Genomic DNA, 72,089 nt, shown 5'->3' with positions numbered 1-72,089 from the left:
AAGTAGCTTACTCAATGATGCTGATTTCAGGGACTTAGAATTTCACTAAGTCCTTGCCCTATCATTATTTTTATGCCATATGTTCATGTTGTTTCCTAGTGATCTGTGCCTCTTTTGAGCATGACCAGTAAGGATGTTTTGTAGATATTGTGGTGCTCTATCCATCCATGTATTTGTTTGTATTTATGGAGCACCCTAGCTTGAGTCAATCGCGCTCTACTTTTGCTATAAAATGTTCCTGGCAGATTGTTAACATGTTTAGCGATTTTGCCGAGCTTGTTGTTGTTGATCCATGCATGCTATGTAGTTGTTCTTGCCATTTCTATCTTCTATGCCATGTCTATTTGCTGGGTGTATGCTTAGATTATCATGCCATGCTTTGTAGTGAGTGCATCGAGCTCGTAAACATGTCTACTGGTTAACTGTTTTGCCATGCTCCAGTTTTTCACTAAATCTGAATCTGTTTATGTTTTGCTATGTTCACATGCTTGCAATTGTATTCTCCGATCCCTTTTGGCTCATGGTCACTAAGGGAATTTTGTTGTATGCTTTGAGTGGCTTCATGACATGCCTTTCTTTGCCATGATATGTTCCTGTAGCATATAGTTTTCGTGCTCTAAACATTGCTTCCTGATGATAAATTCATGACTTGCTGTTAATTTCACTAAGTCTGAAACCTGTTATCTTTTGCACTTTTGCCATGCTTGTTTGAACCTGCTATTGAGTGAATTAGCCGTAGCTTAGTGTTCATCTTTTGTCAAGCATCTTCAGTGGATCCCTGCCATGTATTTTGTTGCTATGTTAGACTGCTGTAGTATGTTGTTCTTGATGCATTTAGATGGCCTCTTGCTGTTAATCGCAGACCGGTGCCATATTTGTTTTGCTTGCCATTTCCAAACCATGCATCCGATTCCGGTGATCTTTATATCGATTTCAACCGAAATCAACTCACCTTTCCAGTGGCACTCTTGGATTTCCAAGTTGAGGCCAGGTTCAATCATTCCTTACCAAATCATGCATATGCACCGCATACCGCATCCCGCATATCATGCCATGTTCATGTGGTGGCTGTTTACTATGTTGTGTGCTTCTTTTCGGTGTTGCTTCTCCAGGTTGGTTCCGATTAACATCACGTTTGTGAGGACCCGTTTGAATACGTCCGTTTTTCTTCTTCATGGACTCGTTCTTCTTCCTTGCGGGATTTCAGGCAAGATGACCATACCCTCGAAATCACTTCTATCTTTGCTTGCTAGTTGCTCGCTCTTTTGCTATGCCTATGCTACGATACCTACCACTTGCTTATCATGCCTCCCATATTGTTAAGCCAAGCCTCTAACGCACCTTGTCCTAGAAAACCGTTGTTTGGCCATGTTACTGCTTTGCTCAGCCCCTCTTATAGCGTTGTTAGTTCCAGGTGAAGATTGGAGTTTGTTCCTTGTTGGAACATGGATATTTTGTTGGGATATCACAATATCTCTTATTTAATTAATGCATATATATACTGGGTAAAGGGTGGAAGGCTCGGCCTTATGCCTGGTGTTTTGTTCCACTCTTGCTGCCCTAGTTTCCGTCATATCGGTGTTATGTTCCCGGATTTTTGCGTTCCTTACACGGTTGGGTTATAATGGGAACCCCTTGACACTTCACCTTGAATAAAACTCCTCCAACAATGCCCAACATTGGTTTTACCATTTGCCACCTATCCTCTTTTCCCTTGGGAGTCGCGCTCCCAAGGGTCATCATTATTTTACCCCCCCCCCCCCCGGGACAGTGCTCCTCTGAGTGTTGGTCCAAACTAGAGCCCTGTGCAGCACCCCCTCGGGGAATCTCGAGGTTTGGTTTTAGTTGTACGGAGCGCTCATCCGAGTGTGCCCTGAGAACGAGATATGTGCAGCTCCTATCGGGATTTGTCAACATATTCGGGCGGTGTTGCTGGACTTATTTTACCATTGTCGAGGGTGTCTTGTAACCGGGATGCCGAGTCTGATCGGATTGTCTTGGGAGAAGGAATATCCTTCGTTGACCGTGAGAGCTTGTGATGGGCTAATTTGGGACACCCCTACAGGTATTGAACTTTCGAAAGCCGTGCCCGCGGTTATGGGCAGATGGGAATTTGTTAATGTCCGGTTGTAGAAAACCTGAAGTTTATCTTAATTAAAATACATCAACTGCGTGTGTAACCGTGATGGTCTCTTCTCGGCGGAGTACGGGAAGTGCACACGGTGTTGGAGTAATGTTTGACGTAGGTTGTTTTAGGATCACTTATTGATCATAGTTCATCGATCGTGCTTTGCCTTCTCTTCTCGCTCTCTTTTGCGTATATGTTAGCCACCAAATATGCTAGTCGCTTGCTGCAGCTCCACCTCATACCTTTTACCCTTCCTATAAGATTAAATAGTCTTGATCGCGAGGGTGTAAGATTGCTGAGTCCCCATGACTCACAGATACTTCCAAAACCAGTTTGCAGGTGCTGATGATATTGTGCAGGTGACGCAACCGAGCTCAAAGGAGGAGCTCGATGAAGACCTTGTCCTTTGTGTTGTTTCGTTCCAGTCGATCAGTAGTGGAGCCCAGTTGGGGTCGATCGGGGATCTGTGTAGCTTTTGGGGTAGTCTTCTTTTATTTTTGGTTCCGTAGTCGGACCTTGTGTGTATCTGGATTATGTAATGCTTTATTCATGTAATTGTGTGAAGTGGCGATTGTAAGCCAACTATGTATCTCTTTCCCTTATGTATTACATGGGTTGTGTGAAGATTACCTCACTTGCGACATTGCTTTCAATGCGGTTATGCCTCTAAGTCGTGCTTCGACACGTGGGAGATATAGCCGCATCGAGGGCGTTACAAGTTGGTAATCAGAGCCTTCCCCGACTTAGGAGCCCCCTGCTTGATCAAATCGTTGGCGTTGTTGAGTCAAGAAAAATGTTTTGAGTCTTTCAGGAATTACATATATCGGAGAGTAGGACTTCTTTTTACTCCTCAGTCCCTTCGTCGCTCTGGTGAGGCATCCTGGCGTAGAGTTTTGACTCTTCTCTTCTCAAATTTCACTAAAAAAATTAGGATCACGCGGGTATCTTGGAATCGTTCCGATGGTTTTGTGACGAGAACATTGTTCTTGGTGCCTCCTGACATTTAGGGGTTGTGGAAGTGTCCCGGGGAGTTGAGCTCCGAGGTGTTGTCGTCACAATTTTATCATTGAGATTCTGGAATACCTGAGTTTTTTTCGCCGACATTGAAAATCTCTTTTATGCAGTTGTTGGTGAGATAACCTCGACGCCACCCAGTACTGTGGCGGGAGTTCGGGAGTATTGCTATAACTCATATAACGGATGCTTTTCGAAGGTTGAGGTAAATGATTTCCGAAGGTTTCTTGGTTATGTGTTGAAGGATGGATACAGCTGGATGTAGGATTTGCTAGCTTTGAGTGAGATAATATGCTTCCCCTGTATCCCCATCACCTGATTGCATAACCGGAAAGTTTCGGGAGTTTATAAGTGGGAATTCAAGTAGCTCTTAGGATATTGTTCCGACAGATGTATGATATGAAATTGGGGTTCGACATCTAGTGGTCCGCCTATCCACGGTTGGTTTTACAGTGGTCGCGTTGTGTCTTAAAGAGTCCTTGGCTATGCCGACTTGGGGACGCTTCGTATGTCATTTGCATTGCCTTGTACATGATGGTGTTGTAGGATCGAGCCCGTGTAGGCCCCACCATGAAAACTTCGGACGAAATCTCTTTCATATGTTTGTTCTCGCTTATTTTGCAAGCCAATCCTTTGTTTTGTTTTTGAGTTGTGGTATTCGAGTTGCTTCGAAGTCAAATGTGGAATCCATACCTTTCCTAAGAAGTGTTCTCATATTTCTATGTGAATACCAGTCATTCTCGATCATCGCGATTGTCTTTGTCATGTCAATTCTTTTCCAACCGACGTGCTCCTCTTCAAGTGGATCCAATCATTTCACCATCCGCAAGATCAATTATTAGTTCTTTCCAATGGTGCTTGTTTCATCCTTCCCAAGTTGCCTTTGTTTTTCCGCCCACCCACCCTTTTTATTCAAGGACTCAGAGTTCTTTATCACTATCCATTTTATTGGTGGAATTCTCTCCATTCTTTCATGTTCTTACCCGGTGGTTCTCTTGAAGATTCTCTACTCGTTCATCATTCTCCATTCTTTTCATCTCCGGTGGTTTCAAGTCAAGCCTTGTTTATCATATCCTTTTCCTTGTTTCATATACCTTCTCATGTTGGTGCACCTCTTAATCATCCATTCCTTGCTATTCTTTTGTTCCGGAGTGCTGAAGATGTCTCAGAAGATTCGTGTTTCCACTCTACTTTCATTCAACATCTTTCGAGGCTGTTATCTTATTCAAGCCATTCAATTCAACCGGTGCATTCTCCTTTTCAAGTAATCTTTTCAACGGTGTATCTTTTAAGTTGGCCCTAACCCACAGGTCTTTTCCCAGGATCTTACCTGACTCTTCTAATTTTCCTGGAGTTATTCTCAAATTCTTTTCCAAGTTGGACGTAAGAAGGAGTTACCATCAGTCAAATGCCTTTTCTCCAAGATCTTTCAAATTCTTTCATCATTGGCTCAACCTTTCCTATTTTCATTTCGGAGTGCATCGACAATTCATGGTGGTGTTTCTCGTCGTCATTCTCAGACTTTGAAGACCGAAGAAGAGTTTTACCTCCATATCTTATCTGTTCTCTCAAAGATTCATGATTCTAGTTCGAGCCCATCCTCTCATAATTGTTTCGATTGTGATAATTCTTTTCACCCATCCGGAGCAATTCAAGAGTCTTCTCAGTTTGATTATCCGGAGTCCAACAATTCAGGTTTATTCATTCTCAGCTTTAAGTTATCATTCTTCAATCTTACCGGTGCATCGTTCAAGTGATCTCTAATCAGTTCGTGATCCCTTCGTTCTCATGTATCTAGATTGTCTCAAGTATCTTCGTTCATTTCATAATTCTTACCCGGTGATTCATCCCTTTACTTCATTCATTTTCAATTCTTACGGTGGTTCGTGGAAGACATTCTCAAGTTTATGTTATATCTATCTAAATCCTTTCTACGAGAATAAGTAGTATGCCAAATTCATTGCTTGTCATCAATCTAAATTGGTGAAGGATGAGCATAACATAATTATTATTCTTGTTTCACCCAAATGATTAATTCTTTATTCCGGAGTCTCATTAAATTCTCGTTTTCAATTGTTTCATCTATTCTTTTCCCGGAGTTCCAAGTGCTCTCAATTATATATCATGAAGATCCATCTAATCATTGCAAGTATTCACCTTGTGTTTTCAACTTCTCTTTCATTTTGATTGATCATTCTTTTTGTTACCGGAGTTCTTCATGGAGACTCTACATGTTGGTTCATAAAGGATTAAATTTCTTCTCCAAGTGTTCATCAAGATTCTTTTCAGAGGAGCTCAAGCTTTCTTCATCTTGAAATTCGGAGTGCAATTGTTCTCCCTTATCTTTTGAGGTGGTAATATATCATTCTTCATTCACAAGAATGAGGTATTTAAACCCATCACTTTCTTTCAGGGAGTTATCTTGGTATAAATTTCACCTAAAGCCTTCCATTGGGAATATTGCTCTTTGTGGTGATTATCTGTGATCCAAGTTTTATCCTTATCACCTCGGTGGAAGAAGATTTCTATCTTTTTCTAGCTCCCAACCAAATCTTTTTCGTGAGTGGCAAGTTGTCACCTCATAATTTTGAGATGTCTTCTATAAGTCCATATCAAGCTTATCCTTTTCGTTGTTGGTTTTCAAACAACTCCGTTATAACCTTCTAGTAAGGGTGCCTTCCAAGCTCATTTGTGGCAGAAGTTGGCATTTTCAACTCCATTCTTTTATTACAATGATCTAACTTCTATTCTTTTCTTCCGTAGGCATTGTGATGTTGCTCTCTTTGACCCATCATCTTGTTTTGTCAAGATAGTGTTCAATTCCTTCCATTTGCAGTCGGAATGCTGCCCAAAATTATATCGCTCTTATTCCTTCTATATCTTGTTTTTAACCGGAGTGTTGTGTCCCTTTGCTCAAGCTCATTCATTTTATCAAGTCTTTCATCTCTTTTCAACCGGAGTGCTACCCGAATCGGTTCTTTCTTTTTCCTCTTTCTTAACGGGGTGCTTTCAACTTCGTTTATCCCCGTTGCGTTCTTTATTTCAATTTGTTCAATTTTTCAAGGTTATTTGGTTTCACTAGTTTGTCAAAGAAGCAACTTAGTTTTACCTCTTCTCTTTCTCTTCCGTTTTCCCTTCAGTGCCATTTTAGATCTCGGGATGAGATCCTCTCGTAGTGGTGGAGTGTTGTAACGCCCCGAGACCGATGTGCCAGGTGTCCTCCAGTTATTCGCTGTGGTTGCCTTGTCATTGCTTGCGTGTCATGCATTCCATATCATGTCATCATGTGCATTTCATTTGCATACATGTTCGTCTCATGCATCCGAGCATTTTCCCCGTTGTCCGTTTTGCAATCCGGCGCTCCTATGTCACCCGGTGTCCCTTTCTACCTCTTTTCGTGTGCGGGTGTTAAACATTCTCGGATTGGACCGAGACTTTCCAAGCGGCCTTGGTTTACTACCGGTAGACCGCCTGCCAAGTTTCATGCCATTTGGACTTCGTTTGATACTCCAACGGTTAACCGAGGGACCGGAAAGGCCTCATGTGTGTTGTAGCCCAACACCCCTTCAAAGTGGCCCAAAACCCACCTAAACCTCCTCCATCATCTTGGTCGTTTGATCTTGATCGTGTGGCCAAAAACCGCACCTCATTTGGAGCTTCCTAGCTCCCTCTACCTATAAATATAGCACTCCCCCCAAATTTTCGGATCTTCCCCTACCCTAACCCAAGTCTCCGTCCTCCTCCAGCCGCCGGACGTGTCCGACCGGGCCGGACACGTCTGCCCCGCTTCCCCAGCCTCTCTCCTCCCGCCACATGGCCGCCACCGTCCCACCACCGTCGCGGCCCACTGAGCCCATCCGGGGCCCGCGAGGGCCCAGATTCAGCGCCGCCGCCTGGGAGCCGCCCCGCCACCCGGCACCCTCCGCCTCGCCGCGCCGCTTCCTCGGAGCTGCTCGCCGCCCGAGCCGGCCGGAGCAGCTCGCCGCCTCCGCCGCCTCGTCATGGCACGCCGCCGCCCTCTGCGCCGCCCGCGCCGCCGTCCAGCGCCGACGCCGCACCGCACCGCCGCGGCCGGCCCGCGCCTCGCCGTCCCCGGCCTCCGCGCGCCCCGAGCGCCACCGGCCGCCGTCGTCTTCGCCGATTTCGGCGAGTTCCGTCGCCGCCTCGGGAAGCGTGCCCTGGATCTTAGATATGGAATTCCCCCGATTGACTTTCCCTCCGAACCCTAATTTTTATGCAATCTTCGTCGCATCATAACTTCATCACCGTTCCTCTGATTCATGTGTGTACCATATCAAAATGTTCATCTCGACGAGTACATCATTCCATCTCATTGCATCATTTTCATTTGAGCTCATCTTGATGCCCGAAATGCTGTTGGAAGAGGGCTATGTGATGATTATTTCAGATCTGTTTCAGCAAATGCACTTTAGTCATTTTTGCCATGATTAATGTGTGCATGCAATGATCCTGAGCTCTACATGTGCTTTGATGTACGCCATGCCATCTTTACAGGGGTGTATGCCATGTATTTTTGTGATATTTGTGGTGACTAGCACAAGCATGCAAAGTAGCTTACTCAATGATGCTGATTTCAGGGACTTAGAATTTCACCAAGTCCTTGCCCTGTCATTATTTTTATGCCATATGTTCATGTTGTTTCCCAGTGATCCATCCCTCTTTTGAGCATGATCAGTAAGGATGTTTTGTAGATATTGTGGTTCTCTATCCATCCATGTCTTTGTTTGCATTTATGGAGCAACCAAGCTCGAGTCAATCGAGCTCTACTTTTGCTATAAAATGTTCCTGGCAGATTGTTAACATGTTTAGCGATTTTGCCGAGATTGTTGTTGTTGATCCATGCATGCTATGTTGTTGTTCTTGCCATGTCTATCTTCTATGCCATGTCTACTTGCTGGGTGTCTACTTAGATTATCATGCCATGCTTTGTAGTGAGTGCATCGAGCTCGTAAACATGTCTACTGGTTAACTGTTTTGCCATGCTCCAGTTTTTCACTAAGTCTGAATCTGTTTATGTTTTGCTATGTTCACATGCTTGCAATTGTATTCTCTGATCCCTTTTGGCTCATGGTCACTAAGGGACTTTTGTTGTATGCTTTGAGTGGCTTCATGACATGCCGTGCTTTGCCATGATATGTTCCTGTAGCATATAGTTTTCGTGCTCTAAACATTGCTTCCTGATAATAAATTCCTGACTTGTTGTTAATTTCACTAAGTCTGAAACTTGTTATCTTTTGCACTTTTGCCATGCTTGTTTGAACCTGCTATTGAGTGAATTAGTCGTAGCTCAGTGTTCATCTTTTGTCAAGCATCTTGAGTGGATCCCTGCCTTGTATTTTGTTGCTATGTTAGAGTGTTGTAGCATGTTGTTCTTGATGCATTTAGATGTCCTCTTGCTGTTAATCGCAGACCGGTGCCATATTTGTTTTGCTTGCCATTTCCAAACCTTGCATCTAATTCCGGTGATCTTTATATCGATTTCGACCGAAATCAACTCAACTTTCCAGTGGCACTCTTGGATTTCCAAGTTGAGGCCAGGTTCAATCATTCCTTTCCAAATCATGCATATGCACCGCATACCGCATCCCGCATATCATGCCATGTTCATGTGGTGGTTGTTTACTATGTTGTGTGCTTCTTTCCGGTGTTGCTTCTTCAGGTTGGTTCCGATTAACGTCGCGTTTGTGAGGACCCGTTTGACTACGTTCGTTTTTCTTCTTCATGGACTCGTTCTTCTTCCTTGCGGGATTTCAGGCAAGATGACCATACCCTAGAAATCACTTATATCTTTGCTTGCTAGTTGCTCGCTATTTTTCTATGCCTATGCTACGATACCTACCACTTGCTTATCATGCCTCCCATATTGTTAAGCCAAGCCTCTAACGCACCTTGTCCTAGCAAACCGTTGTTTGGTATGTTACCGCTTTGCTCATCCCCTCTTATAGCGTTGTTAGTTCCAGGTGAAGATTGGAGTTTGTTCCTTGTTGGAACATGGATATTTTGTTGTGATATGACAATATCTCTTATTTAATTAATGCATCTATATACTGGGTAAAGGGTGGAAGGCTCGGCCTTATGCCTGGTGTTTTGTTCCACTCTTGCCGCCCTAGTTTCCGTCATATCGGTGTTATGTTCCCGGATTTTTGCGTTCCTTACACGGTTGGGTTATAATGGGAACCCCTTGACAGTTCACCTTGAATAAAACTCCTCCAACAATGCCCAACATTGGTTTTACCATTCGCCACCAAGCCTCTTTTCCCTTGGGAGTCGCGCTCCCGAGGGTCATCATTATTTTAGCCCCCCGGGCCAGTGCTCCTCTGAGTGTTGGTCCAAACTAGAGCCCTGTGCAGCGCCCCCTCGGGGAAAATCGAGGTTTGGTTTTAGTTGTGCGGAGCGCTCATCTGAGTGTGCCCTGAGAACGAGATATGTGCAGCTCCTATCGGGATTTGTCGGCACATTCGGATGGCGTTGCTGGACTTGTTTCACCATTGTCGAGGATGTCTTGTAACCGGGATGCCGAGTCTGATCTGATTCTCTTGGGAGAAGGAATATCCTTCATTAACCGTGAGAGCTTGTGATGGGCTAAGTTGGGATACCCCTGCAGGGATTGAACTTTCGAAAGTCGTGCCCGCGGTTATGGGCAGATGGGAATTTGTTAATGCCCTGTTGTAGAAAACCTGAAGTTTATCTTAATTAAAATACATCAACCGCGTGTGTAACCGTGATGGTCTCTTCTCGGCGGAGTCCGGGAAATGAACACGGTGTTGGAGTAATGTTTGATGTAGGTTGTTCTAGGATCACTTATTGATCATAGTTCATAGATCGTGCTTTGCCTTCTCTTCTCGCTCTCTTTTGCGTATATGTTAGCCACCAAATATGCTAGTCGCTTGCTGCAGCTCCACCTCATACCTTTTACCCTTCCTATAAGCTTAAATAGCCTTGATCGCGAGGGTGTAAGATTGTTGAGTCCCCGTGACTCATAGATACTTCCAAAACCAGTTGGCAGGTGCCGATGATATCGTGCAGGTGATGCAACCGAGCTCAAAGGAGGATCTTGATGAAGACCTTGTCCTTTGTGTTGTTTTGTTCTAGTCGATCAGTAGTGGAGCCCAGTTGGGGTCGATCGGGGATCTGTGTAGCTTTTGGGGTAGTCTTCTTTTATTTTTGGTTCCATAGTCGGACCTTGTGTGTATCTGGATGATGTAATGATTTATTCATGTAATTGTGTGAAGTGGCGATTGTAAGCCAACTATGTATCTCTTTCCCTTATGTATTACATGGGTTGTGTGAAGATTACCTCACTTACGACATTGCTTTCAATGCGGTTATGCCTCTAACTCGTGCTTCGACACGTGGGAGATATAGCCGCATCGAGGGCATTACATGCGGATGACCTGTCAATGCTTGACAGATTACGTAGAGGTGGCCTTCCACACGATGATGATGCATTTATTAATGATGATGATGAGCACGTCATCACTGATAGTGATGGTGATGCATTTATTGATCTCGAAGCATTTATTGAACCAAATTATGACTAGGTATTCAATTTTTTATGTTGTACTTGATTTATATAGTTACTTGTATGATTGTATGATTTATATAGTTACTTGTATATTTTTCTTACTTTGTATGAGTGTTTCTTATACATACTGCCATGGTCTTGATGTCCATCCCCATCGGCCCTCGCCCGCTTTATGATTCAGATGTGGTAAATTCTCTTTCATAACTATTTGTTGCATTTCTCATTTATGACAATTATGGCCATCAAGTTGACATAGAGATATTTTAATCTGGGAGGTATGTGAACCGGAATTTGAAATTGGCCCTCTTGTCGAGAAGTTAAATTTAGTTGAAAAATAAAATGAGTATTTGAAAGAAAAAATTAAAAGAATTGAAGAAGAGAAGATGACATTGGAGTTGTATGTTGTCGATGTCGTCGATGATCACAAGATGAAGATGAATGCAATGCGCTTGAAGATGGATGCAATGCGTCTGAAGCTTAAGAAGATTAGAAAATATGCCATTGATAATGAGGCTTGGTACCATTATGTCGTTGGATCAATTGTTACCTTAGTTGCGATCTTCATCGCATTTGTTGGGATGAGGGTAAGTTTTGTCTAGTGTTTTGTTTAACAAATTCATACTTAGCTTACTTTCCTCCTAAATGGCATAACTACCTAAGTTAGACAAAATATGAGCTATGCTTAGCTTTTTTCCTCAAAAATGTCATGATAATCTTTGTTACCTCCAAAATGATATATACTTACCTTACTTTCCTCGAAAATGGCATAATAACCTTAGTAAGCTCCAAAATGACCTATTTACCTAGCTTAGCTGTAAAATGACCTACACTTAGCATTTTTACCTAGCTTAGTAATAAAATGGCATTTTTACCTACCTTCGTTAGAAGAAGAAGATAAAATAGAGGAGAGGAGAAAAGGAAAGAGAAGAAAAAAATCTTCTTCTTCTTCCTTTTCTTCCTTTTCTTCCTCTTCTTCTTCTTCTAGATGGTCTTCTTCTTCTTTAACTTGCTTCTTTCCTAATTTGCAGATTTGCTTTAGATCAGGAAACTTGTGTTGATGTAGTCTAGTCTTCTCTTTATGCTTCCTTCTTGTTTTGATTTTGTACGATGAACAATGTCAAACTTGCTACCTATATATGTATGTATGGATGAAACCATTTTATGCTTGTTGCTGTATATGTTGGATGAAACCATTTGCTATGTATATGTGTTGGATGAGGATATCCATATGGCAGGGATATGATTTGGTATGTATATGTGTTGGTATGCTTGTCAAAAGTATTTTCATATGTGTGTGTGTATATGTGTGTGAAATTCTGTCAAATTGAATGAATTCAAGAAAAAACAAAAAAAAACAGGGGCTATATAGAGCAGACGGCAACGAGCTTTTCCATCAGCTAGCGGACGGCAAACATGCCACGTGTCAGCTACTTGTGCAACCTGGGGCAGTAGGCTGGCTATTTTCTTTTGCTTTGTCATCGGCCAGCGGACGGCAAAGAACGTTTAATATTTGTCGTCAGCCAGCTGACTGACATCAAAGCTACCAAATAGGCCAGCCCCCCAGGTGCTGGCACGTGGCACGCTTGGCCGTTCGCTGGCCGACGACAATGATTCAATGCTATTTGCCGTCCGCTGGGGGACGGCAAATTGGCAAAGGTCTTTGCCATCTGCCAGCCGACGACAATGCACATCGTTAACCCCTTAACGGACCTAAGCTGACACGTGCGCCGTCCAGGCTCTTTGCCGTCGGCTGGCAGATGGCAAAGACCTTTGTATCTTTGTCGTCCGCCAACAGACGACAAAGAAGCCTTTATCGTAGCCTGTTCAGCCGGATGTGTTGCCGTCAGCTAGCTGACGGCAAAGATCTTTGCTGTCCGCCATGGTTGACGGCAAAGTTCCTGATTCCTGTAGTGGCACTTGACTATGCTGCCGAATAACTAGCACATGAGAACCCGATTACAACGCCATGACATGACCTAGGACACCTATCCTCCATGACAACGCCCTCAAGAGGGGAACACAATCACCGCCTTTGCCGAGCCCGATATGGACAAGGGTTTCCACCCAGAGACTATGACACGGAGAGGAGAACCACAACGACGTCTTCAAGAAGATAATGGCACCCGCGGATGTCGTCATCGGCGGCGCCAAAGCGCACAGCTTTCGCTCGGCAGCTCACCCGTGCCACCATGAGGCACCCAGATTAATCACGGTGAGAACCGGCCTCTAGATCCAAATCTGGGCAACAAAGAGTGCACCCGAACCACCCTCCGTTACATCCCTCGCTGCCCCAGCGACCGAGAAACATAGCCAGCACCGCCGTCATGGAGCATGCTTGAAAGCCATCATACGGACGACCATCCGGGGGCGCTGCCCCGGCATCCAGCCATCACCATCGCAATGCATAGCCCATGGTGGGAAGAGCGGAAGACACGTCCTTCTGCTCCTAGCCCGGCATCAGCCACCGGCCCTGGGTGATCGCCTCCACCGTTGGAGGCGTCCACGCCTGCGTCCCAGACAGTCCCTGTGTACCAAGGGGGACACGGCCTAGTAGTTGCCGACTGCCACCACCAAGCAAGGCCCGACCTTAGTCGAGACAAGCTCAGACGCCGCCACACCCATGGCCACCGGTGTCGCTCCGTCCAACGGCGCATCAGCAACACAGGCGCCAACTCAGACCAACGACACAATGAAGCAGCAAGGTAGACTGGCACAAACGCGACAGCAAGCACCAACGCGGACTAGATCGGCCCTCTCCCTGCGTGCGCCGACCACCATCCTCCGCCACACTCCAGATCTGTGTTGCCCACCAGAAACAGCCCGCAACTAGCCATTCTGACCCCGCAGCCCTGGATCGACCGCTGCCAACCAGGGCAGCAGCCCCGCCCCACCGCCAACCGGGAAGCCCCGAGCCGTGCCACCGCATCGGGCGTGCGCTGCCCCGTCGGATCCATGCCAGCATCACGCACCCGCCGCCCCTGATCCCCTGGCCCTGCGCCGTCCACCATCCCCCACGCCAGATCTAGCCGTGACGAGGCCAACACGCCACGACCGAAGCTAGCAGCCACCATACCACATCAAAGCATCAGGGCCCCGCTGTACCGCCACCGCCACCACAATCGCCCGACGATGTGCCGCCAAGCCCCACTGCAACTCAACGCCTCCGACGACAGGTTGTCCCATGCCAGCCCAAGACCCCGCGCGGAGAGTAAGGGGAGGCCCCGCCTACGCCTACGCTTCGCCCGGTGGCGCCACCAGGCAGCAGCGGGGGTGATCAGTAGGAGGGAGGGGAACAAGGCCGGCAAGCTAGGGATTCCCCGTCTGCTCGCAGGAGGGGAAAGAGTGCTCTTTGTGTTCTGTGCTCATAATCGATTAACTTCAAACGAAGTATTCTACAAGAAATATGTGATCGAAGTTAAACTTAGGAACACGTGGTCAACTTGCATTATCCAAGAGGGAGTACATTAAGAGCTGTTTAATAGCTGCATTAATACGCAGTAACATAGCACAGGAACAGATGAAAGTTGGCTTTTGCTGCTTATATAATTCTATTGAGCAAACGAGCTGTGAGGCACAGCAGATCTGCAACTCAGCATCACCTGATAACTGCCAAACAAATTTTTTTATTGAACAAATCATACACAACAATGCACTCCATGAATGGTTCACAGGATAACATCCGGTCGAATTATTCAAGATATACCTCACATGATTCAAGTAAACCTAAGTAATGGAACATCAAATATCTAAGGATGCGAAAAAAACAGAAATGAATATGTATAGCTGGGGCATTACATGGAGGTGACAATCAGGGGCATCCCATATTAGCCAAACCAATTTAGACCAAGTTGGTTAGAAGTCGCTGGCAGTTTTACTGGTTTCTGCCATGTTTGAGAATTTTTTTTCACCTTTGTTCAGACGGCCACCAACTTCCTAGTAGCAGAGCAAACAAGGTCGGACCTGAACTATCAACACTTACGCTGCCCATCATGTGACCATGTTAGAACACAGGCTACTCGAATGAACGCATAACTAAGTGTTGCCTCCTTTCACTGAAGCTGAGATCTGCTGCTTTTCAGGCCAATGGAAGCTTGGCGCATTGTTGTATTGTGTCAAATCGAAAGATATGGTCTCCACCTAGAAGGTAAACAAATTTGAAGAAAAATAAGCATTAGTTTATCAGAATTTACTAGGACCAGTAACAACGGAGAGGGGAACTCGAAAGGGTATATTTAGGCTTACTCCGTATGGGAAGGTATCTGGTGCACCACTAGATGTTAATGGCCATCCCTCATTTACTTGATCTTGCTTAACCTAATGGGGAAAAACTTCAATGTTAATCATCAAGAACTATATGAAGAAAAAAATGCTAGTCAAATGTGTGGACCTAGTGACAATACATACATTTGCGCTTTCTGTTATGCTGTCAGTTGCGGTGACCGTTGTGCATAGGTTGTTCGCAATGGCATTCCTCCTCTTGTTATAGGCCCTTTTAGTTTTATTTTTTAGGGTATCAAGAACTGTTGGTGTCATCAATTTCTTCTTGCGAGAACGTTTTGACTGACCTTGCATGAGGTCCTAGCCCTTCGTACTAAGAGAAATGGGTAATGCATCATCAGTAAAATCCTCATTCACTAGATTATATGCAAAGTTGGCAGTTGAAACTTGATTGTCAACCCTTTGATCTCTTAGTGACTTCTCATAAGAAATCACTTTATCCCTGATCTCCCTCATGACTGAAAAACCATAATCTTTTGATTCTAGGTTCAAAGAACCCGTTCCACAACTTCTGCAAAGTATTGGTGGCCTAGTTTGTAGAGATCATCATAACCTCCCAATTCCTGAGTAATTAATGAGACGTCCTCGGACATGGAAGAACAAGTTAGTTTACAATCCTTGCACCAGCGATGAATGATGTAGTTTGATGGAATCATCGGTACAAGCTCCTGCCTCAGTACAGTGAGAGCATGTCTGCACAATATACCTTTAAATTGAAACAAGCGGCAGAAGCACCATATAGCATCTTCATCATTGTCATAAGCAACTTTATAGTTCACCTTTGTTTGATTTACATGCTCTGATACTATGTACGTATGTAACTACTGAATCACTCTGCTCAAGTATACGATAGTTGCAGTGAAATGAGTGCCCTAATTCATTCAAGAAAGTTTGAAATATCTCGATTGTGTACATCTTTGCTGCTTGCTCCTCCACAGGAAATCTAGTTGTTAAACATATTGTGCTAGGCCCATAGGGCGCACCGGCCGGTTCAGGTCGTGCTAGATAGATAGAGCCGCATATTGTTGTAACCTCTTATCTCTCTATCTCTCTAGATCCTCCTTGTTTCCCAAGATGTAATCCCAACAATCTTGTATGCTTATCAGGGAGATGCCCCTACCTATATCAACATGCAATCGTCGCCTCCAATGAGGTACGATATTCTCCGCTCGTTTACATGGTAATCAGAGCCTCCTCTATACACCACATCTAGCAAAACCTACCACCAGCCATGTCGTCCTCCTCAAGCTCCGTCCAGACCGCCTCCATGGGGCAGGTCGCTGAGAAGCTCACCTGCACCAACTACGTTCTGTGGCATGCGCAGGTGACGCCGCAGCTGAGAGGTGCTGGTTACTTTGGCTACGTCGACGGGACGATGCCGGAGCCCGCCTAGTTCGTCATCACGAAGGACAAGGATGGGAAGGAGGAGAAAACACCCAACCCTCTCTATCCGATCTGGTTCAAAGAGGGGCAGCAGGTACTAGGATACTTGCTCAAAAACCTCACCAAGGAAGTCCTCGTGCAGGTCACATCCATAGCCACGCCGCACGAGCTCCGTGCAGCCCTTGCCCACATGTTCTCGTCGCAGTCCAGGGCGCGCGTCAACAACATCAGGGTCGCGCTCTCCACGGCGCAGAAGGGGACACAGTCGGTGGCTTCCTACTTCGCCCACATGAGGTCCCTTGCAGATGAGCTCGCAGCTGCTGGCAAGCCCATCGATGATGATGACCCCATCACCTCCGGCCTCGACATGGAGTACCAACCTCTTGTCTCCGCCAACGATGCTCGCACCAAGCCCATCAGCATCGACGACCTCTACACCCAGATGAGTGACTTCAATCAGCGTCTCGCCCTCTACAGCACATTAGGATCCGGTGGAGGCTTCAAATCCTCTGCCAACGCGGCCTCTCGCGGCCGCGGTAGCGGCAGACGCGGCGGCGACAGCTCATCCCGCTACCGTGGGCCGCAGCACACCAAGGGCAAGTCTTCGGGTGGCGACGGCAACCCTCCTCCACGCAGCGGCAACGGCGGCGGCGGTCGGCCCTACAACAACAGCAACAAGGGTCACCGTGGAGGCCGCCCACGCGGTGCTCCTGACGTCCCGCGCTGCCAAATCTGTGGCAAGCCAGGCCAGACCGTGCGGGACTGCTGGTACCGCTACGAGGAAGATGAAGAATCTTCCCAAGATGAGAAGGTTGCGGGTGCAGCAGACGGCTCCTATGGCGTCGACATGAACTGGTACGTGAACAGCGGCGTGACAGATCACATCACAGGGGAGTTGGAGAAGGTGACCATGCGCGAGAAGTATCGCGGGCAAGACCACGTCCATACCGCCAATGGAGAAGGTATGAGCATTAGTCATATTGGTCATTCAGTAATAAAAACTCCCCACAAAAATATTCGTCTCATAAATTTTTTGCTTGTCCCTAGTGCATCAAAAAATCTCCTTTCCGTTCATTGCATTGCCATCGATAATCATGTATCCCTTGAATTTCATCTGTTTTTCTTTTTGATCAAGGATCAGTTCACGAGGAAAATCCTCTATCGAGGTAGATGCGTTCGAGGGCTCTACCCATTGATTCCGGAGCTTAGGAGGTTGAACAAACAAGCCTATGGTGTCACCAAAGTGTCTTCAACACGCTGGCACAATAGATTAGGGAATGCATCATTTCCTTTGATTGAGAAATTGCTTAGAAAGAATAAGCTCCCATTTGTTGGTGAGCGTAGTTGTGAAACTATTTGTGACTCATGCCAACGTGCTAAAAGTCACCAGTTAGCTTATCCTATATCTACAAGTGTTTCTACCAAGCCTCTTGAACTCATTTTTCTGATGTTTGGGTTCCTGCACCTACTTCAGTTGGGCGCCACACTTATTACGTGAGTTTCATTGATGATTTAAGTAAGTACACGTGGAGCTATCTCCTCAAAAAGAGATCTGATGTGTTTCAAGTTTTTCACAATTTCCAAGCACTTGTAGAAAGAAAGTTCAACTGCAAAATTCTAGCTATACAATATGATTGGGGAGGGGAATACAGAAACCTCAATTCCTTCTTCCAATAGATTGGCATATCTCACCACATATCATGTCCCCATGCTCACCAACTGAACGGATCCGCCGAGCGTAAGCATAGGCATATCATCAAAGTAGGTCTAGCTCTTCTTGCAGCTGCCTATATGCCATTAAAATTCTGGGATGAAGCCTTTCTCACCACAGTTCACCTTATTAATATTCTACCCAGTAGAGTTATCAACAATGAAACTCCGGTAGAATGCCTCCTTCACACCAAGCCCGATTACAAATCACTCCGAGTGTTTGGATGTGCGTGTTGGCCAAATCTTCGTCCCTACAACAATCGCAAGCTCCTATTCCGGTCAAAACAGTGTGTCTTCATTGGCTACAGTCCACAACACAAAGGTGTCAAATGCCTTGATGTATCCACAGGTCGTGTCTACATCTCTCGTGATGTCGTGTTCGACGAGACTATTTTCCCTTTTGCACACCTCCACCCAAACGTCGGCGCTCTCCTTCAAAAGGAGATCCTTCTTCTCCCATCTCACCTCACCGGTCTTGATAATGGGGATGCTTTTACTACTAATGATCAATTACTAACTAATTCTCCTAATAATGGTGGTGATGATTTTTGTGATGAAGCAGAAAAAATTGGTGCAGAAAATGATGAAGAAATCAGCCAAACCTGAATTTTTATGCCTCCTGGATGCAGCAGCAGCGCCATCGAGGCGGATCCGCCTCAGGATCGGGGTGCATCAACCGCGGGCTCCGCGCGTGACGGGACAGATGAAGCTGCATCGAGCCCCGCACCACGCCATGACAGCAGCGGCTCCGCGCCACGCCAAGCCAGCAGCGCCCCAGCCAATCACGGCGCTCCTGCGTGGTTGGACCATGCGCCCAGTCAGTTCAGCGCCAAACCACATCACTACACGCGGCGCGCGCCTCGGGAGGATCCGTGTGTGATCCCGCGCCGCATCTGCGGGGGCCCACTCATCATCGCCCCATCATGAGCCGGGCGCTGCGGCCGGCGCAGCCGCAGGATCTTCTGTGCCGCTGTCCTCTAGTACGTCACGCTCTCTGGCCGTAGAAGATCCCGCCTCGTTGCCCGCGCCTGAGGCCCCCGACAGGTCTTCTTCGGGATCTGCAGCTGTTCCAGGGGCAGGATCTTCTGTGCCCGCTTCATCGCCATCACGGACCAGACTTCAAAGGGGAGTAATTCAACCCAAAAACTATGAACATATAGCAAAATTTGGCTATGCTTGTAATAGACATGGTGCAGATACTGTTCCAAGCACTGTTGCAGAAGATTTGAATGATCCACGGTGGAAAAATGCCATGGAAGAAGAGTGCATGGCGCTTCACAAAAATAAAACCTGGCATTTAGTCTCTGCACATCAAGGAAAAGGTAAAAGTGTGATCGATTGTAAATGGGTTTTCAGAGTAAAGAAGAAGTCTAATGGAACCATTGATCGCTATAAAGCTAGACTAGTTGCAAAAGGATTTAAGCAAAGGTATGGCTTAGACTATGAGGATACATTTAGCCCTGTTGTAAAGGCTGCCACTATTCGCCTTGTTTTGTCTATTGCCATGTCCAGGGGATGGAGTCTCCGCCAGCTAGATGTACAGAATGCGTTTCTCCATGGTGTTCTGGAAGAGGAAGTGCTCATGAAACAACCTCCTGGGTTTGAGGACAAAAGTAAACCCCTTCACATTTGCAAGCTTGATAAGGCCTTGTATGGATTAAAACAAGCCCCTAGAGCATGGTATTCCAGGTTGAGCTCAAAACTTCAGGCACTTGGCTTTGTTCCTTCCAAGTCGGACACCTCGTTATTTATTTATAATAAGTCAAATACCTCCATATCTGTACTTATATATGTTGATGATATCATAGTCACAAGTTCATCAGATGAGGCTGTCATAGGATTATTAAAAGATTTAAACTCTGAATTTGGTCTCAAGGATCTGGGAGAGCTGCATTATTTTCTTGGCATTGAAGTAAAGAGAGCGGGAGATGATCTCTATCTTACCCAAGAAAAATATGCAACTGATCTTGTAGCCAAAGTAGGGTTGAAGGGTTGCAAGCCAGCATCAACACCTTTGTCCAGCTCAGAAAAATTGTCCTTGTCAGAGGGAGAACTCTTGAACCAAGAGGATAGCACCAGGTACAGAAGTATGGTTGGTGCATTACAGTATTTAACCTTGACTAGGACTGATATTTCCTTTGCTGTGAACAAAGTATGTCGATTCCTTCATGCACCCAGTACAGTACACTTGACAGCTGCAAAATGCATACTTAGATATGTTAAAAATACATTGAGTATTGGACTAACTTTCAGCAACTCACCATCAAAACTTGTGAGTGCATTCTCTCATTCTAATTGGGAAGGCGGTCTAGATGACAGACGATCAACTGGTGGCTTTGTAGTGTTCTTTGGTCCAAATCTGATTTCTTGGTGTGCTAAAAAGCAATCTACTGTATCTAGGTCCAGTACAGAAGTAGAATACAAGGCACTAGCAAATGCTACTGCTGAAATTATCTGGGTTCACTCTCTGCTCAAGGAGCTTGGCATACGTTGTAAATAACCTCCATGCTTATGGTGTGATAACCTTGGTGCTACATACCTTTCTGCTAATCCAGTTTTTCATGCACGAACTAAACATATCGGAATAGATTTTCACTTTGTCAGAAAAAGAGTTGCTGCCAAGAAATTGGATGTTCGGATTATTCATTCCCAAGATCAAGTTGCTGATGGGTTTACCAAGGCCTTGCCTACAAGAAGTTTTGAGGAATTTAAGCGTAATCTCAACTTGTCTAAGTTGTGATTATGGGAGGGTGTTAAACATATTGTGCTAGGCCCATAGGGCGCACCAGCCGGTTCAGGTCGTGCTAGATAGATAGAGCCGCATATTGTTGTAACATCTTATCTCTCTATCTCTCTAGATCCTCCTTGTTTCCCAAGACGTAATCCGAACAACCTTGTATGCTTATTAGGGAGATGCCCCTGCCTATATTAACATGCAACCGTCACCTCCAACGAGGTACGAAGTTCTCCGCTCGTTTACACTAGTCATCAACTGTGGCCTCATATGAGACGATTGCAAATCCTCATACGTTTCCTTTTCTAACTTAGTTCTAACAGCTGCCTCAGACTGCTCAACAAACATTTTCACAGAGACCACCCATCAAAATAGTCAGTTGCACTGTCACTTCTGTCTGTGACGGACATTCCCGCCCAAAAAAAACCTTAACATAAGCAAGAGCCCACTGTGCCCTGACCTCGTATAATTTGGACAGCCATTCATTTCCCTCCCACTGAAATTGATGTGTCATTTCTTGCCACTGTTCGTCAAAATCAAGCGTAGTAACTGAGTCATAGGCCAATGTGTTGAAAGTAAAAATCATTTCATCCTTCTTTTCCATTCCGGCAAACTTCTCAGGAAGTTCATTTTAAATGTGCCAAAGGCAAAAGGGGTGCCGTGAATTGGGGAAAACCTTTTTAACAGCTATTGCAACATCATGACAATAGTGGGTAATTATTGAAGGTGGCGATGTGGCATTCATGCATCTTAACCATGTATCAAAAAGCCACACGTAAGCTCCAAGAGATCTACCAGCAAGCAAACCACACCCTAGTAACAGTGGTTGAGCATGGTGGTTGGTGCCCACAAATGACATAAACTGTATATCATACTGATCACTGAAGTTTGTGACATTAATAGCAACCACATCACCAAAGTAATTGTAAGAACTACGTGATTTGGCATCAGCCCAGAAGACATTCCTTAGCTGTCCTTGCTCATTCACGTCTAAACTATGAAAGAAACACGGGTTTCGGTCTTGCATGTCATTGAAAAAACTCACTAATGCCTCTAAATCTCCTTCAGCAATCTTCAGTTTCCTATTTCTGTCTATCTTGGTCTTGATTTCAATCTGGGCAGATGAAGGTATGCCACTATCTCCAAAACTACTAGAATATCCAACAAGTGAGCTACTTTGTGGCGCCTCAGACAAACGAGGTGGATTTAGAGAGAAAGGGATGTTCTCTAAATGCTTCTTATATTTAATCAAACTGGGCTCCAGTGGATGGTTATGCTCCAACTCGAGAACAATAACTTCCCAGCGATTCTGAAAATGGGCGTCCTTGACAATGATCTTAGCCTTGCAGCCAGTCTTTGTGCCTCGCTTTCTTGCATGCCTTGTCACACCAGATCTCATCCTAGATTGCCCTCCTTTAGAGCATATGAAGGTAGAGCGATAGCGGAAACCATCAAAGGTGTTGTTAGATCTCCTTGTGATACCAAAACCAGAGCGACGTCCATATGTGACATAGAACTGAAAGGTGTCTTCCTCTGAATCAAATACCATCCCTACTTTAGGTATCCATTCTGGATCCATATGAACCGGCTTAAAGACATCGCCCTCAGCAAGGTTTTTCTCCTTGTCACCATCTTCTTGTGTGTCTCCTTCATTGGATGATTCGGTACTATAGCCTTCCTCTTCCATTGGTCCCAAATAATATATTCGGCCTGAAAGAAGATGAGCAGTATCATAAACCGTGTATAGATACAGTTGACATAAGCATGCTGAGTATTTCTACAGCAGTTTTGGTTCATAAATAATTTTACAACTTTCTTCAATAATTATTAGTATGCGGTACATCTATTTCTATGTATACTACCGGATAAATGTATTTGGAAGTATTTTCACTAACAGCTCGTTTGGCACCCAGACTTCCATTTCATTCGGTGGAAATGAAATGAAATCTCATTCCTAGGAGGATTTCATTTGGTGGGATTTGGATTCCGAGTTGAATTTTCTTGTTTGGCTGCCAGAGGATTTGTGAAATCAATGCCATAAGCTGTTTGGCTGCTATGTGCATATCTCAACATGTACATTTAGCACATTTATTTTACAATCTAAAAATGATAACCAACCCCCAAAAAAATGTGCATTTTCTCATGGATCAAGATAAAATAGATCTAGACAACATCATCTTCACACATTCACACATTCAAATATGTCAAAGATAATAATCTGAAGTGCAGATAATAATAGTGACAAGATCTATGAAGGACAATTAAAGGCTGAAACTTGCGCTCATTGAAAACCATGATCTTTGAAGGTTCATAGCTTGTTAAGCACAATATGGAAGATAAAAGACTACAACTTGCCATTAAAAATGCATTAGAGCCATAAAAAATTAATCTTTGCATCCAACAAAGAGGGTTGAACTTGCATGCAGATCTTGGTTGAACTAGTGACTTCTCTGTTGCTCTGCAGATATCATGAAAAGCATGTAAGCAAACCTACTATAGTAGTTAGCAAAGAGAAGCTTCTAAAACACCATCTTAATTTATTAATTCGCACAATTGCAACACAGTCATATATTGTCTTGCTGCACTACCACAGCTTAGAAAGCCATAAGTATAATATCTTGGTTCACACAGCCTACAAGGTTCATGTCTTGCTGCTATACTTTACTCACCATGCCATTAACATTACAGAACTACACAAACTGACCATAACATTAATTATATAGCTGAACATGACATCGAAATTACATAACCTGAACCTGAACACCTCCATTTAAGCATTGATCCAAACAGCAAAATTTTCTGCCTCTAGTTAGAAGAGTACTACTACAGAAGTATGTCAAACGGACAAATCAAAGTAGAGGAGACACCAGTTGGCTTAGCTACCTGTTGAAACATCAAAACTAATACCATCCATCAACATACGTGGTACGTGTGTATGTAGATGGTTGCTGCCATCCTCCCCATTAAATGCTACTGGTACAGAGTACTGCCATGCTTTGAGAGTGAAGAGTAATATATTGTTGTTTGGGTATCAAATGTTAAGCTCATCTTGCATTTCTACTCGTATCCATAAACCTTTCCTTCTCACACTCCACTTAGCTAGGAGTAACAAACTGTATGACAAAAAAGTACAAGGCACACTTACTTCCTCTCAAAGAAAACTTAGTTAGTACGCATTATTATTACAAGACATTCACTACAAAAAATAACACTATAACAATTTTGATCATGTTTCAGGCTTCTTGTCAGAAAACGCAGATTATTGCATCAGACTACATATGCAAAATTCAGTTTCAAATGGGAGACCATGAAAAAGTGTCAAAATAGGTTTTAGAAGGCATAAGCTAGTAGAGTAGCATGTGGTAATGACTAGCAATCAACAAGCAGAGCACCATAGACAAGCTTAATTAACTTCTGGGATATCTCTGCTACCATCCTAAAGAGGCAAACACAAAAAGGTGCAGCTAGCTGCACATACCAATCAGCTAGCAGAGAGCCAGAAACAAGCTTGATAAAATCACTACACGCTGAACACGGTGAACCAGATTAAACATATCTAACATATAAAGGCTCCTACACTACCCGCCATTCTAGCGCCCCCGCGTGCGCGATGCTCGTTCTGCCGCTGGATTCCTTCCCTGTAGCTCCCTTTTGGCTGCTGGTGTGTGGTGGGCCGTCGGTTTTTTTTTTCACGTCCATGGCTGTTTGAAGAGCGAATGACAAGTGGGGCTCGTTATGTGTGGGTCAAAAGAATGACGTGCCTTTCCTTCAATTCTGCGTAACAAAAGCAAGAAACCCTAGACGGACGAGGGGTAAAAGGAAAAATTAAAGCAGCCGCCTTATCTCCTCGCTCGCTCCCTCCTCTCTCCCACGCCGCCCCATCCCTCTCCCTGCTCGTCCCCTCATCTCCTCTTTCCTCGATGCCGGATCCCCTGCCTCTCCGACCTAGGCCAGAGCCTCGCCGGCAGCTCCCCCAAGTCGGCGCCCGCTAGCTGCTGGTGTGGAGCCGAGCTTCTCTGACGGCGACGGCGACGGCGACAAGCTTGTCCAGGTCGTCATGGCCGGCGACGACGAACGGGAGGGCGGAGGTGTTTCCATGGCCACCTTTGCCGAGAGCTCGCACATCTTCAACCCTCAGCCATGTATGTGCCTTCTTCTTTGCATTTCCTTGTTCTAATTCTTGGCAGTAATCCTAATTGATTTGATGTTTAGGTTAGTTTTGGGGTGGCTATTTTTTGGATCCGCTGCTGCCGTGCGCCGTGCGTCTGGATCAGGCGCAGGTCGCCGCCATAGGAGAGCAGGGTGGCGTGGTCTTTGTGGTGGGCATGGAGCAAGGGAGGATGAGGCGCTGGTATGAGGAAAGGAGCAGGAAGGTCGGAGTTCCAGGCGGTGCTGGCCGTCGTCACATGTCCCCAGTCTAGGTTGTCCATCTGTGTCCGAGTCATCTTCCTCCCCAGTTTTTACTTCTTGATTTATTGTTTTTCTGAACATATGTGTGCAGATCTAAGAAAAAAGAGAAGGGGATGAATCTGGAGGAAGAGCTTGGTGAAGAACAAGGTGATCTCTCTCTCTCTCTCCATCTCTTTGAATTTAAGTCCACTTTCATCTTTTTCATTGCTTCTATTTCTCGTGGGATATTCAGGAGTTGAGAACACGTATTTTGTAGGTGTTCGTAATGGCAACGGTGGTAATCAACGATGAGAAAAAAGGACCGAGATTGTATTTGTACTAGGTATGTTCCTCATCTCTCTCAGTCCTTGTTCCAATCCCCACCTTGATGTAACTGTTTCTTCACAACTATTGGATGTGTCTTAGGAGATGAATGCCATGGATTGTTTAGATTCTTGTTGAGCTAACCACTACTTAAACTATTTGTCCCCTTGTTAAAGCTAATCATAGTAATAGTTGGTGATCGTCTGGCTGCTGTGTATAGTGGCAACCAAATTCATGATGATGAACTGAATCAAACCCGTAGTAAAGTTAGTGTTAAATCACACATGTGTATAGTCAAGTTCAGTACACTCAAGCAGTTTTGTCAGATTGTAGATTCAGTATGACAAGAAAATTACTTGAAAGAAATGGGTACAGCCACTGTGATAAATATCAGTAGTATGCATTGTATATGTATGCTCAGTCATGTTCAACTCTGAGTATTTTTCCCCTATGTGTTACAGCAGGTGATGCCTTAATTTAGTTCATGGCATTATGGCGGGACGCATGTGGTAAATGGTTACAATGGTGGCTCATGGAGTTAAAATTTTGTGTTCTGTACAGATTTGAGATGATAGAAATTCAAAATAGGTAACCAATAAGCCATGTTTTTGTTTGGTGTTGCAGTTGTCATGTGTCACAAGTTATATATGTGTGTTCATAATTATAACTGCACTTTGTCTCTCTCTTTGCAAGTGTGATATATGCATGTTCATAATTATATTTTAGTCCTAATTTTCAGATCATGACCACAGCTTGCGGAGTTTCAAAATCTAATATCTCTAATTTCCGCATCAAGCTAAGTGGTCCCGTTGTTTAGCATGTAGGCACTTTCTATTTGTTGCTTCAATGTAATGTTTAAGGTTGTTGCTTTAACAATGTTTGATCTAGATTATCAGTAAAACACACTCACAATTAGGTGTTCTTCCTTGGTTAGCTGCTTGCATTTCTTATGTTTGATTGGTTCAAGCCAGTATGACTCTTTTTCTTTGCCTTTCACAGGGGTCCTTTGCTACTGTTGGTTGTGTCCTTGCTTCTTGGAGAGGAGGGAGGGCAAATGACTTTGATGCCAGAAATAGGGGAGGTAATGAAAATACTATGCTCTATTATGCTACAGCTGCTTAGCCATTGGATCTGGTCTCCTTGAGCAAATGTTTATTCGTTTACTCATTTATGCTCTTCTTGGTGTATGTGAAGTGATACAATTGTATTCCATTGGTTTCAACTTACTTTTCCTGAACTAATTCTGTAATGAGTACACATTGGCCTCTCCAGAGGCCCTTCATAATCATATTCAAGTTATACCACTGGATAAATACTGATAAGATAACCTGATCCTAATGAGTTGGCTACAAATTCTAAATATTATTAGTTTGAGATAGAACCTAAGCAACAAAAATTGTTTGCTTTGGCTGAAGATATACGGTTTTCTTTCTCAAAGGGTATGCATGAGAGTTTGATAAGATTTGATTGCTTAGGTTTTGTTTCAATCCCATTCACTGGTCTGATGTTGTTTTTAGGATTTTGATAGTACCGAATTTCCTTTCTTTAGGAACATAAGGTCAAGTATCCATGTTGTTTGGTACCTTATAGAAGATGCATTACGCAATGGTCTCGGCAACTGCAACGAGATTTCACAGTCACGATTTTTCCATATTGGTATGGATTCTAAAACCTTATAGGAAAATGCCATCTTTCACAAAATGAAACTATGCCTACAGAGCTGCTGAGGGATGCCCTGTAGTGGACTGGCTGAGACTGTCGAGCATCAGGTTGCAAATCTCCAGAGGTATTATATCCCTTCTTTCACTCTTGCGATCTATGTGTGACTGTATCTGCAAGCTTAGATTCAATGATTGGTTGTTGTCGCATTTGCATGGTGTCCGTCTGATTCAGAGGTTGCGATATAGTTTGTCAACCAATGGGATGGTATAGACTTGACCTTCTCGTTATGGTGTTCATTTCCATGTGCAGAAATAGATTGAATCATGCTTTGTTATAGATTCCGTAGGTCTGGTCTGTACCAAGAAATACCTGCAAATTTTAATGTTGCTATGTGCATATAAGCTTCAGTCATTTGCTGGGACATTTATTTTTTGGGACATTTATTTCGATGCTTCCTATACTACACTCTTGATTCTTTCTGTTCATGTCCTCGATATTTTATTCCCTATTGTTTCTTTCCAACAGGTACAAGGGGCTCATTGGTAGCCTGGCCTGCTTTTGGTATATCAATGAGGACATCCCTGACGTAAATTCGTTTCGTGACAGGTAATTCCACACATCACTATTTAGTGTGCCTGCTACTGTTTGCTTGGCTTGTTAATCGTCTTCATGCCTTCTGCGAAAATATTTCTTACTTTTGTAGTGGGTGATTGAGAAAGGAGCCCAAGCAGAAGGCAGAACACAGATGGAGCAGTTGACTTGTTCTTGTTCATTTCCCTTTCCGCAACGAATAGAATCCAATTAATTAATTTGGGTGTATGCTGATTGAGATAGTTAATCAATTGGGTATGTAGACCATGGTGTTGGTAGGTAAGTCTAAACTCCTCTGCATTTGCCTTTTTTCTACCTGATGAATATTCAGACTACTGATGTTGCATACGGAGGCTTACAGCATGGGGTGGCCACATCCAGCGAGGGTGGCGTTCTGTGGATTTGGCGCCCCCCATCCCAGCAGCACGTGGGAGCCGGTGTCTTCGGGAAGAGCTGGGTCTCCTTGCCGGCGACCTCACCATCTTGCCAGCGACTTCACCTTCACCAGCCCATCTACAGGTATGGTAGCTCCTCCACCCCCTCTCTTCTTTGATAGTGATTACTTTGTTGTTGTTGCAGAAATAACCAAAACATGTTTGAGATTTCAATAAAAAGGATTTTATTTTACTGGCCAGTTCTAGAGAGATAGAGAGAGAGAGAGAGAGAAAGAGATGTATGAGAAACCAAGAAAAAGAGGAGGACATGTACATTTTTCTTGAGTCCTCACTGTAACTATTACATTTTCAGATATTTCATCCCTTTCCGTGTGTGCATAATTGACCAGCCAACATGGTGACCTATCCCCAACTGAATTAACTTTACCCTCATATCAAACAAAAATGACTTCAATTGCAACTGAACTTATTCATATAATTGTAATCACTAATTGTTAATTCTCATTAACCTCTAATTAGGTATTCAAAATATCACATTACCATTGATACCATGTTTTGTATTTTCTTCTTCTATTATGAACTGCACAAGGAACACTCCACAACTGAACTTACTTAAGCAGGCTCATAGATGATATCTTGTCTGCGCAGTGGATTACCTAGAATACTGGACTTTCCATCAGCTTATTCATGACTGCACTTACTTTTTGTCAGCCTATGTGCTCAAAATAATGAGAGGATGAATGGTTTAGTTGGACACTGACCTGCTTCTTCCTGGTGATATCCATTGTAATTTTTGTTGGCGATATAATGTGCTTGACAAGCTGCCGAGATAATTCATATGCCTCTCAGTCATGTTTCTTATATTTTGTATACTTTCATTTACTAACTCAATCTAACTCACACAGTATAACTTTATTGTAGTTGCTTGAGCTGAAGCATTGAGATGGTGAAACATTAACTATTGCTGATTCTAAACTTGGAAATGCTATAAAAGAGAAGTTGGTCAGTTAGGTTCCTTAGTTGCGCTGTTCCTGTAGAATTACCAGTTCCGCTTACAGGTTTTATGTGCTTTTGCAGAAAATTGGCTGCGTTCACAATAGTGATGTGATGGAGCTAATGAGAGGGCTCATAAATCAGCTTAGTGAGCTTATATCTTGGTTGGGCACACAGGACCTTGGTCCGAGGAGCTTGGGACTTTCCCACAACTTGTCTAGATACAAGCTGAAATTCAGTCCTAAAAAGGTGAGTCAATACTGTGATTAGTTCACTTGGCTGAACCATGTTAGTACAGAGCTAAATATCCATAGAAAACATGCAAAGTTTCTGATAGATCTTATTCAGATGTTGTAAACGACGTCAACTAGATGCTTTTTGTCGATATTGCATTATTACCAAATAAAACAAATAAAATAATGTGGCTTTGTGGTTTGAGACTGATACTGATACTTCATATTAGTTGCTAAAAATATGTGCTTCAGTATTTGACTACTTGTGCGAGGGTGCACATGTAAGCCGTGATGGGTTTCTAGAGTAGGTTATGTCTCCATTATGAAATTTTCCATACCATGCAATAACCTGCTAAAAATGGATATTCTCAAATAGTACTAAGAAAATAGTATTGTTTCTATTTATTTTAATATGAGCGCCTCTATTTAGAGGATTCTATGTCTAATTATTCAAAGTTCTAATATATGAAGATATATGCTCATCTTTATTTTGTTTGATGCATTTCTCATTGAGAAACTGGAATATGAAACTATTATTATCTATCAGGTGAGGAATTCATGGGCTTGTAACATGGAAAAATAATTGTAAGTGTAGTTTCAGGTAAGAACATGCCGAATATAACAGCCGAAGAAGGAAGGGACATGAGGCTGTAATGTCTTTTTTATTCCCATTCCTTTCAGGAAGTCACAGCTAGGAGTGGTGGGTGGACATATAACTGTCTGTTAGCCCTTTTATGTGTTTCTGAATGAAGTGGGAACTAATGCTAGATTCTTTTCCTGATACATAATTAATATGTACACTTACCACACTATCGTGATCACAAATGTTTACAACTGTCTGAATCGTGTGATTGCAAAGTAGAACCCACATGATTGATACTGACGATGTAATGTGTTATCAGCAGTATATCTCAATTTTGAATGTGACATGTACTGTATGTATATGCAAAAATTGAGCTTTTTGTCAACCTCTATGTTGCCTGAGTTTCCAACTTTTTTGCTTGCTCCGATCCTTCATTGTGCTTGTTAGCAATACTACACTTTGTTATTTTCACAAGGAGTGTAGTTCCATGAAACGTGAAATTTTATTATGTTAGGTGTACATTTTACCTATGGCACTAACCTCTTTTATTTGTCTATGTAATGACCATATGCATAAATAGTCGAAAATGGTGTTTGAATACTTCATTTTTAGTTGATTCTTACTATGCACCTGAATGGTTTCTAAAATTTGAAATTATTAAAGAAACACAATTTGTTTCAAAACACATTGGATTTGAATTTGGACCTTGCGCCACTTGGCTCTAGCTATGTTACATGAATAAGATAACAAAATATGCATGCTCAAGTATACATTTTCAAAGATCCTTCATTTTTCATCTTAAAGGGTTTGAAGTAGTACCCTAAGTGGTTGCTAAAACCTACTTCTACTAATGAAGTCAAATTATTTCAAAACACTTCGGGTTTGACATGGTCTTTGGGCTTGCTCACACATGAAGTTATTGAAAAAATGAGATTTCCTTGATATATGGTTCTACAAGTGTGTCATATGGACCAATGAAAGCAAAGATATTCCGGAGATAATAACTATATGGGCTACTCCAAATGGTCTGAGAGTGGAACCAACACCTTTTATAGGCCTTCAAGTACCTGTGTGGAAGTCTACCATGCAAGCATTATCCGACGACTGGCACTCTGCTTTTTCGTACATATCCTCTGAAGACCATGATCAGACTAAGAAGATGCCTAAATATGCTGTGAGGCTGCCTATATATAAGTGTATTTCTGTAAATTGATATCAGTCATTCTACTATCTGTAAACCAATTTAAGTCATTCTACTATCTGCAATACAATCCCCATTACATTATCTTTTCATCTACATTTCTTACTTATTCTTCACTAACATTGCTTCTAATTGGCTTCTTGCGCCATTGGCGCAACCGGGTCATCTAGTATGACTATATGAAGGATATGATTCAAGGTCAACAACAAGGCCATGTTTACAGTAAAGAAATCTTCTTCTGGTAACCGAAGAAGATTAAAGGCACAGACTTCTTACCATCACTGCTACCACTATTATTGTTTGGCCAGACAGATTATTCCTCTCAGCATCTAACATGATGTGAACAATATAAGATGAATTACAAGACAGAAATCTTCTTCAAAAGACTATGTTTATAAGCAACACATTCAGACCATGTTTACAATTACTTGATGTTGGAGCTGTCTTTGCTACTACCCTCTCTCTCTCTTTCTCTCAATCCCATGGTACAAACAAAGGTGAGGAGCTTTTGCCCCTGCTACAGAAGTGCAGATATACTAGCTCGATGAAATGAACCTTGTTTAGTTTAGTGATCTGATCTCCAATAATGTTTTTATATGAATAAAGTGCAGATAAATGTCATCAAAGATAACCAGGGATCGATCCTACAACTCATATGGCATTTGAACCACACACATATATGAACAATAAACTTCAGCTCGAGATATTCTAATGTTACTGCACCATCATCTGGCACGCGAGCAGAACAATAGCTACGACCTGCACAACGATCACGTAATCCTTCACACAATTTACTTCCCTCAACGTTTTCTTCTTATGTTTTTAGTTCAATGGTCCCAAATTCAATCCCAAAATTTGGGTAGGCATTAAACATACCAATATGAAGAGGGGGGAAACAATAATGCTAGACCTATATTTAACTCTTGTGGATAAAACAAAAAATTTCAGTATTGGTCACTATTTTGCAAGAAGAAGATCAGGTTCTTACACTAGCGCAAGACTATAAAAACTAGAATGAATGAGAAGCAACAGAAGCCCTTTAACTATTGCACAATAATTTGCATGCATGCATCTTGAATTAATTGAGTTACTCCCTGAAAAAATATGAGACAGATTTGTAGTACTTAGAGAACTCTTTCTCTCAACTCTCAAGTAGTGTTTCCCATTCCCTCCTACCACTTGATCATCCATCAATGGCAGTTTAATTAGAACAGCAAGACACCACTGCAACCGGTTTTCTTCTATCACCATGACCAGTTGAATTAAAACAGCAAGACACCACGACATCCATCTATAGTCCAAATAAATAACACTATCAGCTCATTGTAACAGTAACTAGTTTCCTTCTGAGAATCAAAGGAATCTTTCAACGTGGTTAAGCGCTTCATCTCTTTCTCCACACACGCACCCACCCAACAGAAGCCCTCCCGTCCTTCCCGAGCCGCCCCCCGCATGGGTGACTGGGAGGCCCCAGATCCCATCGCCGCCGAACCTCCCCCACTCCTCCTCCTTCCTCGCCGCCGCCCAAGGACCCTCTCGCTCGGGTGGGGCTGGCGCGGGCCGGCACCACCGGGCCGGAGCGTGGTGGCGTGCCGGTCGCCACGGCGGGTGGTGGCGGTGCCTCGGTGACGTCGATTCCTCGCAGCAGGAGGCCTTGCGATCTGGTGCGTCGCGGCCGCCAGGGACGGCGGCGGCGTGTCCGGATCGGTTCTTGGCGGCGCGGCCGGATTGCTGGTCGTCCGTCGACACGGTGGTGGGTGCGACTCGTCGGCAGCTGGGCAGATCCGCGGGATTCTACCCTTGTCTGGCCCTTGACAACGCGGGCAACTACGGGGGAAACCATAGATCTCCTTGGGATCGAGCGATGGCGGCACTTTTGCATCGTAGTCCCTCTTTAGGGCATTGTTCTGGTGTTCGCTCTGGTTGAAGGGACCAGCGACGTCGGCGGCACACGTCTAGTGGAGCAACTGCCGATGAAAATCGCGCCGACTACAATCATGGAGGACGATGGCGGCGTCTTAGATGTCGTTCCCTTGTCGAGGCATTGTCGTTGCAGTCTGCGTCATCAGGCTCGGGATGCTCCGGGGGAAACCCTAGATCTGGGTCTTCTGGATCGGACGATGATTATTTCCCTCCTGGGGGCATCATTTTGGAGTAAGTGCTGGCTGGGCGGATGGTGGAGCAGTACTTCATCTCACACATCGATGGCGGCGGATATCGGCGGCATGGCGCTGTGGAGGCTCGGCGTCCGATGCACGGAGATGGACTCGCGCAGGAGGAGGTTGCTATCTGGCGTCATGATGACGTCGATGGCAGAGTGGCCAGACAAGGTAGAAGCCTCAATATGTTCTGAAGACGGACCTGTGGAAGATGGCGGCTACGACACACGAGCGCGTCTGACCGGATTGTGCCCCAGACCCGGTATGTGGCTCGGCTGGGGCTTCCGAATATGTTTCGGCTTCTGGCTTTTGATGTTAGGCTTAGGTGAGTGGTTTGGGTAGGGGCCCGGCTAGCACCCCTTCATCTTTTTGGATAGGAGTAGCGGCATGTGTTGCTAAGATGGTGGATTTAGGCACATTGTTGTAATACTTTGTAAGGTCCTCGAGAATAATCAATAAAGTGACCGTATGCATCTCCCAGATGTAGAGGCCGGGGGTCATCCTCCTTCTCTAAAAAAACTAGTTTCTTTCTATGCCCAATGACCCAGTGATTACCAAACCAGACTAGTTTGGTACGAGGCAGGATAGGACAACTACACCATGGAGAGGGGGTGGGGGAGGGGAACTGACCGACCGTGGATTGGCGGAGGAGTCGTCAAGAAGTCGATCTGCTGTCCAGATCCGGTGGCTGGAGGGAGGTGTGCTGCGGAACAGTGGGGTGGGGTTACGGTTCAAGCAAAAAAGATGCATCGGAGAGGGAGAGAGAAGAGAGATGGGAGGCACTTACCAGAGCTGATATCTTGACGACGGCTCTTTGGTCACCGGATGCGGCACGTCATCGAACGAGGGAAGAGGCGTCGTGAAATCCTGGGTAGAGAGGACATGAGAAGAGGCCGAAATCACTGTTCTGACCTTTTCAGCAATTCTTGGCAGACATAAAGTATTTCATGATCTGACCCTTGTAATAACGCCACAGCACATGACGTTTCTTCCCCATACAGAAACACCGAGATAGCTCATGTTTTAGTTCCATATTCAAACGCCAAGCTAACTCGCGTTTTTACTTTACATGGAAACGCCAAGAAAGCTGGTGTTGTTGCCAGGCTGGAACACCATGAGCTTTGGCGTTTCTAGCTGAAGCTCTGAGTGCTCCGAAGGATAGACAAGAATGAAATGGCCCCTTGGGTTCATCTCGTAGCTAGAGTTAGTACGCAGAAGATGGTGGAATACTACATTTACTTTAAATGCTCACGGACCCTTACATGCATGCATCAAAGCACGACATGCATACAGCATCCGTCTTGTCTACTCGTTGCGTCAATGCATGTAGCCTGAGTATGGTTAGCTGCATTTTCTTCAACCACAGGCCGGTTAGCTCTTGTACTACACTGTAATACCATATAAGAGCTTCTACAGCCGAAAGTGCTCTTGTGAGCTTGAGCTCACATGCACCCTTTGCAACAGTAAAATCGAAAAACATATTTAAAAGGTTCCAAAAAATCTATTTTTTTACAACAAACATTGATGTCTTTTTGACATGCGTGCAAAATTTCATGACAAAATTACATTCATGCAAGTCTCAGTGAAAAAACAAAATCGATACTCCAAAATGCTTCCAAAAACAGTTTTTTAAGCATGAATTTGTCTTCTTTACCGAGGCCTCCACAAATGTCATTTCATCACAAAAAATGGCACGCATGTGAAACACACATCAATGTTTGTTGTCAAATAAATAAGATATTTTGAATTTTTTAGATAATTTTTTCGATTTTACTGTAGCAAAGGGTCCACGTGAGCTCGAGCTCACATACTCCATGTCCCTTCTGCAGCCACATATTACAAATATAGCCCCTCAAACACCCGCGATCGCCCAGGCACGTCCGCGGGCAGTGATCGGACATGCCTTAAATTTTACTTCTTGCATCCGGACATCTCATACTCCATTCTTATATCCATACAAAGACATACAGAAGAAGTAGAACCTATGTACTACACTGATCCTATCTACTTCTCATTGGAGATCACGACGATCTCCGTGCCCGGCTCTCGTGTCAGCATGGCATAGTAGGCGATCTTGCTCCGGACCATGACGGAGTGCTGGAGCGTGAGCAGAGCGCCTGAGCGGGAGAGGGAGGAGGTGGAAGGGCTCGGACTGGTGGCGCGAAGAGGGGAAGGGGGATGGGTTAGGGTTGCGGGACGTCGGTCGGCTTAAATAGGCAGATGTCGTCTTAGGCGGCGAGCCGGAGCAGTGCCACGTGGCGATCCCATCGCACTGATGGATGCGGCCTCCGTCGGACCGCCGGGTTTCCTGGCGTTTCTGGCTGGGGCCACGCCATCAGGCCGACATAGTGGATGTGCCCGGACGCCCCCATATTTGCCCCATATTTGGGCTGGATATTGGGGTGTCGGTCAGGGTGGGCATTTGAGGGCCGTTTGAGAGGCCCATCTGGATGAAAAATCGTGAACGGGCGGTGACCAGGCGGCCTGCCTAGCCGTTTGAGACGGGTTTTGTTGGGGAACGTAGTAATTTCAAAAAAAAAAATCCTACGCACACACAGGATCATGGTGATGCATAGCAACGAGAGGGGAGAGTGCTGTCTACATACCCTCGTAGCCCGAAAGCGGAAGCGTTAGCACAACGCGGATGATGTAGTCATACGTCTTCACGATCCGATCGATCCAAGTACCGAACGTACGGCACCTCCGAGTTCAGCACACGTTCAGCTCGATGACGTCCCGCGAACTCCGATCCAGCAGATCTTCACGGGAGAGTTCCGTCAGCATGACACCATGGTGACGGTGATCATGTTGCTACCGACTCAGGGCTTCGCCTAAGCACCGCTACGATATGATCGTGGTGGAATATGGTGGAGGGGGCACCGCACACGGCTAAGAGATCAAGAGATCAATTGTTGTGTCTAGAGGTGCCCCCCTGCCCCCGTATATAAAGGACCAGGGGGGAGGAGGCGACTGGCCAGGGGAGGGCGTGCCAGGGAGGAGTCCTACTCCCACCGGGAGTAGGACTCCCTCTTTTCCTAGTTGGAGTAGGAGGGGGAAAGGAAGGGAAATAGAGAAAGGAAGGAAAGGGGGGCGCTGCCCCCCCTCCTTGTCCAATTCAGACTAGAGGGGGAAGGGCGCGCGGTCTGCCCTAGCCGCCCCTCCTCTTCTCCACTAAGGGCAATCTTGGCCCATATAGTCCTCGGTGAATTCCCGTAACTCTCCGATACTCCGAAAAAACCCGAATCACTCGGAACCTTTCCGATGTCCGATTATAGTCGTCCAATATATCGACTTTACGTATCGACCATTTCGAGACTCCTCGTCATGTCCCCGATCTTATCCGGGACTCCGAACTACCTTCGGTACATCAAAACACATAAACTCATAATATAAATCATCACCAAACGTTAAGCATGCGGACCCTACGGGTTCGAGAACTATGTAGACATGACCGAGACACGTCTCCGGTCAATAACCAATAGAGGAACCTGACTGCTCATATTGGCTCCTACATATTCTACGAAGATCTTTATCGGCCAAACTGCATAACAACATACATTGTTCCCTTTGTCATCAGTATGTTACTTGCCCGAGATTCGATCGTCAATATCTCAATACCTAGTTCAATCTTGTTACCGGCAAGTCTCTTTCTTGTTCCGTAATACATCATCCCGCAACTAACTCATTAGTTACAATGCTTACAAGGCTTATAGTGATGTGTATTACCGGGTGGGCCCAGAGATACCTCTCCGACGATCGGTGTGAGAAATCCTAATCTTGAAATACGCCAACTCAACAAGTACCTTCGGAGACACCTATAGAGCACCTTCATAATCACCCAATTACGTTGTGACGTTTGGTAGCACATAAAGTGTTCCTCCTGTAAACGGGAGTTTCATAATCTCATAGTCATAGGAACATGTATAAGTCATGAAGAAAGCAATAGCAACATACTAAATGATCAAGTGCTAAGCTAACAGAATGGGTCGAGTCAATCACGTCATTCTCCTAATGATGTGATCCCGTTAATCAAATGACAACTCATGTCTATGGTTAGGAAACTTAACCATGTTTGATTAACGAGCTAGTCAAGTAGAGGCATACTAGTGATACTATGTTTGTCTATGTATTCACACATGTATTATGTTTCCGGTTAATACAATTCTAGCATGACTAATAAACATTAATCATGAAATAAGGAAATAAATAATAATTTTATTATTGCCTTTAGGGCATATTTCCTTCAGTCTTCCACTTGCACTAGAGTCAATAATCTAGTTCACATCGCCATGTGATTTAACACCAATAGTTCACATCATCATGTGATTAACACCCATAGTTCACATCGTCATGTGACCAACACCCAAAGGGTTTACTAGAGTCAATAATCTAGTTCACATCGCTATGTGATTAACACCCAAAAGTACTAAGGTGTGATCATGTTTCGCTTGTGAGAGAAGTTTAGTCTACGGGTCTGCCACATTCAGATCTGTATGTATTTTGCAAATGTCTATGTCAACAATGCTCTGCACGGAGCTACTCTAGCTAATTGCTCCCACTTTCAAAATGTATCCAGATTGAGACTTAGAGTCATCTGGATAAGTGTCAAAATTTGCATCGATGTAACCCTTTACGACAAACCTTTTGTCACCTCCATAATCGAGAAACATATACTTATTCCATTAAGGATAATTTTGACCGCTGTCTAATGATTTACTCCTAGATCACTATTGTACTCCCTTGCTAAACTCAGTGTAGGGTATACAATAGATCTGGTACACAGCATGACATACTTTATAGAAACTATGGCTGAGGCATAGGGAATGACTTTCATTCTCTTTCTATCTTCTGCCGTGGTCGGGCTTTGTGTCTTACTCAATTTCACACCTTGCAACACAGGTAAGAACTCTTTCTTTGACTGTTCCATTTTGAACTACTTCAAAATCTTATCAAGGTATGTACTCATTGAAAAAAACTTATCAAGCATCTTGATCTATCTCTATAGATCTTCATACTCAATATGCAAGTAGCTTCACCGAGGTCTTTATTTGAAAAACTCCTACCAAATACTCCTTTATGCTTTCCAGAGAATTCTACATTATTTCCGATCAACAATATGTCATTCACATATATTTAACAGAAATGTTGTAGTGCTCCCACTCACTTTCTTGTAAATATAGGCTTCACCACAAGTCTATATAAAACTATATGCTTTGATCAACTCATCAAAGTGTATATTCCAACTCTGAGATGCTTGCACGAGTCCATAGATGGATCGCTGGAGCTTGCACATTTTGTTAGCACCTTTAGGATCGACAAAACCTTCTGGTTGCATCATATACAACTCTTTTTTAAAAAATAAATTAAGGAATGTAGTTTTGACATCCATTTGCCAGATTTCATAAAATGTGGCAATTCGCTAACATGATTCGGACAGACTTAAGCATCGCTACGAGTGAGAAAAATCTCATCGTAGTCAACACCTTCAACTTTGTCAAAACCTTTTTCGACAAGTCTAGCTTTGTAGATAGTAACACTACTATCAGCGTCCGCCTTCCTCTTTAAAATCCATTTATTTTCTATGGCTTGCTGATCATCGGGCAAGTCAACCAAAGTCCACACTTTGTTCTCATACATGGATCCCATCTCAGATTTCATGGCCTCAAGCCATTTCGCGGAATCTGGGCTCATCATCGCTTCCTCATAGTTCGTAGGTTTGTCATGGTCAATTAACATGACCGTGATGCCCGGATATTTAAGCTTCAGTAATCTTTGCTAACATTGCCACATCACCACAATTACCGTTGTTAATCTCGCGATGATTCAACCCCGTTCGAATTCAAAATTCAAATTCAAGATAAAGGATAAAAGTTTTCAAAATATTAAACTAAAATGTCCGGAGTGTGCAGTTAAATGCCTAGGTAATTATTGTGCAACATACCCCCTTTTAGAAAATGTCTAAATATATTAAAATGAAATAAGATGGAAAAGTGAAATAAATAAAAGGAAAATACAAATCTAACAAAAAAAGAGGCAGACCCCCCCACTAGGCCATCTGTGGCTCAGCTAGCCAACCCAACTAGGCAAAGGCCCAACCAACTGGCCCAGTCGGCCACTCCCCCCACTACCCCTTATCCTCTCTCTCCCGTAACCTAACCCAATCACTCCCCCACTCCCCTCCCCACGACGCGCCCCCTTCCCCCCGATCTAGATCGGATCGGGCTCGCGGCACCACCCGCTGCCTCGCGACCGAACGTCGCCGCCCCCGAAGCTCCTCGGCGGACGGCCTCCCCGGAGTGCTCCCTCGCCGGTCTGCCTCGTCTACGTCGACGCCATCGTCTCCGACCACCACCCCGACCCCCGCTGCCCCGAACCCTGCACCCCGCCGTGAGCCTTGCTCCCTCCCTCTCCCTGCGCCCACCGCGCTCACTGCGACCTGGGGCCATCCCGGTCGCACCTGTACCTGCCGCACGTGCCGCCCGTTCCGCCGTGGCCTCTTCCTCCTCGCCTCGACCGGCATGGCCAGCCGCCTCGCCTCCATCGATGCGTGACGCCCTTCCCCTCGCCACCCGCTCCGGTCGCCGCTTCCCTGCCACTGTCCTCGCCTCCAGCACTTCGCGCTCGTCTGCGCTGACCGCACCCTCCCTGGACGCACCAGGGCTTTGCCCTCCTCCCGCCGCGTCTCGCGCCCCCTGAGCCCCGCTGCAGCTTCGCCTGCACCTGCCGCCGAGCCCGCTCCGCCCCTGCATCCCTCGCCTCGCCGCGCGCCTAGCCCTGCATCGCCGCTGGCGCCCCGACACCCTCCGTCGACAGCCTCGCCAGCCTCCGCCGTGCCCTCGCCGACGCAAGTGGTCGGGAGCCTGCAGTGCCCATTCGGGTGGCGCCCGTGCCCTGTGCCCGCTCGGGTGCGCCCGCAACCGGTAGCCCGCCCCGCTAAGGCCCCATGGCCCTATGACACGGGGGCCCCACGGCCCCAGAACGTTTTAATAAAAAGAAGAGAAAAGGAATTTAAAGAAAATAAAATATGATAATAAATAATAAAAATAATTAATTAATTAACTAATTAATTAACTTAATTAATTCTGATTAAATTAACCAATTAAGATTAATTAACCTAATGATTAATTAACCTAATTAACTACTGTTAATTAGCTAATTAATTAGTATGACACTGGGGCCCACCCCCCTAATTAATTTTGATTAGTTTAATTAAACTGTTTAATTAAAATGTGTCACTGACCAGTGGGACCCACTGGTCAGGTTGACCAGTCAACCCCTGTTGATTGCTGACGTCAGCATGACATCATGCTGATGTCATAAATCCATTTTCAAATTAATTTAAATAATTAATTAAATTCCAGAAATTAAAAAAATCTTTAGAAAATCATATCTTTTAATCCGTAACTCGGATTAAATTATTTTCAACATGAAAGTTGCTCAGAACGACGAGACGAATCCGGATACGCAGCCAGTTCGTTCGCCACGCATCCCTAGCATAGCGAACACACAACCTTCCCCCTCCGGCTCCTCTGCCCGGAAACGCGAAACACCGGGGATAATTTCCCGGATGTTCCCCCCCTTCACCGGTACCACCTCGTACCGCGTTAGGGCACACCTAGCATCACGCTTTGTCATGTCATGCATCGTCATGCATTTGTTTGCATTGTATTTATTGTTTCTCCCCCCTCTTCTCTCGCTAGACACCAAGACCGACGCCGCTGCTACCCAGTACGACTACGGTGTTGATGACCCCTCTCTCTTGCCAGAGCAACCAGGCAAGCCCCCCCTTGATCACCAGAGATCGCCTACTCTTCTCTATACTGCTTGCATTAGAGTAGTGTAGCATGTTACTGCTTTCCGTTAATCCTATCCTGATGCATAGCCTGTCCTTGCTACTACTGTAGTTACCTTTACCTACAATCCTAATGCTTAGTATAGGATGCTAGATTATCATCAGTGGCCCTACACTCTTGTCCGTCTGCCATGCTATACTACTGGGCCGTGATCACTTCGTGAGGTGATCACGGGCATATACTATATACTTTGCACTGTTACACTACCTGTGGTACTGTTTGGAGTTGGGGGCTGGAGGGGCAGGTGGCTCCATCCTGGTAGAGGTGGGCCTGGGTTCCCGATGGCCCTCGACTGTTACTTTGTGGCAAAGCGACAGGGCAGGTTGAGACCACCTAGGAGAGAGGTGGGCCTGGCCCTGGTCGGCGTTCGCGGTGTCTTCAAGATAACACGTTTAACAAGATCTTGGTATTTGATCTGAGTCTGGCCACTGGCTTACACGCACTAACCATCTACACGGGGACAGTTATGGGCACTCGACGTCGTGGTATCAGCCGAAGCCTTCGTGACGTCACCGACTGAGTGGCGCGCGCCGGATTGGACCGTAAGCCTGCTCTTGTATTAAGGGGCTAGTTCTGCTTCCGGCCGCATTCACAACATGCAGGTGTGCAAAGGGAGACATGCCCAGACCCCTGCGCCATAGGATTTAGACCGGCGTGCTGACCTCTCTGTTGTGCCTAGGTAGGGCTGCGACGTATTGATCTTCCGAGGCCGGGCATGACCCAGAAAAGTGTGTCCGGCCAAATGGGATCGAGCGTGTTGGGTTATGTGGTGCACCCCTGCAGGGAAGTTAATCTATTTGAATAGCCGTGATCTTCGGTAACAGGACGACTTGGAGTTGTACCTTGACCTTATGACAACTAGAACCGGATACTTAATAAAACACACCCTTCCAAGTGCCAGATACAACCGGTGATCGCTCTCTCACAGGGCGACGAGGGGAGGATCATCGATTAGGGTTATGCTATGCGATGCTACTTGGAGGACTTCAGTCTACTCCCTTCTACATGCTGCAAGATGGAGGTGGCCAGAAGTGTAGTCTTCGACAGGATTAGCTATCCCCCTCTTATTCTGGCTTTCTGCAGTTCAGTCCACCGATATGGCCCTTTACACATTTACCCATGCATATGTAGTGTAGCTCCTTGCTTGCGAGTACTTTGGATGAGTACTCACGGTTGCTTTCTCCCACTTTTCCCCCTATCCCTTCTACGTGGTTGTCGCAACCAGATGTTGGAGCCCAGGTTCCAGACGCCATCGTCGACGGCGACTCCTACTACACCAGAGGTGCCTACTACTACGTGATGCCCGCTAACGACGACCAGGAGTAGTTAGGAGGATCCCAGGCAGGAGGCCTGCGCCTCTTCCGATCTATATCCCAGTTTGTGCTAACCTTCTTAAGGCAAACTTGTTTAACTTATGTCTGTACTCAGATATTGTTGCTTCCGCTGACTCGTCTATGATCGAGCTCTTGTATTCGAGCCCTCGAGGCCCCTGGCTTGTAATATGATGCTTGTATGACTTATTTTATTTGTAGAGTTGTGTTGTGATATCTTCCCGTGAGTCCCTGATCTTGATCGTACATGTTTGCATGTATGATTAGTGTACGATTAAATCGGGGGCGTCACAAGTTGGTATCAGAGCCGACTACCTGTAGGAATCCCCTTTTCAACTCCTTGGCCGAAGTTGAGTCTAGACATTAAAACACTTTTACTAACATGGATGTGTGTCTTACGGGCACACGTCGCCATTGGGTGGTAGTAGGATCTTTTATTCCTCAACCTATACTCTGGGACTCTGACATCTCTTTTATTCGGGTTAAACGATTTTACTAACTCTGACTCTAGGTTCTCGATAATGCTTTCTCCCGGAGAGCCCCTTATTACAGATGATCGTCTGCTGCACCAGAAGAATCCGAAGATACTCTCTGATGTTCTCTTGAGACTTTATGGCGTCGCTTTTGCAATTCCCTTCCACCGATAAACCCTTGTGGATAACCACGTATACTCGCCTATCATACGATGCTTCCCAGCTGATCTTGTTATTACGAGATACCTTAAAATTCTCTCTGTTATTCTGAGAATCTTTTGAGCTTACTGCCTTGCTGTTCTCTGTCAGCTGAATACCCCTACGGATAATTCTCGCACTTATCGAGTATCCGCTCAGTCCGAGTTGTTCATGTGTTTCGCCAAAGTTTTCAAAATATCATTCGATCTTCCGAAAATCCCGAGCAGCCTATTGCTCTTGAAATTCTCGCTTGCTTGAATTATGGATAATCCCATAAGTTTCTTAATCTTATTGGCCTCCCTTGTCTTTATCATTTTAAGTCTGTTGATTCAATATGTTGAGGATTCCTGCATTCCTCAGTCGAATCCTAGGATTCATCCTTCTGGCTCAGACATCATTTGGATATGAGCTGGTTCTTGACCAATCAATGCCTTGATCGTTTGTGCTTCTAAGTCTATTGAGCTTATTCATTTTTGATCAGAACGATTGCTTCTGATCCCTTGATTTGGAAATCATAAAATTTCCTTACATTGAGCTTTCAGTTAGTTAGTTGTTTCTATCGGCTGATCCCCTTGCATTCTTTCTTCTTCTGGTAAAGTACCGATACTCACATCAGCTCCGTTGTGGATCGTCAGATCCATTGTTCGATTTCATCCGACATCATATTCAATAACCTTGTGAGCCTTTCCACCGTTATATAATACCTTTGGTAAGTTGTATCCTCTGCCTTGTCAACCATGCTCTACTTTCGAGCTTGTGTTATTTACGATTGGAGCTTGTGGTATATGACTCCATGATACCCTGACAGGTTGAACCTATGCCTTTCTTAATCTGTGTGAACCCGAAAGTTTTCACGGGTCATACTCCTCTGGTAATTCACCAGGTAGGTTTTGACACTGAAATCATTTTTAACTAGAGCAGTGAATGAAAGGTTATGCATTGAAGAAGTGGGAGTCGACCTTGAACTTTGTGTTCATGCCCATGGACACGATGTAGATCTTATCATTAAAGCTGCTCTTAAATTAAATTTTCCCCTTGGTATAAGTTCTTATATCTGGGATCCGGCCTTTTTCAATCATGGTTTCGACCATATGTTCTCCTTTGACCCCATTACACGGGCAAGTTTAAGTACTTGTCTTCTGCAGAGTAATACCCCCAGTCCAACCTCTACTTTGATTTGTCATCGAGTATTACCCCCTGGTATCTCAAGATTATCACGGGACTGCATAACTTCTTATGAGATCTTCATCAAGTGCTACATTCTCGTTGATTCCAATTTTTCATGGGCTCTGAGTTAGTTAACACTCAAAGACACCAATAACTGACTCAAGTCCGCACCGCGGTTAAACAACTCTTTGTAACCTTCATCACTTACGAGTTTGAACTCGATCACGTCATCCCTAGCCTGCTCGGCTATTCCTTATCGTGTTACTCTTAACTGTGCTACCTCGTCCTTCTTCCCGGAGCACAATTTTCGATGATGAGCTAAGCTTACGTCAATTTTCCTCATCATATCATTTCTCTTTAAACCGCAAGCTTGGTTTCGAGTTTGTGCCGTACCCGTGGTTCCAATAACCTTTCGCTTCATCATTCTTTTGACTTGATGTCATCGCCTATGGATTCCATCTTCATGAAATCTCTCAACAATTGTGTCGTGATCATCATCAATCTTATGAGCTCTTCTAGAATATCAATCGAAGTCATGATGAGAAATATCATTCTTGCCCCTCGATGAATTGTGTTATCATTGACAACTTTATTGCCTTCCCTCCAACACAAACTTGTTCGTGTTCTGTGTTGTACCTTGAGTTCCTTGCTACCCAACATTTGTTCTTCTTTACCTTGGAGTATTACCATCTTTTATATCAAGGATGTCGTGCTTAGCACACCTGGCCGGAGGCCCTATGGTTATAGATTCCTTTTCGGCAAGGTTATCCATTCTACCATGAGGAAATCGTAAGACTTATTCTACAAGTTATTCCTGATGGATCCTTTGTGTTTCCAAAGTCTAACCTTTGCCTGAAGACCATGTCAATGCTATCTCAAAGCAATATGTGGTACTCCGATTATCAATAAGAACATTTTAAGCACAATGCTAAGTAATCGTTATCAATTATCCAAACACCGTTGTATGGGTAATGTCATGAAATTTCTCTCCCCTTTTCCTAGAGGGTTTTCTACGTTATATCCTGTCATGGCTATCATGCTCTGTTTGTCCTTGGGAAGGATATACCCCCTAAAATTTGTGTTTAAACACATTTTTATTTCCATTGTTATGTTTAATATGAAGATCACCTTTTCCTTTCCATTGTTTTGTTTACCCCTTCTGATGACCTATATGATCTAAGTAGTAATGTTCTTCTCGTACACCTTGGTGTACAACTGTGTCAGTAAGACCCTGTTGCTTTTGTTGATAGCATTCCGGTAACCACCGATGGACGAGAACTTTGCCTATTGGTCCGCCTCGTGTCAACGAGCAGGAAAATGGTTCTCTTCGTCCCTCACCCTTGGTACCGACGTTGTTGCCGACATAATCGACAGGCTACCCTCTGACATGTCTTGCTATCATGACCGTGCAAGATGTCAGTCCCCTTCCTACTTTTAACCACATGGTGGGCCCATAACCCAAAGTTCCACAGGATCGAAACCTGGCTCTCATGTACACCCCATGTTCCCAAAGTTATTCCTCGTGCGTGGCCTTGTGTGTAATTCACGAGCCACCTTCCGATGAGATCATCAAATCTGGTATCAGCCGTAATACTTATTCTCATTGCTCTGAACCCCTTTCACTTTATGATTAGGCCATCGAACAATTGCCTGCCCATTGGAATCTTCTCATGTTACCTTCTTACTTTACTCCCGATATTTTCTTAAGTATCTATTCGAGAGTTACTCATGTGATCATTCATGGGGTAACCCCCAGATGATTTCCCCTGATAAAATTCTATCGATGTCGGGCTGCCCCTTTCCTATTCGTAAGTACGTTGGAGTTCCCGAAGAAAAGGATGACTTCACCATGATGACCTAAAGCAGAGAAATGAAGGCATCAACATAATGGATCGACTGCTTCAGGAAGAGCAACCAAGATTGAGGATGCTCGTTAGAATTTCGTAACCAAATCCCTTCCCCCTCCTTTCCCCTCTTAAATCTCGGGACGAGATTTCTTGTAGTGGAGGAGAATTGTGATGCCCGGATATTTAAGCTACAGTAATCTTTGCTAACAATGCCACATCACCACGATTACCGTTGTTAATCTCGCGATGATTCAACCCCGTTCGAATTGAAAATTCAAATTCAAGATAAACGATAAAAGTTTTCAAAATATTAAACTAAAATGTTCGGAGTGTGCAGTTAAATGCCTAGGTAATTATTGTGCAACAAACCCCCTCTTAGAAAATGTCTAAATATATTAAAATGAAATAAAACGGAAAAGTGAAATAAATAAAAGGAAAAGACAAATCTAACAAAAAAAGAGGCAGACCCCCCCCCACCTGGGCCATCTGTGGCTCAGCTAGCCAGCCCAACTGGGCAAAGGCCCAGCCGACTGGCCCAGCCGGCCACTCCCCCCCACTACCCCTTATCCTCTCCCTCCCGTAACCTAACCCAATCACTCCCCCACTCCCCTCCCCACGACGCGCCCCCTTCCCCCCGATCCAGATCGGATTGGGGCTCGCGGTGCCAACCGCCGCCTCGCGACCGAATGTCGCCGCCGCCGAAGCTCCTCGCCGGACGGTCTCCCCGGAGCGCTCCCTCGCCGGTCTGCCTCGTCTACGTCGACGCCATCGTCTCCGACCACCACCCCGACCCCTGCTGCCCCGAACCCTGCACCCCACCGTGAGTCTTGCTCCCTCCCTCTCCCTGCGCCCACCACGCTCACTGCGACTTGGGGCCATCCCGGTCGCGCCTGTACCTGCCGCACGCGCCGCCCGTTCCGCCGTGGTGTAACACCCCGGATGTAACTTTCCCTATTTGTACTCCAACTCTTGCCGTTTCCGGCGTTAAGTTATTTTATTTTCTCGGGTTCGGGTTTTTGTCTCCGTGTGTTGTTGTCGTTGTCATGCATCTCATATCATGTCATCATGTGCATTGCATTTGCATACGTGTTCGTCTCATGCATCCGAACATTTTCCCCGTTGTCCGTTTTGCATTCCGGCGCTTTGTTCTCCTCCGGTGGCCATTTCTAGCTTTCTTTCATGTGTGGGGATTAAACATTTCCGGATTGGACCGAGACTTGCCAAGCGGCCTTGGTTTACCACCGGTAGACCGCCTGTCAAGTTTCGTATCATTTGGACTTCGTTTGATACTCCAACGGTTAACCGAGGGACCGAAAAGGCCTCGCGTGTGTTGCAGCGCAACACCCCTCCAATTTGGCCCAAAACCCACCAAGCTCTGCTCCATGTCCTAGAGCGTTCGGTCACGATCGCGTGGCCGAAAACCGCACCTCATTTGGACTCTCCTAGCTCCACTTATGCCTATAAATAGCCCCCCGTTTTCGGATCTCTTCTTCCTCCCCGAAACCCTAGTCTAAAAAAAACAGATCCCCGCACCGACGGACGTGTCCGCCCCCGGCCGGACAGCGTCCGCCGCCGCCCGCGCCCAACCGGGTGTTGCCACGTGGCCCTCGCCACTCCGCCGCCGCCGCGGCCCGGGAGGCCCGAGTCGGGCCCCCGAGGCCCGTAGCCACGCCGCCGCTCGGGTCATCCTCCGCCGCCCGCGCCGCCCTTCTTCTCCGGCGCCGACGCCGCCTCCTCTCGCCGCCGACTCGCCGGGCGCCTCGCCGCCACGCGCCGGACCCCGCCTCGCCAAGCTCGCCGCCCCGCCGCCAAGCCCGTCGCCGGCGGGCCCTGCTCCGGCCGCCGCCAACCCCACCGTCCGGCAGCCCTCGCCGGCGCCGACTCCCTCCTCGCCGGAGCCCTGCTTCCTCGCCGGAGAGCTTCGGTGAACAGTGCCGGCCGCGCCTCGGTTTCCGTGCGAAACCCTAGATCTAATCCGAGAGGTTGATTTTTTTTGCTGTCCCAGGAATTTTCACTTCATATGCTCCTGTTCGAGGCCCTGTAACTTTGCATCCGTAGCTCCGATTTGAGCATATAGTATATCAAAATGTTCACCTTGACGAGTACATCATTTCATTCCATTGCATCATTTTCATTTGAGCTCATCTTGATGCCCAAAATGCTGTTAGAAGGAGGCTCCGTGAGTTAATTGTCAGATCTGCTAGTTCATCTTAGACTTTTGTCATTTTTGCCATGATTATTGTGTGCATGCTATGCCTGTGAGTCCTTCATATGTTTTGTTAAGGATTTTGTCTTATTTCCAGAGGTGCAACCCATGCATTTTTAGGATGTGTGTGATGACTTGTGCAAGCTTGCAAAGTGAGGCACCCGGTAAATCTGTTTTCAGGGACTTAGTAGTTTTCACTAAGTCTGGGATTATTTAGTTCATGATGCCATATGTTCAGCTTGTTTCCTAGTGATCCGTGCCTCTTTTGAGGATGATCAGTAAGGAAGTTTTGTTAATCTTGTTATGCTCTATCCATCCATGTCTTTGTTTGCAATTATGGAGCACCCTAGCTTGAGTCAATTGAGCTCTGCTTTTGCTTCGTGGTGAATCTGGGCAGATCGTCAACTCATTTACGATTTTGCCGATGTTCTTGTAGTTGATCCGTGCATGCTATGTCATTGTTGTTGCCATGTATAGCTAGCATTTTGTGCCTTCTTAATGGATGTATGCTTGCCTTGCCACGACTTGCAACGTGGTGAGTGCATCGAGCTCGTTTACATGCCTTCGTGAGTTATATTTCAGCATGTCTCAGTTTTCACTAAGTCTGAAAACTGATTATGTTTTTGCTATGTTCATGTGCTCGTTAGTATATTTTGTGATCCCTTTTGGCCCCAGGTCACTTTGGGTCTTTTGTTAAGCTTGTTGAGTAGCTCCATGCCATGTTCTTATTTGTCATAATCAGGTCAAGTATCATGTTGTTTGCTGCTCCGAAGAGGGCTTCGTGATCTGAAATTTCAGACAAGTGTTAATTTCACCAAGTCTGGAATCTGTTTTGCATTTGCGTTTTTGCCATGCTTGTTTGAACCTCATAATGGATGAATTGGCCGTGGCTCAGTGCTAGTCTTTTGTTAAGCATCTTGTGTGCATCCCTTCCATGTATTTTGTTGTCCTGTTTGGTTGCTGTAGCATGTTCATTTCATTGCATTTAGATGCCTACTTGCTGTAAATCGCAGACCGGTGTCATTTTTTGAAACGCTTGCCATTTCCTAACCGTAACTCCGATTCCGGCGTTCTTTATATCGTTTTCAAGCGATTTCATCTCATCTTTCCAGTGGCACCCTTGGAATTCCAAGTTGAGGCCAGGTTCATGCATTTCCTGTCATATCTTGCATTTTACATCCCGCATCGCATCCCGCATAGCATATCTTCATTTCATCATATTGCTTGGTCTTGCACGTGGTTGATTGTATCCTTGTTGCTTGTTTGTCTTGTTTGGGTAGAGCCGGGAGACGAGTTCACTACCGAGGAGCCCGTTGAGTTTGCTTGTGAGGATCCAGTTAACTCTGACAACTGTGCAGGCAAGATGATCATACCCTCGAAATCACTATTATCTTTGCTATGCTAGTTTGCTCGCTCTTGCTATGCCAATGCTACGATGCCTACCATTTGCTTGTCAGCCTCCCAATTGCCATGTCAAACCTCTAACCCACCTTGTCCTAGCAAACCGTTGATTGGCTATGTTACCGCTTTGCTCAGCCCCTCTTATAGCGTTGCTAGTTGCAGGTGAAGATTGGAGGCCATTCCTTGTTGGAACATCTTTTATTTACTTGTTGGGATATCATTATATTGCTATGTTATCTTAATGCATCTATATACTTGGTAAAGGGTGGAAGGCTCGGCCTCTCGCCTAGTGTTTTGTTCCACTCTTGCCGCCCTAGTTTCCGCCATATCGGTGTTATGTTCCCGGATTTTGCGTTCCTTACGCGATTGGGTTATAATGGGAACCCCTTGATATTTCGCCTTGATTAAAGCTTTTCCAGCAATGCCCAACCTTGGTTTTACCATTTGCCACCTAGCCTTTTCTTTCCCTTCGGTTCTACAGACTCAAGGGTCATCTTATTTTACCCCCCCGGGCCAGTGCTCCTCTGAGTGTTGGTCCACCTGTCAGCTGCCGGTGGCCACCAGGGGCAACTCTGGGCTAGCCTACCCGTACCTAAGACAATCTGAGTGTGCCCTGAGAAAGAGATATGTGCAGCTCCTATCGGAATTTATTGGCACATTAGGGCGGTGTTGCTGGTCTTGTTTTAACCTGTCGAAGTGTCCTGAGTTACCGAGATACCGAGTCTGATCGGAACGTCTTGGGAGGAGGTCTATTCCTTCGTTGACCGTGAGAGCTTGTCATGGGCTAAGTTGGGACTCCCCTGCAGGGATTGAACTTTTGAAAGCCGTGCCCGCGGTTATGGGCAGATGGGAATTTGTTAATGTCCGGTTGTAGATAACTTGAACCTTAATTAATTAAAATGAATCAACTGAGTGTGTTACCGTGATGGCCTCTTCTCGGCGGAGTCCGGGAAGTGGACACGGTGTTGGAGTAATGTTTGCGCAGGTTGTTCCTCTAGTTTTTCGCGCTCGCGCTTTGCCTCCTCTTCTCGCTCTCTTTTGCGAATATGATAGCCACCATATATGCTAGTCGCTTGCTGCAGCTCCACATATATTGCCTTACCCTTCCTATAAGCTTAAATAGTCTTGATCGCGAGGGTGCGAGATTGCTGAGTCCCTGTGGCTCACAGATTACTATTACACCAGATGCAGGTCCAGGTGATTCCGCTCCAGGTGACGAGTACGAGCTCAAGTGGGAGTTTGACAAAGACTCTTAGCGATACTACATGTCTTTTCCTGACGATCAGTAGTGGTGCCTAGTTGGGGTTTGATTGGGACCTTGTCGCATGTTGGGTTTTTCTTCTATTTTGGCGCCGTAGTCGGGCCATGAGTGTTTGTATGATGGATGTTATTTATGTACTTTGATGTGACATGGCGAGTGTAAGCCAACCATGTTCTCCCCTTTATTATTCATATTACATGGGATGTTGTGAAGATTGCCTAACTTGCGACATATGCCTTCAATGCGATTATGTCTCTAAGTCGTGCCTCGACACGTGGGAGCTATAGTCGCATCGAGGGTGTTACACGTGGCCTCTTCCTCCCCGCCTCGCCCGGCACGGCCAGCCGCCTCGCCTCCATCGATGCGCGACGCCCTTCCCCGCGCCACCCGCTCCGGTTGCCGCTTCCCTGCCACTGTCCTCGCCTGCAGCGCTTCGCGCTCATCGGCGCTGACCGCACCCTTCCTGGACGCACCAGGGCTTTGCCCTCCTCCCGCCGCGTCTCGCGCCCCCTGAGCCCCGCTGCAGCTCCGCCTGCACCTGCCGCCGAGCCCGCTCCGCCCCTGCATCCCTCGCCTCGCCGCGCGCCTAGCCCCGCATCACCGCTGGCGCCTCGACACCCTCCGTCGGCAGCCACGCTCGCCTCCGCCGTGCCCTCGCCGACGCCAGTGGTCGGGCGCCCGCAGTGCCCATTCGGGCGGCGCCCGTGCCCTGTGCCCGCTCGGGTGCGCCCGCAACCGGTAGCCCGCCCCGCTAGGGCCCCATGGCCCTATGACACGGGGGCCCCACGGCCCCAGAACGTTTTAATAAAAAAAGAGAAAAGGAATTTAAATAAAATAAAATATAATAATAAATAATAAAAATAATTAATTAACTAACTAATTAATTAACTTAATTAACTCCGATTAAATTAACCAATTAAGATTAATTAACCTAATGATTAATTAACCTAATTAACTACTGTTGATTAGCTAATTAATTAGTATGACAGTGGGGCCCACCCCCCTAATTAATTTTGAATAGTTTAATTAAACTGTTTAATTAAAATGTGTCACTGACCAGTGGGACCCACTGGTCAGGTTGACCAGTCAACCCCTGTTGATTGCTGACGTCAGCATGACATCATGCTGATGTCATAAATCCATTTTCGAATTAATTTAAATAATTAATTAAATTCCAGAAATTAATAAAATATTTAGAAAATCATATCTTTTAATCCGTAACTCGGATTAAATTATTTTCAACATGAAAGTTGCTCAGAACGACGAGACGAATCCGGATACGCAGCCCGTTCGTCCGCCACACATCCCTAGCATAGCGAATACGCAACCTTCCCCCTCCGTCTCCTTTGCTTGAAAATGCGAAACACCGGGGATAATTTCCCGGATGTTCCCCCCCTTCACCGGTACCACCCCGTACCGCGTTAGGGCACACCTAGCATCACGCTTTGTCATGTCATGCATCGTCATGCATTTGTTTGCATTGTATTTATTGTTTCTCCCCCCTCTTCTCTCGCTAGACACCGAGACCGACGCCGCTGCTACCCAGTACGACTACGGTGTTGACGACCCCTCTCTCTTGCCAGAGCAACCAGGCAAGCCCCCCCTTGATCACCAGATATCGCCTACTCTTCTCTATACTGCTTGCATTAGAGTAGTGTAGCATGTTACTGCTTTCCGTTAATCCTATCCTGATGCATAGCCTGTCCTTGCTACTACTGTTGTTACCTTTACCTGCAATCCTAATGCTTAGTATAGAATGCTAGATTATCATCAGTGGCCCTACACTCTTGTCCGTCTGCCATGCTATACTACTGGTCCGTGATCACTTCGGGAGGTGATCACGGGTATATACTATATACTTTGCACTGTTACACTACCTGTGGTACTGTTCGGAGTTGGGGGCTGGGGGGGGGGGCAGGTGGCTCCATCCCGGTAGAGGTGGGCCTGGGTTCCTGACGGCCCTCGACTGTTACTTTGTGGTGGAGCGACAGGGCAGGTTGAGACCACCTAGGAGAGGGTGGGCCTGGCCCTGGTCGGCATTCGCGGTGTCTTCAAGATAACACGTTTAACGAGATCTTGGTATTTGATCTGAGTCTGGCCACTGGCTTATACGCACTAACCATCTACGCGGGGACAGTTATGGGCACTCGACGTCGTGGTATCAGCCGAAGCCTTCGTGACGTCAGCGACTGAGTGGCGCGCGCCGGATTGGACCGTAAGCCTGCTCTTGTATTAAGGGGGCTAGTTATGCTTCCAGTCGCGTTCGCAACGTGCAGGTGTGCAAAGGGCGATGGGCCCAGAACCCTGCGCCATAGGATTTAGACCGGCGTGCTGACCTCTCTGTTGTGCCTAGGTAGGGCTGCGACGTGTTGATCTTCCGAGGCCGGGCATGACCCAGAAAAGTGTGTACGGCCAAATGGGATCGAGCGTGTTGGGTTATGTGGTGCACCCCTGCAGGGAAGTTAATCTATTCGAATAGCCGTGATCTTCGGTAACAAGACGACTTGGAGTTGTACCTTGACCTTATGACAACTAGAACCGGATACTTAATAAAACACACCCTTCCAAGTGCCAGATACAACCGGTGATCGCTCTCTCACAGGGCGACAAGGGGAGGATCATCGGTTAGGGTTATGCTATGCGATGCTACTTGGAGGACTTCAGTCTACTCCCTTCTACATGCTGCACGATGGAGGTGGCCAGAAGCGTAGTCTTCGACAGGATTAGCTATCCCCCTCTTATTCTGGCTTTCTGCAGTTCAGTCCACCGATATGGCCCTTTACACATTTACCCATGCATATGTAGTGTACCTCCTTGCTTGCGAGTACTTTGGATGAGTACTCACGGTTGCTTTCTCCCTCTTTTCCACCTATCCCTTCTACCTGGTTGTCGCAACCAGATGTTGGAGCCCAGGTTCCAGACGCCACCGTCAATGACGACTCCTACTACAATGGAGGTGCCTACTACTATGTGCTTCCCGCTGACGACGACCAGGAGTAGTTAGGAGGATCCCAGGCAGGAGGCCTGCGCCTCTTCTGATCTGTATCCCAGTTTGTGCTAGCCTTCTTAAGGCAAACTCGTTTAACTTATGTCTGTACTCAGATATTGTTGCTTCCACTGACTCTTCTATGATCGAGCTCTTGTATTCGAGCCCTCGAGGCCCCTGGCTTGTAATATGATGCTTGTATGACTTATTTTATTTGTAGAGTTGTGTTGTGATATCTTCCCGTGAGTCCCTGATCTTGATCGTACACGTTTGCATGTATGATTAGTGTACGATTAAATTGGGGGCGTCACAATGACCTCCAGAACTGGATTACCGTACCACTCTGGTGTGGATCTCACTATGTTTGACCTACGAGGTTCGACAGTAACTTGATCTGAAGTTACATGATCATCATCATTAGCTTCCTCACTAATTGGTGTAGGAGTCACAGAAACAGATTTCTATGATGAACTACTTTCCAATAAGGGAGCAGGTACAGTTACCTCATCAAGTTCTACTTTCCTCCCACTCACTTATCTCGAGAGAAACTCCTTCTCTAGAAAGGATCCATTCTCAGCAACAAAATATCTTTCCTTCGGATCTGTGATAGAAGGTGTACCCAACAGTTACTTTTGGGTATCCTATGAAGATGCACTTCTCCGACTTAGGTTTGAGCTTATCAAGATGAAACTTTTTCACATAAGCATCACAACCCCAAACTTTAAGAAACGACAGCTTAGGTTTCTTACTAAACCACAGTTCATATGGTGTCGTCTCAACGGATTTAGATGGTGCCCTTTTTAATGTGAATGCAGCTGTCTCTAATGCATAACCCCAAAATGATAGTGGTAAATCGGTAAGAGACATCATAGATTGCACTATATCAAATAAAGTATGGTTATGACGTTCGGACACACCATTACGCCGTGGTGTTCCAGGTGGCATGAGTTTGTGAAACTATTTCGCATTGTTTTAATTGAAGACCAAACTCGTAACTCAAATATTCGCCTTTGTGATCAGATCGTAGAAACTTTATTTTCTCGTTACGATGATTTTCCACTTCACTTTGAAATTCTTTGAACTCAAATGTTTCGGACTTATGTTTCTTCAAGTAGATATACCCATATCCGCTCAAATCATCTGTGAAGGTCAGAAAATAACGATACCTGCCGCGAGCCTCAACACTCATCGGTCCTCATACATCAGTATGTATTATATCCAATAAGTCAGTTGCTCGCTCCATTGTTTTGGAGAATGGAGTCTTAGTCATCTTTGCCCATGAGGCATGGTTCGCAAGCATCAACTGATTCATAATCAAGTGATTCCAAAAGCCCATCAGCATGGATTTTCTTCATGCGCTTTACACCAATATGACCTAAACGGCAGTGCGACAAATAAGTTGCACTATCATTATTAACTTTGCATCTTTTGGCTTCAATATTATGATTATGTGTATCACTACGATCGAGATTCAACAAACCATTTTCATTGGGTGTATAACCATAGAAGGTTTTATTCATGTAAACAGAATAACAATTATTCTCTAACTTAAATGAATAACCGTATTGCAATAAACATGATCAAATCATATTCATGCTCAACGCAAACACCAAATAACATTTATTTGGGTTTAACACTAATCCCGAAAGTATAGGGAGTGTGCGATGATGATCATATCATTCTTGGAACTACTTCCAACACACATCATTACTTCACCCTTAACTAGTCTCTGTTCATTCTGCAACTCCCCTTTCAAGTTACTACTCTTAGCAACTGAACTAGTATCAAATACCGAGGGGTTGCTATAAACACTAGTAAAGTACACATCAATAACATGTATATCCAATATAACTTTGTTCACTTTTCCATCCTTCTTATCCGCCAAATACTTGGGGCAGTTCTGCTTCCAGTGACTAGTCCCTTTGTAGTAAAAGCACTTAGTCTCAGGCTTAGGTCCAGACTTGGGCTTCTTCACTCGAGCAACAACTTGCTTGTCGTTCTTCTTGAAGTTCCCCTTCTTCCCTTTGCCCTTTTCTTGAAACTAATGGTCTTGTTAACCATCAACACTTGATGCTTTTCTTGAATTTCTACCTTCATTGAGCGTGGGAATCGTTTTCGTTATCCCTTGCATATTATAGTTCATCATGAAGTTCTAGCAACTTGGTGATAGTGACTATAGAACTCTATTAATCACTATCTTATCTGGAAGATTAACTCCCACTTGATTCAAGTGATTGTAGTACTCAGACAATCTGAGCATATGCTTACTGGTTGAGCTATTCTCCTCCATCTTGTAGGAAAAGTAATGTCAGAGGTCTCATACCTCTAGACACGGGCATTACTATGAAATATCAATTTCAACTCTTGGAACATCTTATATGCTCCGTGGCATTCAAAACATTTTTGAAGTCTCGGTTCTAAGCCGTAAAGCATGGTGCACTAAACTAACAAGTAGTTATCATACCAAGCTTCTGTCAAAACGTTCAAACGTCTGCATCTGCTCCTACAATAGTTCTGTCACCTAGCGGTGCATGAAGGACATAATACTTCTGTGCAGCAATGAGGATAATCCTCAGATCACGGAGCTAGTCCGCATCTTTGCTACTAACATATTTCAACTTATTTTTCTCTATGAACATATCAAAAATAAAACAGGGGAGCTAAACGCGAGCTATTGATCTACAACATAGATATGCTAATACTATTGGGTACTAAGTTCATGATAAATTAAACTTTAGTTAATCAAAGTATTTAAAGAACTCCCACTTAGATAGACATCCCTCTAATCTTCTAAGTGATCACGTGATCCATATCAACTAAACCATGTCCGATCATCACGTGAGATGGAGTAGTTTCAATGGTGAACATCACTATGTTGATCATATCTAATATATGATTCACTTTCGACCTTTCGGTCTCAGTGTTCTGAGGCCATATCTGCATATGCTAGGCTCGTCAAGTTTAACCTGAGTATTCCGCGTGTGCAAATGTTTTGCACCTGTTGTATTTGACCGTAGAGCTTATCACACCCAATCATCACGTGGTGTCTCAGCACGAAGAACTTTCGCAATGGTGCATACTCAGGGAGAACACTTATACCTTGAAATTTAGTGAGAGATCATCTTATAAAGCTACCGTTGATCTAAGAAAAATAAGATGCATAAAAGATAAACATCACATGCAATCAATATAAGTGATATGATATGGCCATCATCATCTTGTGCTTGTGATCTCCATCTCCGAAGCACCGTCATGATCACCATCGTCACCGGCGCGACACATTGATCTCCATCGTAGCATCATTGTCGTCTCGCCAACTATTGCTTCTACAACTATCGCTACCGCTTAGTGATAAAGTAAAGCAATTATAGGGCGATTGCATTGCATACAATAAAAGCGACAACCATATGGCTCCTGCCAGTTGTCGATAACTCGGTTACAAAACATGATCATCTCATACAATAAAATTTAGCATCATGCCTTGACCATATCACATCACAACATGCCCTGCAAAAACAAGTTAGACGTCCTCTACTTTGTTGTTGCAAGTTTTATGTGGCTGCTATGTGTTGAGCAAGAACTGTTCTTACCTACGCATCAAAACCACAATGATAGTTCGTCAAGTTAGTGTTGTTTTAACCTTCTCAAGGACCGGGCGTAGCCACACTCGGTTCAACTAAAGTTGGAGAAACTGACACCCGCCAACCACCTGTGTGCAAGGCACGTAGGTAGAACCAGTCTCGCGTAAGCGTACGCGTAATATCAATTTGGGCCGCTTCATCCAACAATACCGCCGAACCAAAGTGTGACATGCTGGTAAGCAGTATGACTTGTCTCGCCCACAACTCACTTGTGTTCTACTCATGCATATAACATCTACGCATAAAACCAGGCTCTGATGTCACTGTTGGGGAATGTAGTAATTTCAAAAAAAAAATTCCTACGCACACACAGGATCATGGTGATGCATAGCAACGAGAGGGGAGAGTGTTTTCTACATACCCTCGTAGACCGAAAGTGGAAGCATTAGCACAACGCGGATGATCTAGTCGTACGTCTTCACGATCCAACCGATCCAAGTACCGAACGTACGACACCTACGAGTTCAGCACACGTTTAGCTCGAAGACGTCCCGCGAACTCCGATCCAGCAGAGCTTCACGGGAGAGTTCCGTCAGCACGAGGGAGTGGTGACGGTGATGATGTTGCTACTGACGCAGGGCCTCGCCTAAGCACCGCTACGATATGATCGAGGTGGAATATGGTGGAGGGGGGCACCGCACACGGCTAAGAGATCAAGAGATCAATTGTTGTGTCTAGAGGTGCCCCCTGCCCCCGTATATAAAGGACCAGGGGGAGGAGGTGGCCGGCCAGGGGAGGGCGTGCCAGGGAGGAGTCCTACTCCCACCAGGAGTAGGACTCCCTCTTTTCCTAGTTGGAGAAGGAGGGGAAAGGAAGGGAAAGAGAGAGAGGAAGGAAAGCCCCCCCTCCTTGTCCAATTAGGACTAGAGGGGGAGGGGCGCGCGGCGTGCCCTAGCCGCCCCTCCTCTTCTCCACTAAGGCCCATCTTGTCCCATACACTCCCCATCGAATTCCCGTAACTCTCTGGTACTCCGAAAAATACCCGAATCACTCGGAACCTTTCTGATGTCTGAATATAGTCGTCCAATATATCGATCTTTACGTCTCGACCATTTCGAGACTCCTTGTCATGTCCCCGATCTCATCTGGGACTCTGAACTACCTTCGGTACATCAAAACACATAAACTCATAATATAAATCGTCATCGAACGTTAAGCGTGCGGACCCTACAGGTTCGAGAACTATGTAGACTTGACCGAGACACCTCTCTGGTCAATAACCAATAGAGGAACCTAGATGCTCATATTGGCTCCTACATATTCTAGGAAGATCTTTATCGGTCAAACTGCATAACAACATACATTGTTCCCTTTGTCATCGGTATGTTACTTGCCCGAGATTCAATCGTCAGTATCTCAATACCTAGTTCAATCTCGTTACCGGCAAGTCTCTTTACTCATTTCGTAATACATCATCCCGCAACTAACTCATTAGTTACAATGCTTGCAAGGCTTATAGTGATGTGTATTATCGAGTGGGCCCAGAGTTACCTCTCTGACGATCGGAGTGACAAATCCTAATCTCGAAATACGCCAACTCAACAAGTACCTTCGGAGACACCTATAGAGCACCTTCATAATCACCCAATTACGTTGTGACGTTTGGTAGCACATAAAGTGTTCCTCTGGTAAACGGGAGTTTCATAATCTCATAGTCATAGGAACATGTATAAGTCATGAAGAAAGCAATAGCAACATACTAAATGATCAAGTGCTAAGCTAACCGAATGGGTCGAGTCAATCACATCATTCTCCTAATGATGTGATCCCGTTAATCAAATGACAACTCATGTCTATGGTTAGGAAACTTAACCATCTTTGATTAACGAGCTAGTCAAGTAGAGGCATACTAGTGACACTATGTTTGTCTATGTATTCACACACATACTAAGTTTCCGGTTAATACAATTCTAGCATGAATAATAAACATTTATCATGATATAAGGAGAAAAATATTTTTATTATTGCCCCTAGGGAATATTTCGTTCAGGTTTGAGGAGTCCGGTTTGTAGATGCTCTAAGACAGTAGATATTCTTGCATGAGGTGATTTAGATTTGCTGAGCTGCATGGGCTACGAGCCTAGTTTCTGGATAGGAGAAGGTATGTGTCATTTGTTTGGGATAGAAACCAAACTCAGCTAGCTACCAGATGAACCAATGGGGCACTATCTCATTCTTGTCTGTCTTTTGGAGCACTCGAGAGTTTCAACTAGAAACGCCAAAGCTATCGGCGTTTCGGCCTGGGCAGCAACCCCAACTACCTTGGCGTTTTCATGTGGAGTAAAAATGCGAGCTAGCTGGGCGTTTGAATATGGAGCTAAAATGCGGGCTATCCCAGTGTTTTTATGTGGAGAAGAAACGTCACGGGCTGTGGCGTTTCTAAAAGGACCAGATCATGAAATAGTATCATGTCGAGTTCACTTTGTGGCAAAGAATGTTGAAAAGGTCAGAACCGTGATTTTGGCCAAGGGAAGAGGCGTCGAGGAAGGTTATTCACCTGGGGGGGTCATGTGACCCATTCCCAGTATGTGACTGGGATGGTGCAACGGGTATTAGATGTTAGGTTTTGGTGCGATGTTTGTTTGGTATTAGACTCGGATATTCGGCACCCCTGCATCAAGGGGATAGGTGATATGTCTCCAACGTATCTATAATTTTTTATTGTTCCATGCTATTATATTATCAACCTTGGATGTTTTATATGCGTTTATATGCTATTTTATATGATTTTTGGGACTAACCTATTAACCCAGAGCCTAGTGCCAGTTTCTTTTTTCCCCTTGTTTCAGTGTTTCGCAGAAAAGGAATATCAAACGGAGTCCAAACAGAATGAAACCTTCGGAAAAGTTATTTTTGGAAAGAAAGCAATACAGGAGACTTGGAGTGCACGTCAGGGGAACAACGAGGAGAGCACGAGGCAGGGGACGCGCCCACCCCCTGGGCGCGCCCTCCACCCTCGTGCGCCCCACGTGGCTCCCCTGATGTATTTCTTCTGCCTATATATACCCATATACCCTAAAAGCCTCCGTAGCCATCGAAAACCAATCTAGACCCGTTCTGGCATCCTGCCGGAGGGGGAAAGCCCTCTCCGGTGGCCATCTTCATCATCCCGGTTCTCTCTATGACGAGGAGGGAGTAGTTCTCCCTCGGGGTTGAGGGTACCAGTAGCTATGTGTTTGATCTCTCTCTCTCTCTCGTGTTCTTGAGGTGGAACGATCTTGGTGTATCACGAGCTTTGCTATTATAGTTGGATCTTATAATGTTTCTCCCCCTCTACTCTCTTGTAATCGATTGAGTTTTCCCTTTGAACTTATCTTATCGGATTGAGTCTTTAAGGATTTGAGAACACTTGATGTATGTCTTGCGTGGGATACCCGTGGTGACAATGGGGTATTCTATTGATCAACTTGATGTATGTTTTGGTGATCAACTTGCGGGTTCCGCCCATGAACCTATGCATAGGGGTTGGCACACGTTTTTTTTCTTGACTCTCCGCTAGAAACTTTGGGGCACTCTTTGAGGTTCTATGTGTTGGTTGAATAGAAGAATCTGAGATTGTGTGATGCATATCGTATAATCATACCCACGGATACTTGAGGTGACATTGGAGTATCTAGGTGACATTAGGGTTTTGGTTGATTTGTGTCTTAAGGTGTTATTCTAGTACGAACTCTAGGATAGATTGAACGGAAAGAATAGCTTCGTGTTATTTTACTACGGGCTCTTGAATAGATCGATCAGAAAGGATAACTTTGAGGTGGTTTCGTACCCTACCATAATCTCTTCATTTGTTTTCCGCTATTAGTGACTTTGGAGTGACTCTTTGTTGCATGTTGAGGGATAGTTATGTGATCCAATTATGTTATTATTGTTGAGAGAACTTGCACTAGTGAAAGTATGAACCCTAGGCCTTGTTTCCTAGCATTGTAATACCGTTTACGCTCACTTTTACCATTAGTTACCTTGCTGTTTTTATATTTTCAGATTACAAAAACCTTTATCTATTATCCATATACCACTTGTATCACCATCTCTTCGCCGAACTAGTGCACCTATACAATTTACCATTGTATTGGGTGTGTTGGGGACACAAGAGACTCTTTGTTATTTGGTTGCAGGGTTGCTTGAGAGAGACCATCTTCATCCTACGCCTCCTACGGATTGATAAACCTTAGGTCATCCACTTGAGGGAAATTTGCTACTGTCCTACAAACCTCTGCACTGGAGGCCCAACGACGTCTACAAGAAGGTTGTGTAGTAGACATCAAGCTCTTTTCTGGCGCCGTTGCCAGGGAGGTGAGTGCTTGAAGGTATAACTTTAGATCTTGCAATCAAATCTTTTTGTTTCTTGTTTTAGCACTAGTTTAGTTTATAAAATAAAACTATAAAAAATGGAATTGTGTTTACCTCATATGCTTCATGTTTTTAATATCTTTCGTATGTACGATGGGAAGGAAAATTGTGCCAAAGTGTTAGAAGAAGAATGCATTCAAAATTTTGGCACTAAATCTTTGAATGATGAGCATGATTGCAATGTTGTTAGTATGAACTCCTTGAATATCCATAGTACTAATGATGATTGCACTAGTTATGATGAAAATGTCTCCTATAAACATGTCAATTTTTGTGGAGTGCATTGGGTTTGTAAGTACACACCAAATAGGCAAGATAGATATTGCAAGAGGCATAAGTACTTAGAAACTAAACTGTTGCAAGAAAGGCTAGATGATTGTGCTAAAAATTTAAATTTTCTTGGCCGTTGTGGACTTTGCAATGAACGAGGTCATTTAGCTATCCGATGCAAATTGTTTCATGATCTAATCGTCTCCAAAAATTGTGATGACTTGATTTCCCTTGCACATTATAATGAACACAGTTTGCTTATGGGTTACAAAGAAATGAAACGTATAACTAAGCATCTTCCAGAATTTGCCTGTTATAAACTTCTTGGTTTTGATCTAGAGGAAATTTATATGTATTGTGCGGTGAATTGCATTGAAAATCCTTATATTGCCAATTACATAAAGAAAAGAAAACAAATAGAAGATTAAGAGAATACTAATGAAAGAGAAGAGACTTCCCAATACCCTCCTATTATTTCTTATGATGAAGCAGGTAACGAGGAGGAGCCTTCTATTCAACCAATCTCATTAATAAGGAGCTCCAAAAAGAGGATTGAACCCACACATGATGTGGTGAAGAAGAAGAAAAGGAAAAGGAAGAGAGGTAAAAAGATATCTTTCCCAAATAATGCTGCTCCTATTATTGTTGTGCCTAATGAAAATAAATCAAAAATAATTGCGGAAGATGACGCACTTGATGATGATCTCGTTATGCCTATTGCTTATTGTGATGATTATGATTGGGAAGATAATGATACTTCTTATGATCTTGAAACTCTTTTTGGCACTTGCTTGGAATAATATGATAATTGCTATACTATTGGTGCTATCTATACTATTAATGATGAGAGTGATTATACTTATGATATGAAAATGCCCAAGCTTGGGGATGCTATGTTTGATGAAGATGATGTTTTTGAGAATATATTTGCTGCAATTAATGTTTATCCCAAGCTTGGGGATGCTACGTTTAATGAAGATGATATTTGTAGTCTCCCAAGTTTTGATATGCAAATTTATTATGATGATAGCATGCCTCCTACTTATGAATCTTATTGTGATAATTATGAAAGTGGATTTGGAGAGGTCATGACTTTATTTAGTAATGATTCCACTATCTTGGAAGTGGTTTCAATCGATTATGATGAGACCAAAGTTGCTACTTATGATAATTATTGTGATGATACATATGCTATAAAAAGTAGTGATGATTATATTTATAAAACTTGTCATGATTATGATTACCCTTTTTCTGAACATTACTCTTTTAATGTGGAAACAATTTATAGTATTCGAGTCTCTTATGATACTCCCACTATTCCGAATGAGAAGAATTTTGCTTATGTGGAGAGTAATAAAATTTCTATGCTTGTAGATCATGAAAGGAATGCTTTAGGTGCTAGTTATATTGTTGAATTCATTCATGATGCTACTAAAAATTATTATGAGGGAGGAATATATGCTTGTAGGAATTGCAATAATATCAAGTTTCCTCTCTATGTGCTTAAAGTTTTGAATTTATGCTTGTTTTACCTTCCTATGCAAGTTGATTCTTGTTCCCACAAGTTGTTTGCTCACAAAATCCCTATGCATAGGAAGTGGGTTAGACTTAAATGTGCTAGTCATATTCTTCATGATGCTCTCTTTATGTTTTAATTATTATCTTTTATGTGAGCATCGTTGAAATCATCATGCCTAGCTAGGGGCATTAAACGATAGCGTTTGTTGGGAGGCAACCCAATTTTATTTTTGTTCCTTTCTTTTTGCTCCTGTTTTGCAATAAATAATTTATCTAGACTCTTTTATTATTGATTTTTTATGTTTTAATTAGTGTTTGTGCCAAGTAGAACCGTTGGGAAGACTTGGGGAAAGTCTTGTTGATCTTGCTATAAAAAAACAGAAACTTTAGCGCTCACGAGAATTACTGTCATTTTTTATTAGAGAGTGCTATTTAGTTAATTATTTTTGCATATGATTAAAAGATAAATTCCTCTCGTCCATAAATTTATTATAGAATTTTGGGGTTCCAGAGCTTGCGCTAGCTACAGATTACTACAGACTGTTCTGTTTTTGACAGATTCTGTTTTCGTGTGTTGTTTGCTTATTTTGATGAATCTATGGCTAGTAAAATAGTTTATAAACCATAGAGAAGTTGGAATACAGTAGGTTTAACACCAATATAAATAAAGAATGAGTTAATTATAGTACCTTGAAGTGGTCTTTTGTTTTCTTTCGCTAACGGAGCTCACGAGATTTTCTACTTTAAGTTTTGTGTTGTGAAGTTTTCAAGTTTTGGGTAAGGATTTGATGGATTATGGAACAAGGAGTGGCAAGATCCTAAGCTTGGGGATGCCCATGGCACCCCCAAGATAATCTAAGGACACCAAAAAGCCAAAGCTTGGGGATGCCCCGGAAGGCATCCCCTCTTTCATCTACTTCCATCGGTAACTTTACTTGGAGCTATATTTTCATTCACCACATGATATGTGTTTTGCTTGGAGCGTCTTGTATGATTTGAGTCTTTGCTTTTTAGTTTACCGCAATCATCCTTGCTGTACACACCTTTTTAGAGAGCCATACATGATTTGGAATTTGTTAGAATACTCTATGTGCTTCACTTATATCTTTTGAGTTATATAGTTTTGCTCTAGTACTTCACTTATATCTTTTAGAGCACGGTGGTGGATTTATTTTGAAGAAATAGATGAACTCTCATGCTTCACTTATATTATTTTGAGAGTCTTTAGAACAGCATGGTAGTTTGCTTTTGTTATGAAACTAGTCCTAATATGACGGGCATCCAAGATGGCTATAATAAAAACTTTCATATAAAGTCCATTGAATACTATGAGAAGTTTGATACTTGATGATTGTTTTGAGATATGAAGATGGTGATATTAGATTCATGCTAGTGAGTAGTTGTGAATCTGAGAAATAATTGTGTTAAAGTTTGTGATTCCCGTAGCATGCACGTATGGTGAACCGTTATGTGATGAAGTCGGAGCATGATTTATTTATTGATTGTCCTCCTTATGAGTGGCGGTCGGGGACGAGCGATGGTATTTTCCTACCAATCTATCCCCCTAGGAGCATGTGCGTAGTACTTTGTTTCGATAACTAATAGATTTTTGCAATAAGTATGTGAGTTCTTTATGAATAATGTTGAGTCCATGGATTATACGCATTCTCACCCTTCCACCATTGCTAGCCTCTCTAGTACCGCGCAACTTTCGCCGGTACCTTAAACCCACCATATACCTTCCTCAAAACAGCCACCATACCTACCTATTATGGCGTTTCCATAGCCATTCCGAGATATATTTCCATGCAACTTTCCACCGTTCCGTTTATTATGACACGCTCCACCATTGTCATATTGCTATGCATGATCATGTTGTTGACATCGTATTTGTGGCAAAGCCACCGTTCATAATTCTTTCATACATGTCACTCATGAGTCATTGCACATCCCGGTACACCGCCGGAGGCATTCATATAGAGTCATATTCTGTTTTTAGTATCGAGTTGTAATTCTTGAGTTGTAAGTAAATAAAAGTGTGGTGATCATCATTATTAGAGCATTGTCCAAGTGAAGAAAGGATGATGGAGACTATGATTCCCCCACAAGTCGGGATGAGACTCCGGACAAAAAATAAAAAAAAGAGAAAAAAGAGGCCAAAAAAAGAGAAGGCCCAAAAAACAAAAAAATATGAGAGAAAAAGAGAGAAGGGACAATGTTACTATCCTTTTTACCACACTTGTGCTTCAAAGTAGCACCAAGATCTTCATGATAGAGAGTCTCTTATGTTGTCACTTTCATATACTAGTGGGAATCTTTCATTATAGAACTTGGCTTGTATATTCCAATGATGGGCTTTCTCAAAATGCCCTAGGTCTTCATGAGCAAGCAAGTTGGATGCACACCCACTAGATTCTTTTGTTGAGCTTTCATACACTTATAGCTCTAGTGCATCCGTTGCATGGCAATCCCTACTCACTCACATTGATATCTATTGATGGGCATCTCCATAGCATGTTGATACGCCTAGTTGATGTGAGACTATCTTCTCCTTTTTGTCTTCTCCACAACCACCCTTCTATTCCACATATAGTGCTATATCCATGGCTCACGCTCATGTATTGCGTGAAGATTGAAAAAGTTTGAGAACATCAAAAGTATGAAACAATTGCTTGGCTTGTCATCGTGGTTGTGCATGATTTAAATATTTTGTATTGTGAAGATAGAGCATAGCCAGACTATATGATTTTGTAGGGATAGCTTTCTTTGGCCATGTTATTTTGAGAAGACACGATTGCCTTGTTAGTATGCTTGAAGTATTATTGTTTTTATGTCAATATTAAACTTTGGTCTTGAATCTTATGGATCTGAATATTCTTGCCAAAATAAACAGAACTACATGGATAAATATGTTAGGTAGCATTCCACATCAAAAATTCTGTTTTTATCATTTACCTACTCGAGGACGAGCAGGAATTAAGCTTGGGGATGCTGATACGTCTCCAACATATCTATAATTTTTGATTGTTCCATGCTATTATATTATCAACCTTGGATGTTTTATATGCTATTTTATATGATTTTTGGGACTAACCTATTAACCCAGAGCCCAGTGCAAGTTTCTGTTTTCCCCTTGTTTCAGTGTTTCGCAGAAAAGGAATATCAAACGTAGTCCAAACGGAATGAAACCTTCGGAAAAGTTATTTTTGGAAAGAAAGAAATACAGGAGACTTGGAGTGCTCGTTAGGGGATCAACAAGGAGAGCACGAGGCAGGGGGCACGCCCACCCCCCGCGCGCGCCCTCCACCCTCGTTGGCTCCTCGTGGCTCCCCTGATGTATTTCTTCCGCCTATATATACCCATATACCCTAAAAACTTCAGGGGGCACAATAGATCGGGAGTTCCGCCGCCAGAAACCTCCGTAGCCACTGAAAACCAATCTAGACCCATTTCAGCACCCTGTCGGAGGGGGCAATCCCTCTCCGGTGGCCATCTTCATCATCCCGGTGCTCTCCATAACGAGGAGGGAGTAGTTCTCCCTCGGGGCTGAGGATATGTACCAGTAACTATGTGTTTGATCTCTCTCTCTCTCTCTCTCTCTCGTGTTCTTGAGGTGGAACGATCTTGGTGTATCGCGAGCTTTGCTATTATAGTTGGATCTTATGATGTTTCTCCCCCTCTACTCTCTTGTAAAGGATTGAGTTTTCCCTTTGAAGTTATCTTATCGGATTGAGTCTTTAAAGATTTGAGAACACTTGATGTATGTCTTGCATGGGAGACCCGTGGTGACAATGGGGTATTCTATTGATCCACTTGATGTATGTTTTGGTGATAAACTTGCGGGTTCCGCCCATGAACCTATGCATAGGGGTTGGCACACGTTTTTGTCTTGACTCTCCGGTATAAACTTTGGGGCACTCTTTGAGGTTCTATGTGTTGGTTGAATAGATGAATCTGAGATTGTGTGATGCATTTCGTATAATCATACCCACGGATACTTGAGGTGACATTGGAGTGTCTAGGTGACATTAGGGTTTTGGTTGATTTGTGTCTTAAGGTGTTATTCTAGTATGAACTCTAGGATAGATTGAACGGAAAGAATAACATCTCAGATTTCCTCGTTGTCGGGTTTTTGTCTTCGTGTTGCTTTTGTCTTTGTCATGCATCTCATATCATGTCATCATGTGCATCGCATTTGCATACGTGTTCGTCTCATGCATCCAAGCATTTTCCCCGTTGTCCGTTTTGCATTCCGGCGCTCCTATGTCCTCCGGTGTCCCTTTCTACCTCTTTTCGTGTGCGGGTATTAAACGTTTTTGGATTGGACCGAGACTTGCCAAGCGGCCTTGGTTTACTACCGGTAGACTGCCTGTCAAGTTTCGTGCCATTTGGACTTCGTTTGATACTCCAACGGTTAACCGAGGAGCCGAGAAGGCCTCATGTGTGTTGCAGCCCAACACCTCTCCGAAGTAACCCAAAACCCACCTAAACCTCCTCCATCATCTAGGTCGTTCGATCATGATTGCGTGGCCGAAAACCGTGCTCAATTGGGAGCCTCCTAGCTCCCTCTACCTACAAATATAGACCTCCCCCCGAAAATCCCGGATCCCTAACCCTAGCCCCGCTCCCTCTCCGCCGCTGGACAAAAACTCAGCGGGCCAGACGTGTCTGACTGCCCCGCCGCCGCCACGTGGCACGCCACCATTCGCCGCTCGCGCCCCACATCGCCGCCTCCACCGCGGGCCCATGAGCACACGGCCGTCCCCGCGGCCCATCGCGCCCGCGCCGCCGCTCGGTCCCCGCCGCCTGTCGTCCTCCTCGCCGCGCCGCCCGCCTCCTTCCTCACCGGCGACCTCGCCGCCCGCCGGCCACGCCTCTCGCCACCGCCACCGCCAGCCGCCGCCGACGTGCCTCGCCGCCGACCGCGTCGCCTCGCCGCGCCGGCCACCTCTCCGGCCACGTCGTCGTCATCCTCGCCAAGTCCGTCCATGGATCCGGCGAACTCTGTCATCTCTGGTCAGCTACAGTGTTCCCGGCGATCCTCGTTTTCCATGCCACCCCGATCCAGATCTGGATCCAAACCCTAGGGGTTGACTTTTGCCCTACTCCCAGTATTTTTATGCATATTTCATCGCATCATAACTCTGCATCCGTGGCTCCGTTTTGGGCGTGTAGCATATCAAATTGTTCGTCTCGACGAGTAGTTCATTTCATTCCATTGCACCATGTTCATTTGAGTTCATCTTGTTGCCCTAAATGCTGTTGCAAGAGTGCTAGTTTATATTAGTTTCAGATTCTTATCAGTAATTGGACATTTGTCATTTTTGCCATGATTAATGTGTGCCTCCTATGAACTTGAGTCCTACATGAGTTTTGAAGTATGCCATGCCATCTTTACAGGGGTGTATGCCATGTATTTTTGTGATCTCTGTGGTGACTAGCACAAGCATGCAAAGTAGCTCTCGTAATGTTGCTGATTTCAGGGACATAGAAATCTTCTAAGTCTTTGCCCTGTTAATATTTTTATGCCATGTATTCTTGTTGCTACAGAGTGATCCATGCCTCTTTTGAGCATGATCAGTAAGGATGTTTTGTAGATATTGTTGTGATCTATCCATCCATGTCTTTGTTTGCAATTATGGAGCACCCTAGCTTGACTCAATCGAGCTCTACTTTTGCTATAAAATGTTCCTCGCAGATTGTTTACATGTTAAGCAATTTTGCCGAGGTTGTTGTAGTTGATCCATGCATGCTATGAGGTTGTTCTTGGCATGATTAGCTTCTATGCCATGTCTACTTGCTGGGTGTATGCTTAGTTTGTCATGAAATGCTTTGTGGTGAGTGCATCGAGCTCGTAAACATGCCTACTTAATATTTGTTTTGCCATGTTCCAGTTTTCTACTAAGTCTGAATCTGTTAACGAAAGTTGCTATGTTCACATGGTTGCCATTGTATTTTCTGATCCCTTTTGGCTTATGGTCAGTAAGGGACTTTTGTTGTATGCTTTGAGTAGCTTCATGCCATGCCTTGCATTGCCATGATATGTTCCTATAGCATGGTGATATCGTGCTCTAAACATTGCTTCCTGATGTTAAATTCCTGACATGTTGTTATTTTCACTAAGTCAGTAACCTGTTATCTTTTGCACTTTTGCCATGCTTGTTTGAACCTGCTATTGAGTGAATTAGCCGTATATCAGTGTTCATCTTTTGTCAAGCATCTTGAGTGGATCCCTGCCATGTGTTCTGTTGTTATGTTAGAGTGTAGTAGCTTGTTGTTCTTGATGCATTAAGATGGCCTCGTGCTGTTAATCACGGATCGGTGTCATATTTGTTTTGCTTGTCATTTGCAAACCGTGCATCCGATTCCGGTGATCTTTATATCGATTTCGACCGAAATCAACTCATCTTTCCAGTGGAACTCTTGGTTTTCCAAGTTGAGGCCAGGTTCAATCTTTCCTTTCCGAAACATGCATATGCATCGCATATCACATTCCGCATATCATGCCATGTCTTGTATCATGTTGTTTGCGCATTGCACCATGGTTGATTGTGTCTCCCTTTGCTTGTGTTCTTGCTTTGGGTAGAGCCGGGAGACGAGTACGTGATCGAGGAACCTGTTGAGTACGCTTACGAGGATCAAGCTAACGTCAACTCGAAGAACTTTGCAGGCAAGATGACCATACCCTCGAAATAACTTCTATCTTTGCTTGCTAGATGCTTGCTCTTTTGCTATGCCTATGCTGCGATACCTACCACTTGCTTATCATGCCTCCCATATTGCCATGTCAAACCTCTAACCCACCATGTCCTAGAAAACCGTTGTTTGGCTATGTTACCGCTTGGCTCAGCCCCTCTTATAGCGTTGCTAGTTGGAGGTGAAGATTGGAGTTTGTTCCTCATTGGAACATGTTTATTGTTGGGATATCATTATTATATCTTCTTTACCTTAATGCATCTATACACTTGGTAAAGGGTGGAAGGCTCGGCCTTATGCCTGGTGTTTTGTTCCACTCTTGCCGCCCTAGTTTTCGTCATACTGGTGTTATGTTCCTTGATTTTGCATTCCTTACACGGTTGGTTTATAATGGGAACCCCTTGACAGTTCGCCTTGAATAAAACTCCTCCAGCAAGGCCCAACCTTGGTTTTACCATTCTCCACCTAGCCTTTTTCCCTTGGGTTTCGCGGACTGAAGGGTCATCTTTATTTTAAACCCCCGGGCCAGTGCTCCTCTGAGTGGTGGTCCAAACTAAGCTGTCTGCGGGGCCACCTCGGGGAAACTTGAGGGTTGGTTTTACTCGTAGCTAGTCTCATCCGTTGTGCCCTGAGAACGAGATATGTGAAGCTCCTATCGGGATTTGTTGGCACATTCGGGTGGCTTTGCTGGTTTAGTTTTACCATTGTCGAGATGTCTTGTAACCGGGATTCCGAGTCTGATCGGATTGTCTTGGGAGAAGGAATGTCCTTCATTGACCGTGAGAGCTTGTGATGGGCTAAGTTGGGACCCCCCTGCAGAGATTTGAACTTTCGAAAGTCGTGCCCGTGGTTATGGGCATATGGGAATTTGTTAATGTCCGGTTGTAGTAAACCTGAAACTTAACTTAATTAAAATGAATCAACAGAGTGTGTGGCAATGATGGTCTCTTTTTGGCGGAGTCCGGGAAGAGAACATGGTCTCGTGTTATGCTTGAACGTAGGTTGTTCTAGGATCACTTCTTGATCATAGTTTATCGATCGTGCCTTTGCCTTCTCTTATCGCTCTCTTTTGCGTATGCTAGCCACCATATATGCTAGTGCTTGCTGCAGCTCCACCTCATACTTTTACCCTACCTATAAGCTTAAATAGTCTTGATCGCGAGGGTGTGAGATTGCTGAGTCCCCGTGACTCACAAATTACTTCCAAAACCAGATGCAGGGACCGATGATACCGCTCCAGGAGATTCGACTGAGCTCAAGTGGGAGTTTGATGAGGACTCAGGACGATACTACGTTTCCTTTCCAGACGATCAGTAGTGGAGCCCAGTTGGGGCGATCGGGGACTTTGTTGCATTTTGGGGTTGTCTTTATTTTGGTTCCATAGTTGGACCTTGATTGTATCTGGATGAATGTAATGATATTTATGCTATTGTGTGATGTGGCGATTGTAATCCAACTATGTACCTCTTTTCCTTATTCATTACATGGGTTGTGTGAAGATTACCCCACTTGCGACATTGCTTACAATGCGGTTATGCCTCTAAGTCGTGCTTCGACACGTGAGA

General features: G+C 44.6%; 2 protein-coding genes across 26 annotated transcripts; one reads left to right on the top strand and one right to left on the bottom strand.

Moving 5' to 3' along the window:
* Window positions 1-14,565: 14,565 nt before the first annotated feature.
* On the bottom strand, window positions 14,566-34,245 carry LOC123188588 (protein FAR-RED IMPAIRED RESPONSE 1). The gene is made up of 7 exons (XM_044600745.1): window positions 34,111-34,245; window positions 33,958-34,026; window positions 23,214-23,251; window positions 18,662-22,503; window positions 15,093-15,550; window positions 14,931-15,002; window positions 14,566-14,825 (listed from the first exon to the last, which is right to left on the bottom strand). The coding sequence occupies exon 4, from the start codon at window positions 22,478-22,480 to the stop codon at window positions 21,425-21,427; it is 1,056 nt and encodes a 351-aa protein (XP_044456680.1). The 5' UTR covers window positions 22,481-22,503; window positions 23,214-23,251; window positions 33,958-34,026; window positions 34,111-34,245; the 3' UTR covers window positions 14,566-14,825; window positions 14,931-15,002; window positions 15,093-15,550; window positions 18,662-21,424.
* LOC123188589 (nucleolar protein 58) lies at window positions 24,540-31,248 on the top strand. Of its 25 annotated transcripts, XR_006494921.1 has the most exons (14): window positions 24,554-24,935; window positions 25,006-25,214; window positions 25,295-25,350; window positions 25,460-25,525; window positions 25,968-26,094; window positions 26,246-26,587; window positions 27,056-27,292; window positions 27,694-27,774; window positions 27,872-28,038; window positions 28,121-28,278; window positions 29,076-29,156; window positions 29,232-29,396; window positions 29,928-29,981; window positions 30,062-31,248. XR_006494921.1 is itself a non-coding variant. In XM_044600746.1 (6 exons), the coding sequence occupies exons 3-6, from the start codon at window positions 28,026-28,028 to the stop codon at window positions 29,961-29,963; spliced, it is 372 nt and encodes a 123-aa protein (XP_044456681.1). In that variant the 5' UTR covers window positions 27,225-27,292; window positions 27,694-27,774; window positions 27,872-28,025; the 3' UTR covers window positions 29,964-31,248. The 25 variants fall into 25 exon arrangements, 1 of the variants encoding a protein (XP_044456681.1); XR_006494920.1 differs by having other exon boundaries at window positions 24,556-24,935; window positions 29,976-31,248; XR_006494903.1 differs by having other exon boundaries at window positions 24,560-24,935; window positions 29,928-31,248.
* Window positions 34,246-72,089: the final 37,844 nt, after the last annotated feature.

This window comes from Triticum aestivum, chromosome 2A, assembly GCF_018294505.1.
Source record: "Triticum aestivum cultivar Chinese Spring chromosome 2A, IWGSC CS RefSeq v2.1, whole genome shotgun sequence".
NCBI classification, from domain to species: domain Eukaryota; kingdom Viridiplantae; phylum Streptophyta; class Magnoliopsida; order Poales; family Poaceae; genus Triticum; species Triticum aestivum.
The sequence above is the reverse complement of the archived record's forward strand: the minus strand, read 5'-3'. Positions and strand labels throughout refer to the sequence as shown.

Bases quoted from the DNA above. Each gene is read 5' to 3' on its own strand.
- LOC123188588 (XM_044600745.1), bottom strand. From the start codon at position 22,480: ATGGAAGAGGAAGGCTATAGTACCGAATCATCCAATGAAGGAGACACA.
- LOC123188589 (XM_044600746.1), top strand. The intron at 28,279-29,231 runs GTATGGTAGCTC...GTGCTTTTGCAG, and splicing joins CTTCACCAGCCCATCTACAG to AAAATTGGCTGCGTTCACAA. The intron at 29,397-29,927 runs GTGAGTCAATAC...ATTATCTATCAG, and splicing joins TGAAATTCAGTCCTAAAAAG to GTGAGGAATTCATGGGCTTG.